Source organism: Choloepus didactylus, chromosome 10 (genome assembly GCF_015220235.1).
Source record: "Choloepus didactylus isolate mChoDid1 chromosome 10, mChoDid1.pri, whole genome shotgun sequence".
Lineage (NCBI taxonomy): Eukaryota > Metazoa > Chordata > Mammalia > Pilosa > Megalonychidae > Choloepus > Choloepus didactylus.
This window is the reverse complement of record NC_051316.1, coordinates 120462970-120535058: the sequence shown is the minus strand read 5'-3', so window position 1 is coordinate 120535058 and position 72089 is coordinate 120462970. Positions and strand designations below refer to the sequence as shown.

The 72089-nt window shown below is 36.9% G+C and overlaps 1 protein-coding gene and 1 pseudogene across 1 annotated transcript; both read left to right on the top strand.

Moving 5' to 3' along the window:
- The first annotated feature begins 6744 nt into the window (after positions 1-6744).
- On the top strand, positions 6745-7243 carry LOC119504663 (annotated as a pseudogene).
- A 7890-nt stretch (positions 7244-15133) lies between these two features.
- Positions 15134-69138, top strand: SMC2 (structural maintenance of chromosomes 2). The gene is made up of 25 exons (XM_037798020.1): positions 15134-15352; positions 16098-16326; positions 16966-17115; positions 26876-26998; positions 28145-28183; positions 29291-29401; positions 29579-29623; positions 30955-31188; positions 31430-31579; positions 35013-35246; positions 36613-36772; positions 37231-37345; positions 37942-38080; positions 38445-38564; positions 40076-40280; positions 42366-42501; positions 45069-45193; positions 46556-46749; positions 48225-48368; positions 52235-52429; positions 55317-55517; positions 57494-57610; positions 60932-61092; positions 64187-64334; positions 65385-69138. Exons 2-25 carry the CDS (start codon positions 16159-16161, stop codon positions 65541-65543), a joined length of 3573 nt encoding a protein of 1190 aa, XP_037653948.1. The 5' UTR covers positions 15134-15352; positions 16098-16158; the 3' UTR covers positions 65544-69138.
- The last annotated feature ends 2951 nt before the right edge of the window (positions 69139-72089 follow it).

Below are 72089 nucleotides of genomic sequence, written 5' to 3'. Positions count from 1 at the left end.
GATTTCCTCCTCTTGCTGCACATTACTTGTGTATAGGAACACTGCAGATTTTTGCATGTTGATCTTGTAGCCTGCTACTTTGCTGTATTTATTGACTAGTTCTAGTAGCTTTGCTGTAGATTTTTCTGGATTTCCTACATATAGAATCAAGTCATCTGCAAATAGTGAAAGTTTTACTTCTTCCTCTCCAATTTGGATGCCTTTTATTTCTTTTTCTTGCCTAATTGCTCTAGCTAGAACTTCCAGCACAATGTTGAATAGCAATGGTGATAGTGGGCATCCCTGTCTTGTTCCTGATCTTAGAGGAAAAGCTTTCAGTCTCTCCCCATTGAGTGTGATGTTAGCTGTGGGTTTTTCATATATTGCCTTTATCATATTGAAAAAGTTCCCTTCTATTCCTATCCTTTGAAGTGTTTTCATCAGGAAAGGATGTTGAATTTTGTCAAATGCCTTTTCTGCATCAATCGAGATGATCATGTGGTTCTTCTGCTTTGATTTATTGATGTGGTGTATCACATTAATTGATTTTCTTGTGTTGAGCCAGCCTTGCATACCTGGAATAAATCCCACCTGGTCGTGGTGTATAATTCTTTTAATGTGCTGCTGGATTCCATTTGCGAGTATTTTTTTGAGGATTTTTGTGTCTATATTCATTAAAGAAATTGGTCTGTAATTTTCTTTTTTTGTAGTATCTTTGCCTGGTTTTGGTATTAGGGTGATGATGGCTTCATAGAAAGAGTTAGGTAGCTTTCCCTCTTCTTCAATTTTTTTGAAGAGATTGAGCAGGATTGGTACTAATTCGTTCTTGAATGCTTGATAGAATTCACATGTGAAACCATCTGGTCCTGGGCTTTCCCTTTTTGGGAGCTTTTTGATGACTGACTCAATCTCTTTACTTGTGATTGGTTTGTTGAGGTCATCTATTTCTTCTTGAGTTAATGTTGGTTGTTTATGCTTTTCTAGGAAGTTGTCCATTTCATCTAAGTTGTCTAGTTTATTAGCATATAGTTGCTCATAGCATCTCCTCATTATCTCCTTAATATCTGCAGGGTTGGAAGTTATATTTCTTTTCCCATTTCTGATTGCATTTATTTGCATCTGCTCTCTCTTTTTTTTTTTTTTTTTTTTTTTTTTTGTTAGCCCAGCCAGTGGTCCATCGATTTTATTGATTTTCTCAAAGAACCAACTTCTGGTTTTGTTGATTCTGTCTATTGTTTTCCTGTTCTCAATTGCATTTATTTCTGCTCTAATCTTTGTTATTTCTTCCCTTCTGCTTGCTTTGGGGTTAGTTTGCTGTTCTTTCTCTAATTCCTCCAGGTGAGCAGTTAACTCTTCAATTATTGCTCTGTCTTCTCTTTTAATATAGGCATTTAGGGCAATAAATTTCCCTCTCAGCACCGCCTTTGCTGCATCCCATAAGTTTTGATAAGTTGTGTTTTCATTGTCATCTGTCTTGAGGTATTTACTAATTTCTCTTGTAATTTCTTCCTTTACCCACTGGTTTTCTAAGAGGGTGTTGTTTAGCCTCCATAGGTTTGTGAATTTTATGACCTTCTGCCTTTTATTTATTTCCAACTTCATTCCATTGTGGTCTGATAAAGTGTTTTGTATAATATCAATATTTTTAAATTTGTTGAGACTTGCTTTGTGACCCAACATGTGGTCTATCCTAGAGAATGTTCCATGAGCACTTGAGAAAAAAGTGTATCCTACTGTTGTTGGATGTAGTGTTCTGTAAATGTCTGTCAAGTCTAGTTCATTTATCATACAATTCAACATCTCTGTTTCTTTAGTGATCCTCTGTCTAGATGTTCTATCCATTGATGAGAGTGGTGTATTGAAGTTTCCAACTATTATTGTAGAGGTATCTATTTCTCCTTTCATTGATCGCAGTGTTTGCCTCATGAATTTTGGGACATTCTGGTTTGGTGCGTAAATATTTATGACTGTTATGTTTTCTTGATGAATTGACCCTTTTATTAATATATAGTGTCCTTCTTTGTCTCTTTTAATTGTTTTGCTTTTGAAGTCTAACTTGTCTGATATTAATATAGCTACTCCTGCTTTTTTCTGGTTGTTGTTTGCATGAAATATCTTTTTCCAACCTTTCACTTTCAGTCTATGTTTGTCCTTGTGTCTAAAGTGAGTTTCTTGTAGACAGCATATAGATGGATCCTGTTTTTTAATCCATTCTGCCAGTCTGTGCCTTTTATTGGGGAGTTTAATCCATTTACATTTAGTGTTATTACTGTAAGGGCAGTACTTTCTACTACCATTTTGTTTTTTGGAATTTATATGTCATATCTTATTTTTTACTCTCCTTTTACCTTTCCTGATAATCTTCATTTCTGCACTCTTCTCCAACTCTCTCTCTCCTGTCTTTTCCTATCAGCCTGTAGCACTCCCTTTAGTATTTCTTGTAGTGCCGGTCTCTTATTCACAAACTCTCTCAGTGTCTGTTTGTCTGAAAATGTTTTAATCTCTCCCTCATTTTTGAAGGAAAGTTTTGCTGGATATAGAATTCTTGGTTGGCAGTTTTTCTTTTTCAGTATCTTAAATATATCATGCCACTGTCTTCTTGCCTCCATGGTTTCTGCAGAGAAGTCTGTACATAGTCTTATTGACTTTCCCTTGTATGTGATGGATTGCTTTTCTCTTGCTGCTTTCAGAATCCTCTCTTTGTCTTTGACATTGGACAATCTGACCAGTAAGTGTCTTGGAGTAGCTCTATTGGGATCTATTCTATTTGGGGTACGTTGTACTTCTTGAATCTCCAATTTTCTGTCTTTTATAAGAGTTGGGAAATTTTCAGTGAATATGTCTTCTATTACTCTTTCTGCCCCTTTCCTCTCTCTTCTTCTTCTGGGATACCCATAACACGTATATTTGTGCATTTCATGTTGTCACTCAGCTCCCTAAGACCCTGCTCATATTTTTCCATTCTTTTCACCATCTGTTCTTTTGTGTGTATGAATTCGAATGACCTGTTTTCCAGTTCACTGATCCTTTCTTCTGCCTGTTCAAATCTACTGTTGTGTCCCTCCATTGTGTTTTTCATCTCCTCCATTGTGGCCTTCATTCCCATGAGTTCTGCCATTTGTTTTTTTAAGTTTATGAATTCTTCTTTATGGTCAGCCAGTGTCTTCTTTATATCCTTCAGCTCTTTTGCTATATCTTCCTTCATTTCATCAAATTTATTTAGCATTAGTTGCCTCCACTCCTGTGTCTCACCTGAGCTATTAGTTTGTTCCTTTGGCTGGTCCATGTTTTCATGTTTCCTGGTATGGGTTGTTATCTTAAGTTGTCTAGGCAGCTGATTCTCTTGATTAGTTTATTTTGGAGCTTGTTTTCTGTCTTTTACCTAGTGGTTTTCTTGTTGGTTGGCTTTGTTCTCTGGCTTCTGTTATTCAGTTCAACTTATTCTAGACCTCTTAGGTTCTATTTAGTTGATCAGAATTTTTCCCCTCTTGTTTTTTCTGTTTCTTGCTCTGCCTCTATGTAACATTTTTGTGAGTGGGTCTCCTCAGATATGGTCGACCCTAGTCAGATTTTCCCAGTCTAGTGAGGCCCAGGTCTCATTGGGAGGGTATGGAGTTTTCCTGAGAATGAGACCCTCCTATGAGGCCTTTAGAATTGGTGCTTTTCCTCTCCTATCCAGCAGGTGGCGCTGGCCAGCCCACAGCTCCCCCACCAGTGTAAGGAGGTGTGGAGACTTTAGTTCTCCTGGTGACTCTGATCCTGTCAGGGCCGTGGCTGACTGAAGCCGGAATCTGAATTCCAGCCCCTGGGGTCGGAATTCCCAGAAGGAGGACTGCCAGTTGAGCTGGGCCTCCCTCCACTCTCCCAATCCTCAGAACTCCAGTTGTCTCTCAGGGGCACTATTCCCTTCTCCTCTCTCCTCTTTGGGGCCTCTCCAGGTAGATTCCTTGGTCAGCCTGAGTTGCCAATTAAAGACAGGGGTGGAGGCCTTCAGTAGTGAATACGGAACTCAAAGACACTGTGGGTACTCTGTCTCCCCTCAAGCCCAGCCTAGTCCTTCAACCTGGGCTTTCCGATAGAAAATAACCACATATATTACTTTTAGATTTAAAAAAAAAAAAAGTAGAAAAGAAATCAAGAAAAAGAAAAAAGGAAAAAAAAAAAAAAAAAAAAAAAAGAGTCTCTTTTAAAAGTCTTTCCCCAGCCTGGAAGTTTTGTCAGTGTCAGAATAGAGCATTTAAAGATATGCTTTGGGCTATTGTCTGATAATTACTCTCCAACCACTTCAGTTCCACCCCTGCTGGGGGCCATTGAAATGCAAAAAGACAAGGGATCAGTGAGACGCCAGAAGGGACAAAATGCAAGGGAAAAAAAAATGGCTTTTTTGGAGTCTGAGTATGGGTGCCCGCTTTTACGTGCCCCCACTTCTTGGAGCCCAGCCCTTCTTTAGCGCCCCATCTCCCAAAGTTAGTTAATTAATTTGTTAATTAATTCTGCAGTTGAGGCTGGGTTGATCCTCCCTTCTTGCCCTCAGCAGATTGCTGTTTTTTGTTTTTTTTTCCCCCCCTTTCAGGGAGCCAGCAGCAAGACAGTCTGTGAGGTCTGGGTGGGGAGGGGCGCCAGACCCCTGGTCAGGGGAACTTACAATGTTCGCTTTGATTTCAGCTTTTCCTCCAATTCCAAGCTTGTGTCCAATGTGTGATTGGTTACTGGAGACCCTGAAAACACTGTTTCATATAGTTCTTGGGTAATTGGCAGCTGCTCTAGGGGAGAGACGAAATTCTGCTCCTCACCACTCCGCCATCTTGCCCCGCCTCTCTTCTGTCTCTTGAAATCTGCTGATGTATGTCTCCATTGTGTTTTTCATCTCTTGTGTTTCATTTCATATGTTCTGCCAGTTGTTTTTTTCAAAGTTTTGAGTTCTTCCTTATGTTAGCCCAATGTTTTCTTTATATCCTTCATCTTTTTTGCCATATCTTCCCTCAACTCATTGAATTGGTTTAGCATATTTATTTGAAGATCTTCAATTAGTTGTTCCAATTCCTGTATCTCAGTTGAAGTGTAAGTTTGTTCCTTTGACTGGGCAATATCTTAATTTCTCCTAGTGTTATTTTTAGTTTTCTGTTGTCTAGGCATCTGGTTTCCTTGTAGGTTTTCCCAGAACAGAACAGGCTCAGATCTCAGGAAGGGGATATATTCAGTATCAGGTTTCTGTGAGGGTGTGTCCTAGAAGATTGACAGACTTTCCCATGAGGCTTCTAGCTGCTGTGCTTTTCCTAACCTGCCCAACATGTGGCACCTGTCAGCCCTTTGCTCCCCACTGGTGTAAAGAGATGTGGTCCCTTTAATTCACAGTAGACCCAGTCCTGGCCAGACTGAGGGTGTCAGAAGCCAAGCTTAAGTTGTTTCTGGTTTGATTGTTTGGGTCAGAGTTATGAAGAGAGGGAATCCATTTGAGTTGGGCTCCACCCCCTTCTTCTTAGGGAAGATACACCCCCTAGGGAGTTATCTTCTACATTTGAATTACTCCTTTGTCTCTCTGATTCTGTTAACTCCACCCCTGTCTGGGTCAGCACCCAGAACTGAAAATGCCTGAGGCTTTCTCCACTGAGCCACTCATATTGAGAGAAAAAAAGGAGAAAGAGAGAAAGCCCCTTTTCAGAGATAGTCCCCAGCCCTCCAGTTATGCCTGTTGGCCAGAGCTAGTACCCAGTCCTCTGTGCTCCTTTTCTTGGGACACAGCCATTTTCCAGTATTCTAAGCTCAGCCATCTGCAAAAGCCTCTGTATTTATTTTCTGCCAGCCCAACCTCCTCTCCACTGGGAGCAACCTCAGGGTACTTTGCTTCTTGTTAGGGGTTTGCCTGTGTTTGTAGCTTGTATTCCGCAGTCCACATTTGTTAACTGAAACCCCAGTTGGAGCTAGGTTGAGCTATATTCTCTTGCTTCTGGCAGGGACTGCTTATTTCTCCCACAGTAACATTTTGCAGCTTAGCCTGCTGTGGGGGGAGGGGTGCCGGTTCCAATACTTAAAGGCTTTTATGCTGCAATCTCAATCATTCCACCCATTCCAGGCTGGTGTACGATATGTGGACAGTCACAGATGTCCCCCAACAGTTGTTACAGACTATTCACTAGTTGTTCCTGGCTATTTACTAGTTGCTCTAGAGTACTAACTAAATTCCACACCTCTTTATGCCACCATCTTGCCCTGCCCTCAGGGTGGGTCTTGATTAGTTCACTGGAGTACTTAAGAGAGCTCAAGAACCCACACAGATGCTGATGCTTGGAGACACTTGAAGATACAGACAGAAAGACATTTGGAGATGCTAAGTGAAGAGATGAAGCCCAGAGTTTGTTGAAGAGAAGCTAAGAGAGAAATGCTCCAGGAGAACAAGCAAAGATGCATAGAAGCTGAGAGAAAGAAGCTAAGAGAAACAGAAGCCCAGAGACATTTTGGAGAAAGCCATTTTGAAACAAACCCAGGAGCAAAGGGCCAGGAGACACCTGCCACGTGCCGTCCCAGCTGACAGAGGTGTTCCAGATGCCACTGGCCATTCTTCAGTGAAGGTATCATCTTGATGCCTTAGTTTGGACATTTTTATGGCTGTAGAACTGTAACTTTTTAACCTAATAAACCCCCTTTATAAAAGCCAATCCATTTCTGGTGTTTTGCATAACAGTGGCTTTAGCAATCCGGGAACACTGTGCCTGTCCTTACAGAAGTAAATGAGGAGGCACCGCAACCCTCCGCACCTCTGTGAACATGGCACTGCAGGCAGCATGGAGCATTCGGATCGATGTCAGCAGCCTGTGCATGGCCTCAGCACCCGTGATTTCCTGTCTGCTGCAGCCCTGGGGGCTGGGGGCGAGCACTGTTCAGTTGATGCACACTGGGCCCACTCTGTTCTCAGTGTGGAAATTCACAAACATGAATGGCTAACAACAGAAAATTGTACTGGAACAGTGGGAATCAACAATTTTGCACAGGAAGCTTTGGGAGATGTCATCGACTGTAGTCTTCTCAAGGTTGGGACAAAATAAGAAGAGTTTGGTGATTTATAAAGTGTGAAAGCTGCTAGTGAATTTTATTCTCCTCTATCAGGAGAAGTAGAAGAAATTAATGAAGTTCTTGCAGAAAATCCAGGACTTGTCAACAAATCTTATTATGAAGATGGTTAGCTGATCAAGATGACACTGAGTAATCCTTCAGAACTTGATGAACTAATGCATATGAGAAGCACATAAAATCTGCTGAAGAGTGACAATGGAAAATAAACTAGTCTGAAACAACTTAATCCAGCAATATTTTAAATAACTGGTACATAAAAATTTATAATAGCATCTTTTAGCAATACCAATAGGAAAACAGAAACTACTTGTTCCAACTATGCTATTGGAAGAAGATACCCCTTAATTTTCTAATGATAGCAGATAAACACAATTTGCGTCTTTTTCATATCACCCAGTGATTTAGACTAGGATCTAGTTATTATATTCAGAATTCATGAAATTATCTGAGGTAAAAAATACTTGTAAAAATTATGTATTCCTTACATAATATTGTAACTTGCTTACTTCACTTCCTGGATTTGGGTTAAAATACTTAATGATATTTTCATTGGACACAACTTGGAGTGGATATAAGTTTTTGTTAGTTTTATAGTGTGAGGTAAGGAACACAACCATCTTAATTTTGCAGTATAACATGTTTGCTGGTGCTGTTTTCATACAACAAAGCAAGAGGCTTGCAGCAAAAAACCCTTTAATAACAATAAAACATTCAACTTCTCCATTAAAAAAAAAAAGAAGTAAATGAGTGGTTTTTCAAGAAGTTTCCCACAGAAGTTTGGGAGAGGAGACCTGGAAATGGCAGGAAAGACTTGGGCTCACAATGTTCATCACACACTGATGAGGGAGAACAAGACATGGATTGTTGATGCCTCAACTGAACTCCACAATGAATATCCTGCAAAGGATGGTATTTTAAAGATAAAATCCCCAAACTCTCAGAAATGCATTGATGCTTCACTAATATGTGTGAGGTCCCTTGGGAACCAAATGGCAAGACCACGCTCTTATGAGTGGGAGTGAGGCTTGGGGAGAATGGAATTTAGGGAGACTGGGGAACAAAAGGTATTAAACACAGGCCTATGGATTTCCTATCGGCCACCCACCCAAAGCGGGGAAGGGATAGAATGGAAAACAATGTTGTAGGATAGGGCTGGAATGAGAAAGGGAGGGGAGATAGCGATTAAGGCAATTCCTGAGTGTCTATGCATGCTAATATTTGATGGATGATGCAAGTATTACCTATGAATTTAAATAAGGGAAAAATAACAACAAAACAAAAACAACCAACTTTCATTTGAAAGTTTTCATTTGGAAAACAGAGAATGGGTATTTCTCTGGTTTGAAAAGAATGGCCACCATTATAATCTTTATATGTTCATTCAGTTTCCTATTCATTCAATAAATATTTATGGGGCACAGCTCTGTGTCAGGAACTGAGCTGGGTGCTAGATTTGGAGAGACTAAGGCAAGTCCATTGACATGAAAAACTCACAGTCTAGTGGGGAGACAGATAAACAAATGCAATATTGTGAACAGGAGACTGTATATGTGAGAGTGGGACCCAAAGGAGGGGTAGAAAATTATACCTGGATAGCAACAGAGAAAGTGGTGACACTTGAATTTTACCATTTCAACCTGAAACCAAAGTTGTCCCCATAATGTGGCACAAAGTTGATTTTACGTTGCAGGGCAAAAAAGCAGAACCCAGGGGCAAGGCTATGGTGCTGTGAATGCCCTTTGAGGCATAAAGCTAGAAAGTGGATTACAAAGCAGATTCTCAGCCTTATGAATGTCACAATGGTCACTGATGGCATTACACAAATAACACAATATCTTTTCTAGCAGATACAAAGTTTTGGATGTTAGGCCAATGAGAAATTATCACTACCATTAAAGTGCTGAACCTTAAAATATTGAATATTTTGTGGAATATATTGTGTATTTCAATATTTAGCATTTTTTCAAGTCTTTCTTCCTTTACTCTATCCTTTCCCTTTACATTGATCAGAAAATAGCAAATGAAACCCCCAAACTTAGTTATATTCAACCAATCTTTATTAAGTGTCTACTATATGCTAGGGTACTGAAGTATGTCACAAAGGTGGAATATAGGTCAGAAGAAAATTTTGGATAAAGTTTAAGGGCTTACAGAAGAGGATGCAAATAAGTCTTTCAGGAATGATCAGATACTGGTTTTGAAATATAAGTAAATACACATGGTGGGGGTGTGAAGAGAGGATGAGCATTTAAGGGAAAGGGTTCAGCATGAGTAAAGTCACAGAGATGGAGATGAGGGCATCATGTTTCACAAATGACAAAAAGTTCTTTAAGATGGCACATAAAATGCCCCATAATCGGCTTCTTGCATGTCATGCTAAAGGTTGCTACCTCTTGCTTTGTACATTATGTTTATATTCTATATCCTTGCCTGTGCAATCTACTCTATTTAGACTCCCCTTCCCTTCATCTATTCCTCTGGTTACTGAGGAATTATACATGACCATGGGTATAGGACCCACATTTTATTCCTCTTAGTATCCCAGCGGCCAACACAATTCTTGGCATTATGTAGTCATTCTATACTTACACTCATTCATTTATTCATCTGTCCATTAACAACGTTATTGAGCCCTTTCTTTTGGTTACTGGTTGGTGCTTGGTTCACAGTAGTGAACCAAAAAGACATGGTTATATCTAAGGAAGAAACAGCAGGAGATGAGTCCAGGGAGAAGAGATTATGGAAGACCAGGCATGCTGCCTTAAAGAGGTTAGAGTTAATTCTGTAGGCAATTTTCACCAAAGGTTTGGACAGAGAGAAGACATATCGTCATATTCTGATTTAGATAAATATGTATTGTGTAGAATTTTAGAGAGGGCAAAGACTTGTGGCTAATAAGTCCTACTGAAGTAGGAATTTAAGTCAGAATTGGAAGACGAGGAAATACTTGTGGCTGTAGAGGCCTGTAACACAATTTAACGGATAGAGAAAAATTGCAGAAGATCTTGTGGAAAAAAAAAATCTAAGAATGAAGAGTCTGTTTGGATGTAGTTAGAACTGAATTTGGTGGTAAAAGGGAACCAGTTGGAGGAGGATCAAATAGATGTGTATGGATTTGAAATAAAAGGTAAAAAGGGACCAACACGAATGGAAATCAATGAAATGAGAGTAACACCTGAGAAGAGGAGCCAATAACTACCCCCTTGAAGGAAGGAGTGTGGCAAAGGCCAAGAGAGGTGAGAGGCCACTTTGGTTATAAACCAACGTGGCAGGGATAAAAGCCAATGATAGCTAAGAAAACTAAAAAGTCAACTGTGAAAAAAGTACAAATAAACTGGACTACTATGGAGAAGGAATGCTGTTTCAGAAAATCTGTATTGAATATGGAATGTGAGAATCTGAAAGTAAGGCTCTGGTAGGAGCAAAACAAAGATAACTGATATTCTTCATGAAAAGTAAGAGAAGACTTCCTCCACCAGTTTTTAATGAGCTTTGCTTTATAAACTTAAAGAAATCACGAATAAAATATAACAAACGATATAATATAAACAACATACAAGCTCAAAAATGAAAACAGAAGGAAAATTCCCAGTGCCAGAAGCAAACTGAAAAACTGAAGAGCAGAAAGCAGGAGCTGACACCGTGGCAGCCCTCCAACATCTTACACTTGGTTACAGGCATCAGCAGTCAGTATCTGAGGTTTTAATGCTGGAGCACAAGGCCTTGAGGAGCCGGAAGTAGGCCCTCAGGTAAGGCCCTCAGCCTTAAAGAGCTGTCAGCCACTGGAAATGGAAAACCTCCACCTACTAGTCCGAGAAAGAGGCAAGGAGGTGTGTTCTTTGCCTGGGGCTTTGGGGTAGGCAAAGGGTACCAGTGAGAAATCAAAACTCCAGGCCTGCAACAGATCTAAATTTATAGTATCTGCATAAATCAGGAACCATAAGCTCAGAAACTGTCATTTCAAAATGCTCCAGGGTTGTTAAGAGCCAAAACCCTGGCAGAAGCAAATGGCTAACTGCTCTGAAGGGATTCTTTCACAACTCAGGGCCTAAGAGACTCCATAAACAAAACAACCCACAAAAGAATAAAACCATATGAAGACATAAAACATCCTGAGAAAGAATCAGCAAATGTTGAAAACTGGAGAATTAGGAACTCAAAAACTGGAGAAAATATAACTACCTGAAAGAAAAGATAAAATAAAGATATTTAATGAGATTAAAGAGATAAAACAATAGAAATAATATTGAAATAGGCAAATTTCACAAAAGAACCAGACAGAACATCTAATATTGAAAATAATATCATCATTGAAATGAAAAGGATGCCATAGGTGAATGAATTGAGTCACCTTTTTCCAAGTTTGTCAGACAGAGTGTACTTGGTGCACTACAGTCAAAATTAATAGTGCTAAAAAATATTGAAAATGGGCTGCTACTCAATACAATTTTATACAAACCTCCTCATTATCAATTCATCCCCTTGAACCCCCAAATTAATTTCTCCACAAAATGAATCACTCTTTCCTTATTTCTGCAGTGAAGATGAAATCCTTTTATTTTTTAATTTTTTCTTCTCTCCAAGGCTCCAGGGAGGGAAGATTCATCCAATAAGAACTACTTTCACACTCTAAAATTAGAAAAGTACACCCAGGGAGAGAGGGTCCCTGCTAGCACCCTGGAAGAGTGGAAGACCAAATCTTTCTCTTAGGTCCCCCTTTATGGCTTTATCTCTGTCTCCTTGCTGGTGCTGCTGCCTTCTACATAAGGGCTAAGGCTCCACTGACCTGTCAGATTTCTGTTTGGCACAACCACTGCCTGCCACTGTCAAAACTTTTTGATCCATGGTGATGAAACAAGAAGTGTACTCTATTAATACAACATCTACCCTACAGTTTATCTTTGTTTCCACCCCCTAGTCCTCCATATTCAGGAGTATTAGTGGCTTCGTGCCCTGGTCTTCTCTGCTTCCTTGTGGTAATCTCAAGAGGGAGACTTGTAAATCAGCCATTAGCACTGTCCAACTTTACCATATTTAAAATCTATACTACACCTAATATCCTTAAAACTTACATTTAACAGAAATTCCTTAGTGTTTCAGGCATATACTGAGACTAAAGATGATTTGCTCCCTTCCTTTATAAACAAATTTTATTTTAATAAGTTGTAAGGGAAGCAGTTAGATGTGTATACTTTCATAACCACCCAAAAAGACCTTATCTATCAGAAGTGCATTTGCATGTATGCTTTCATCCATTTGACTGATATACTTAAGTCAAATTATTTATCTATCAAAGTAATTGCAAAGGCTAATAATGTCTGTTTTACAGTTTTACTCTGTTATGGGTTGAATTGTATCCCTCAAACAGTTCTGTGAATGTGATCCTATTTGGAAATAAGGTCTTTGAAGATGCAATTAGTTTAAACGAGACCAAACTGGATTATGGTGGACTCTAATCCAGTATGACTCTGTCTTTACAAGAAGAGAAAATTTGGACACAAAGACAGAGAGACAGGCAAGAAGGCTATGTGAAGACAGAGGCAAATGTGTCTACAAGTCAAGGAATGCCAAGGATTACTGGCAAACACCAGGAACTAGAAGAGGCTAGGACGTTGTGCCAGATTGAATGTGTTATGTCCCCCCAAACGTAATCTTGTGTGGACAGACCTATCAGTGTTAATTAGATTGTAATTCTTTGAGTGTTTCCATGGGGATGAGCCCCACCCAACTGTGGGCGGTGACTCTGATTGGACAATTTCCATGGAGTTGTTGGCCCGCCCATTTAGGGTGGGTCTGAATTAAATTACTGGAGCACTATATAAGCTCAGACAGAAGGAGCAAGCTTGCTACAGCCAAGAGGGACACTTTGAAGAAAGCACAAGAGCTGCAGATGAGAGACAGTTTGAAGGCGGCCGTTGAAAGCAGACTCTTGCTCTGGAGAAGCTAAGAGAGGACAAATACCCCAAGTGCAATTAAGAGTGACATTTTTGAGGAACTGCAGCCTGGAGAGGAATGTCCTGGGAGAAAGCCATTTTGAAACCATAACTTTGGAGCAGATGCCAGCCACGTGCCTTCCCAGCTAACAGAAGTTTTCCGGACACCATCGGCCATCCTCCAGTGAAGGAACCCGATTGCTGATGTGACCTTGGACACTTTATGGCCTTAAGATTGTAACTGTGTAACCAAATAAACCCCCTTTTATAAAAGCCAATCCATCTCTGGTGTTTTGCATTCCAGCAGCACTAGCAAACTAGAACAGATGTATTCTCCCCTACATGTTTCAGATGGAGCATGGCCCTGCTTTGACTTTAGATTTCTACACTCCAAAAGTGTGAGATGATTTTCTGTTGTTTTAAGTCATCCAGCTATGATCCTTTGTTACAGCAGTCCTAGAAAATAAAGATACACCCTAAGGAATAGTTTATTTCATAACTTGATAAAATCCATATTAGAGGTTGGTGGCTAATTAAAATTCCTTACTCGCAAAGTGATGAAAGGGACATAGCTGCAGGTAAATGTATAAGAGTCAATAAAATGAATACCAGTGAATAACTGTGGAATGTAGGGGAGGCAGGAACCAAAGGGGACAAAGATAACTGCAGAACCAAATTGATGTTAGGCCATTACCAATGAATGGCATTACAGAAAAAGCAGGTATCATAAAAGAGTAAATAAAGTATTTCTTAAACAAAGACCCACAAAACTTATTTTACTCTCTTATTTAGAGAAACTGTTTCAAAACAGGACGCATTCCTGGTAGCTTAAGATTAGTGCGGTTGATTGCAAAGCTATTGGGGGACCAAGCAAGCAACTTCAAATATATGCCCTAAAATACTATACTGGTTGCACCCTCTTTTTATACCTCCCCTAGAACAGCACCAAACCCATTCTGGAACTAAGCCCTTCCTAACTCATTAGTATCAATGTGCTCAACGGTGAGTAAACCAGAATTTTTTTTTTTTTTTTTTTTGGAACAATACACACTGATAAATCAGGGTTGGCTGTCTGCAGGAGTGGCTTCTGTGCATAAGCTGAGTAGTATATAATATTTAAGAGCTAACGCTACAGAGCCAGATGCTTGGGAACAAATCCTGGCTTCTCCACTTGCTACTTGTACAAACTGTTTCACCTTTCGGCGACTTGGCTGACCCATCTCTAAAATGAAAAAACAAAACAAAACAAAGCAAAAAACAAAAAAACAAAAAACAAAAAACAAAAAAACCCGACCGATTTCATAAGCTTGCTTTGAGTTCTTTAAAAAGCACTTGATACATGGACTGGCACACAACGCTCAAGAAATACTAGCTAGAGTAAGGGGTTTCCAGAATAATTCCCTGAAATGGTTAGTTCTGCTACTGCTTAGCATTAACATAAAGCTTTTCAATGCAAAACGGTGAACATCTATTTGTCTAGCACCCGCCCCACTCAGTTTCTTCCCCCGGCCTCAGGGCAGGTGCAGGCAGCGGGCACGGTCTTCTCTTCCGGACCCGGAGAGCTGAGATGAGAAGACCCGCCCGGATCAGCTGCCGGCGGGTAGCGGAGCCGGCAGGCAGTCCCACCCCCCACCCAAGTGCAGCTTCCATTTTCGGGGCTTCTGAGCCAACCCAGGAGATTCAGACGCTTGTAAAGCAGAAGGACGACCCCCCGCGAAAGACTACCCAGATCCTCGCACTTCGCACCCGCTAGGCTGAGAAGTCAAAACCCCCGCCAGCACATCCCGCCTGGGCTTAGACGGGGCGGAGCTTCTGGGGCGCGGCCCGCGGCGGGGCGGAGCCTGAGGCGGAGTCCGCGGCAGAGCCGGGCTGAAGAGGCGCGAGGCCCCGAGACTGCGGGTTGGGACTGCCCGAAGTGTGCCGGACGCCGATGTCAACATATGCCCCCTGCTCTTTTAGTTCTCAGGCCCATGCTGTCACTGATCTGGAGCCGCCATTACCGCAGCCGTCTTTCCTATCTCCCTGTCGTTTTGATCCTCCTTTTGGAGAGAAAAGATGGGACCGCGAAGTCAGGCAGCGCCTAGACACCAGCAGAGGAACTAGGCTGTGGAGGCGGGGTCTTTTGCTCGCGCCGAAATTCAAAGGAATAAATAGATCCGGCCCCGGCTCTGCGTGCGGGACTCGGGTGGTAGCCGCAATGGCTGGGTTCTCTTCTTAGCCCTAGAAGCCGGGCAGGTGTGGCCCGTGCAACACGCCGTTGTGACCGGGAGGAGCTTTCGGGACCCTTTTGGCCCGGGCGGCCTGAGGTGGCGGCGAGGCGGGTGCTGCGCGCGACAGGCTGGGCCTGGCCTGGCGTTCCAGGCGGGAGGGTGAGTGGCATCGGGGGCCTCAGGCTGGAATTAAGGGCAAAGGGTCCCTGGCAAAGTGGCTAATTCCTGTCCATCGTTGGAGTGGCCATGGGAAGGTGTTGATAGGCCCTAAGAGGCAAGGGAACAGCCTGAGTGTAAGCAAGACGTTGGAGAATAAATGGAATTCGTAAATATTTACTGATGATCCCTTCTGAGTCAGGCACTCTTAGGAGACATAGCGGTGGGTGTAGGCGAAGATCCTATAGGATCTTACGTTATAATGAGTTGGGTAAATGCATGAATACTGCTTAGTATCAGCTTTAGTGCCATGAAGGAAAAAGAAAGCAGAGTGAGGGGATGGGTAGAGTTGTCCTTTGTAACGGAAGGTCAGGAAGGTGACGTTTGCGCAGAGACGTGGGTGCATTAAAGGAGAGTGAGCCGTGCCATTATCGGGGAGAAGCACTTTATGGGTAAAGGGAATGGGATGTGAAATAGTCATTAGTCTAGGCTAAGTACAGTGTGATAAAGGTGGAAGGCAGGCCTGGAAAAATTGGTAGAAGAAATGCTAAGAGGTTTGATTTCCAGGTTAAAAGGTTTAATTAACTTCCAGCTAGTAACTATCTCTTGCTTGTTTTTAAGTAGGGGAAAGTTGGTGAGCGGCTGTTTTATTTCTGTTATGTTATCATTCCTATACTGAGTCTGCCACATTTCAGTATGATTCCAGGTTTTCATTCCATTTATGTTGTGTTATTTTTGTTTTGAACAGAACTGGTTTGTGGCCTCTGTGACTCCCAGCAGAAGTTTACTAGCCCAGCTCCATAGTGAAAATGCATATTAAGTCAATCGTTCTTGAGGGATTCAAGTCCTATGCTCAGAGGACTGAAGTCAATGGTTTTGACCCCCTCTTCAATGCCATCACTGGTTTAAATGGTAGTGGGAAATCCAACATACTGGACTCCATCTGCTTTTTGCTGGGCATCTCCAACCTGTCTCAGGTAAAGTGCAAACTTTGTGATTTACGTGAATTTGTTTGAAAGGGAATATTCTTTGAACTTAAGAGACTGTTCATTTGCCTTTTTGCAGGTTTTTTTTTTAACTTTAGCATTTAACTGAGCACTATTGTTTTGTACTTTATGTGAGTTATCTTATATCTCATTGCAGCCCTTTAAGATAAATACTATTATCACTCCGTTTTTTTTAGGTAGAACTTAGGAGGGGTTGCTGGCTGTTCATCCTAAGATGTTCAGGAACAACTCTCAAACTTAGGCATTCTGACTTTAGGACAGTCAGTCTTACCCCAGAGTTTGTGTTTTTTCCCCCCTGCATTATAATGTATTTTTAGGATGTAGGAATGGGATTGGATGAGAATATAGTAGGCACTGTCTTCCCTTAAATCTTCCAATGGACTCATTAAGAAATGAGTAGAGAACAGTTCACTTCAGAGTCGATGAGGACCGATTGAGAAAGGTGCCCATTGCAGGTTGTTACCTGTTTTCTTTGCCAATGGACAATGGTGCCTGCCCTTGGCTACTTAATGGATACCATATGGGTGGGTTTTCCAACAAGAAACCATTTTTCGTGCTAGTTTGTGTAATAGGGGTTTTGTTATTGATAAACTTTCTCTTTAATTTTAGGTTCGAGCTTCTAATTTACAAGATTTAGTTTACAAAAATGGGCAAGCTGGTATTACCAAAGCCTCAGTGTCAATCACCTTTGATAATTCTGACAAAAAGCAAAGCCCTTTAGGATTTGAGGTTCATGATGAAATCACAGTAACAAGGCAGGTAAGTGGCTACTAAACATTTGGTACCTAGGGACTTGCATGTGGCAATATGGCTTGTAAAAAGTACTGGAGAGAGAGAGAAAATTCATGAGCAACTTTATGCATCAGATACTGATAGTTTTTTTTTTTTTTTTAAATACCTTCCTTGTATCAAAATTTTGATCATGCAAATGCTACTATTAACTAAAAGGGTTGAAAGAGATCTGAAATGTTACCCATCAGGTATAATAGGCCCTAAACCATACTTGAATCTGGAACGAGTACTTGTATCTTCTCTGTGCTGGAACACCTCCAGTACCTAGGATCTTGCTTTTTTCTGAAGTAACCCTTTCTACTTCTTGTCAGGTCTAATTAGAAAGTTATTCCTATAACTTGAGCCAAAATCTGCTGTCTTATAAAGTTATACTTGTTAATCCTTGTTCTCTTAAAAGTACCTAATCTCATTTAGTCTATATTCCAATATTTAAGTGATTCGCAAGTGTAAATGTTTTCTAAGCTGAATATCACCAGTTCCTGCACTTGATATTTAGTGAGTTCCAGTTCCTTCACTTGTCTGACCATTCTGAGTTTACTCCGGTTTTTTGTATCTTTTTTTCCCCTCAGTGTATGGCACTTCAAGTTAAGTGTACCAGGATTGGTCTAGTTAAAACTGAATTAGGGGGAGGCGGGGCAAGATGGCAGACTGGTGAGCTGTATGTTTTAGTTACTCCTCCAGGAAAGTAGGTAAAAAGCCAGGAACTGCGTGGACTGGACACCACAGAGCAATCTGTCTTTGGGCATACTTCATACAACACTCATGAAAACGTGGAACTGCTGAGATCAGAGAAATCTGTAAGTTTTTGCGGCCAGGGGACCCGCGCCCCTCCCTGCCAGGCTCAGTCCCGGGGGAGGAGGGGCTGTCAGCTCCAGGAAGGAGAAGGGAGAATTGCAGTGGCTGCTCTTATCAGAAACTCATTCTACTGATTCAAACTCCAACCATAGATAGACTGAGGCCAGACACCAGAGACTCTGAGAGCAGCCAGCCCAGCAGAGAGGAGACGGGCATAGAAGGAAAACAACACGAGAAGCTCCAAAGTAAAAGCAGAGGATTTTTGGAGTTCTGGTGAACACAGAAAGGGGAAGGGCGGAGATCAGGCCTTGAGGCGCATATGCAAATCCCGAAGCAAGGCTGATCTCTCTGCCCTGTGCACCTTTCCTTAATGGCCCTGGTTGCTTTGTCTATTAGCATTTCAATAACCCATTAGATCTCTGAGGAGGGCCGGTTTTTTTTTTTTTTTTTTAAATCCTTTTTGCTTTTTCTAAAACAATTACTCTAAGAAGCTCAATACAGAAAGCTTCAAAGAATTGAAATTTGGGCACGTCAAGTCAAGAGCAGAACTAAGAGAGCTCTGAGACAAAAGGCAATAATCCAGTGGCTGAGAAAATTCACTAAACAGCACAACTTCCCAAGAAAAGGGGGGTGTCCGCTCACAGCCACCATCCTGGTGGACAGGAAACACTCCTGCCCATCGCCAGCCCCATAGCCCAGAGCTGCCCCAGACAACCCAGTGTGACGGAAGTGCTTCAAATAACAGGCACACACCACAAAACTGGGCGTGGACATTAGCCTTCCCTGCAACCTCAGCTGAATGTCCCAGAGCTGGGAAGGGGGAGCAGTGTGAATTAACAGAGCCCCATTCAGCCATCATTTGAGCAGACTGGGAGCCTCCCAACACAGCCCAGCAGCCCAGAACTGCCCTGGGGGGACGGCACTCACCTGTGACATAGCACAGTCATCCCTCAACAGAGGACCCGGGGTGCACAGCCTGGAAGAGGGGCCCACTTGCAAGTCTCAGGAGCCATACGCCAATACCAAAGACTTGTGGGTCAGTGGCAGAGACAAACTGTGGCAGGACTGAACTGAAGGATTAGACTATTGCAGTAGCTTTAAAACTCTAGGATCATCAGGGAGATTTGATTGTTAGGGCCACCCCCCCTCCCCGACTGCCCAGAAACACGCCCCACATACAGGGCAGGCAACACCAACTACACATGCAAGCTTGGGACACCAATTGGGCCCCACAAGACTCACTCCCCCACTCACCAAAAAGGCTAAGCAGGGGAGATCTGGCTTGTGGAGAACAGGTGGCTCGTGGACGCCACCTGCTGGTTAGTTAGAGAAAGTGTACTCCACGAAGCTGTAGATCTGATAAATTAGAGATAAGGACTTCAACTGGTCTACAAACCCTAAAAGAACCCTATCAAGGTCAGCAAATGCCACGAGGCCAAAAACAACAGAAAATTATAAAGCATATGAAAAAACCAGACGATATGGATAACCCAAGCCCAAGCACCCAAATCAAAAGACCAGAAGAGACACACCTAGAGCAGCTACTCAAAGAACTAAAGATGAACAATGAGACCCTAGTACGGGATATGAAGGAAATCAAGAAGACCCTAGAAGAACATAAAGAAGACATTGCAAGACTAAATAAAAAAATGGATGATCTTATGGAAATTAAAGAAACTGTTGACCAAATTAAAAAGATTCTGGACACTCATAGTACAAGACTAGAGGAAGTTGAACAACGAATCAGTGACCTGGAAGATGACAGAATGAAAAATGAAAGCATAAAAGAAAGAATGGGGAAAAAAATTGAAAAACTCGAAATGGACCTCAGGGATATGATAGATAATATGAAACGTCCGAATATAAGACTCATTGGTGTCCCAGAAGGGGAAGAAAAGGGTAAAGGTCTAGGAAGAGTATTCAAAGAAATTGTTGGGGAAAACTTCCCAAATCTTCTAAACAACATAAATACACAAATCATAAATGCTCAGCGAACTCCAAATAGAATAAATCCAAAAAAAACCCACTCCGAGACATATACTGATCACACTGTCAAACATAGAAGAGAAGGAGCAAGTTCTGAAAGCAGCAAGAGAAAAGCAATTCACCACATACAAAGGAAACAGCATAAGACTAAGTAGTGACTACTCAGCAGCCACCATGGAGGCGAGAAGGCAGTGGCACGATATATTTAAAATTCTGAGAGAGAGGAATTTCCAGCCAAGAATACTTTATCCAGCAAAGCTCTCCTTCAAATTTGAGGGAGAGCTTAAATTTTTCACAGACAAAGAAATGCTGAGAGAATTTGCTAACAAGAGACCTGCCCTACTGGAGATACTAAAGGGAGCCCTACAGACAGAGAAACAAAGACAGGACAGAGAGACTTGGAGAAAGGTTCAGTACTAAAGAGATTCGGTATGGGTACAATAAAGGATATTAATAGAGAGAGGGAAAAATATGGTAAACATAATCCAAAGGATAAGATGGCCGATTCAAGAAATGCCTTCACGGTTTTAACGTTGAATGTAAATGGATTAAACTCCCCAATTAAAAGATATAGATTCGCAGAATGGATCAAAAAAAATGAACCATCAATATGTTGCATACAAGAGACTCATCTTAGACACAGGGACACAAAGAAACTGAAAGTGAAAGGATGGAAAAAAATATTTCATGCAAGCTACAGCCAAAAGAAAGCAGGTGTAGCAATATTAATCTCAGATAAAATAGACTTCAAATGCAGGGATGTTTTGAGAGACAAAGAAGGCCACTACATACTAATAAAAGGGGCAATTCAGCAAGAAGAAATAACAATCGTAAATGTCTATGCACCCAATCAAGGTGCCACAAAATACATGAGAGAAACATTGGCAAAACTAAAGGAAGCAATTGATGTTTCCACAATAATTGTGGGAGACTTCAACACATCACTCTCTCCTATAGATAGATCAACCAGACAGAAGACCAATAAGGAAATTGAAAACCTAAACAATCTGATAAATGAATTAGATTTAACAGACATCTACAGGACATTACATCCCAAATCACCAGGATACACATACTTTTCTAGTGCTCACGGAACTTTCTCCAGAATAGATCATATGCTGGGACATAAAACAAGCCTCAATAAATTTAAAAAGATTGAAATTATTCAAAGCACATTCTCTGACCACAATGGAATACAATTAGAAGTCAATAACCATCAGAGACTTAGAAAATTCACAAATACCTGGAGGTTAAACAACACACTCCTAAACAATCAGTGGGTTAAAGAAGAAATAGCAAGAGAAATTGCTAAATATATAGAGACGAATGAAAATGAGAACACAACATACCAAAACCTATGGGATGCAGCAAAAGCAGTGCTAAGGGGGAAATTTATAGCACTAAACGCATATATTAAAAAGGAAGAAAGAGCCAAAATCAAAGAACTAATGGATCAACTGAAGAAGCTAGAAAATGAACAGCAAACCAATCCTAAACCAAGTACAAGAAAAGAAATAACAAGGATTAAAGCAGAAATAAATGACATAGAGAACAAAAAAACAATAGAAAGGATAAATATCACCAAAAGTTGGTTCTTTGAGAAGATCAACAAGATTGACAAGCCCCTAGCTAGACTGACAAAATCAAAAAGAGAGAAGACCCATATAAACAAAATAATGAATGAAAAAGGTGACATAACTGCAGATCCTGAAGAAATTAAAAAAATTATAAGAGGATATTATGAACAACTGTATGGCAACAAACTGGATAATGTAGAAGAAATGGACCATTTCCTGGAAACATATGAACAACCTAGACTGACCAGAGAAGAAACAGAAGACCGCAACCAACCCATCACAAGCAAAGAGATCCAATCAGTCATCAAAAATCTTCCCACAAATAAATGCCCAGGGCCAGATGGCTTCACAGGGGAATTCTACCAAACTTTCCAGAAAGAACTGACACCAATCTTACTCAAACTCTTTCAAAACATTGAAAAAAATGGAACACTACCTAACTCATTTTATGAAGCTAACATCAATCTAATACCAAAACCAGGCAAAGATGCTACAAAAAAGGAAAACTACCGGCCAATCTCCCTAATGAATATAGATGCAAAAATCCTCAACAAAATACTTGCAAATCGAATCCAAAGACACATTAAAAAAATCATACACCATGACCAAGTGGGGTTCATTCCAGGCATGCAAGGCTGGTTCAACATAAGAAAAACAATCAATGTATTACAACACATTAAAAACTCGAAAGGGAAAAATCAATTGATCATCTCAATAGATGCTGAAAAAGCATTTGACAAAATCCAACATCCGTTTTTGATAAAAACACTTCAAAAGGTAGGAATTGAAGGAAACTTCCTCAACATGATAAAGAGCATATATGAAAAACCCACAGCCAGCATAGTATTCAATGGTGAGAGACTGAAAGCCTTCCCTCTAAGATCAGGAACAAGACAAGAATGCCCGCTGTCACCACTGTTATTCAACATTGTGCTGGAAGTGCTAGCCAGGGCAATCCGGCAAGACAAAGAAATAAAAGGCATCCAAATTGGAAAAGAAGAAGTAAAACTGTCATTGTTTGCAGATGATATGATCTTATATCTAGAAAACCCTGAGAAATCAACGATACACCTACTAGAGCTAATAAACAAATTTAGCAAAGTAGCGGGATACAAGATTAATGCACATAAGTCAGTAATGTTTCTATATGCTAGAAATGAACAAACTGAAGAGACACTCAAGAAAAAGATACCATTTTCAATAGCAACTAAAAAAATCAAGTACCTAGGAATAAACTTAACCAAAGATGTAAAAGACCTATACAAAGAAAACTACATAACTCTACTAAAAGAAATAGAAGGGGACCTTAAAAGATGGAAAAATATTCCATGTTCATGGATAGGAAGGCTAAATGTCATTAAGATGTCAATTCTACCCAAACTCATCTACAGATTCAATGCAATCCCAATCAAAATTCCAACAACCTACTTTGCAGACTTGGAAAAGCTAGTTATCAAATTTATTTGGAAAGGGAAGATGCCTCGAATTGCTAAAGACACTCTAAAAAAGAAAAACGAAGTGGGAGGACTTACACTCCCTGACTTTGAAGCTTATTATAAAGCCACAGTTGCCAAAACAGCATGGTACTGGCACAAAGATAGACATATAGATCAATGGAATCGAATTGAGAATTCAGAGATAGACCCTCAGATCTATGGCCGACTGATCTTTGATAAGGCCCCCAAAGTCACCGAACTGAGCCATAATGGTCTTTTCAACAAATGGGGCTGGGAGAGTTGGATATCCATATCCAAAAGAATGAAAGAGGACCCCTACCTCACCCCCTACACAAAAATTAACTCAAAATGGACCAAAGATCTCAATATAAAAGAAAGTACCATAAAACTCCTAGAAGATAATGTAGGAAAACATCTTCAAGACCTTGTATTAGGAGGCCACTTCCTAGACTTTACACCCAAAGCACAAGCAACAAAAGAGAAAATAGATAAATGGGAACTCCTCAAGCTTAGAAGTTTCTGCACCTCAAAGGAATTTCTCAAAAAGGTAAAGAGGCAGCCAACTCAATGGGAAAAAATTTTTGGAAACCATGTATCTGACAAAAGACTGATATCTTGCATATACAAAGAAATCCTACAACTCAATGACAATAGTACAGACAGCCCAATTATAAAATGGGCAAAAGATATGAAAAGACAGTTCTCTGAAGAGGAAATACAAATGGCCAAGAAACACATGAAAAAATGTTCAGCTTCACTAGCTATTAGAGAGATGCAAATTAAGACCACAATGAGATACCATCTAACACCGGTTAGAATGGCTGCCATTAAACAAACAGGAAACTACAAATGCTGGAGGGGATGTGGAGAAATTGGAACTCTTATTCATTGTTGGTGGGACTGTATAATGGTTCAGCCACTCTGGAAGTCAGTCTGGCAGTTCCTTAGAAAACTAGATACAGAGCTACCATTCGATCCAGCGATTGCACTTCTCGGTATATACCCGGAAGATCGGAAAGCAGTGACACGAACAGATATCTGCACGCCAATGTTCATAGCAGCATTATTCACAATTGCCAAGAGATGGAAACAACCCAAATGTCCTTCAACAGATGAGTGGATAAATAAAATGTGGTATATACACACGATGGAATACTACGCGGCAGTAAGAAGGAACGATCTGGTGAAACATATGACAACATGGATGAACCTTGAAGACATAATGCTGAGCGAAATAAGCCAGGCACAAAAAGAGAAATATTATATGCTACCACTAATGTGAACTTTGAAAAATGTAAAACAAATGGTTTATAATGTAGAATGTAGGGGAACTAGCAGTAGAGAGCAATTAAGGAAGGGGGAACAATAATCCAAGAAGAACAGATAAGCTATTTAACGTTCTGGGGATGCCCAGAAATGACTATGGTCTGTTAATTTCTGATGGATGTAGTAGGAACAAGTTCACTGAAATGTTGCTATATTATGTAACTTTCTTGGGGTAAAGTAGGAACATGTTGGAAGTTAAGCAGTTATCTTAGGTTAGTTGTCTTTTTCTTACTCCCTTGTTAGGGTCTCTTTGAAATGTTCTTTTATTGTATGTTTGTTTTCTTTTTAACTTTTTTTTTCATACAGGTGATTTGAAAAAAGAAGGGAAAGTTAAAAAAAAAAAAAAAAAAAGAAAAAAGACAAACAAGGGAAAAAAAAAAAAAAAAAAAAAGATGTAGTGCCCCCTTGAGGAGCCTGTGGAGAATGCAGGGGTATTCGCCTACCCCACCTCCATGGTTGCTAACATGACCACAGACATAGGGGACTGGTGGTTTGATGGGTTGAGCCCTCTACCATAAGTTTTACCCTTGGGAAGACGGTTGCTGCAAAGGAGAGGCTAGGCCTCCCTGTATTTGTGCCTAAGAGTCTCCTCCTGAATGCCTCTTTGTTGCTCAGATGTGGCCCTCTCTCTCTGGCTAAGCCAACTTGAAAGGTGAAATCACTGCCCTCCCCCCTACGTGGGATCAGACACCCAGGGAAGTGAATCTCCCTGGCAACGTGGAATATGACTCCCGGGGAGGAATGTAGACCCGGCATCGTGGGATGGAGAACATCTTCTTGACCAAAAGGGGGATGTGAAAGGAAATGAAATAAGCTTCAGTGGCAGAGAGATTCCAAAACGAGCCGAGAGATCACTCTGGTGGGCACTCTTACGCACACTTTAGACAACCTTTTTTAGGTTCTAAAGAATTGGGGTAGCTGGTGGTGGATACCTGAAACTATTAAACTACAACCCAGAACCCATGAATCTCGAAGACAGTTGTATAAAAATGTAGCTTATGAGGGGTGACAGTGGGATTGGGAATGCCATAAGGACCAAACTCCACTTTGTCTAGTTTATGGATGGATGTGTAGAAAAGTAGGGGAAGCAAACAAACAGACAAAGGTACCCAGTGTTCTTTTTTACTTCAATTGCTCTTTTTCACTCTAATTATTATTCTTGTTATTTTTGTGTGTGTGCTAATGAAGGTGTCAGGGATTGATTTAGGTGATGAATGTACAACTATGTAATGGTACTGTAAACAATCGAAAGTACAATTTGTTTTGTATGACTGCGTGGTATGTGAATATATCTCAATAAAATGATGATTAAAAAAAAAAAAAAACTGAATTAGGTTGAATTGTAACTTCTTTCATTTTAAGTACTCTTTATTCTGAATAGGGCATTGAAGAATTCTTGGTATATTATGTGTTCTTACCAGATTTTCTTAAAACCACTCTAAATTCTTTTTTTGTCATAGTCAGTTAAGATTTTCTTTTATTTTTAAAAGTTCTCTTAACTCCCATATACTCTGCATTTTAACATTAGTCACTTAGAGATTTTTCCCTCTATTTTAATTAAAGCCACTGATTAAAACAAAACAAAAAAAACATTGACTAGGTTGAGAAGAATCCTGCTCTGTGTTATTAGGCATCCATCAAATCACCCCTGTTAGGAATTGTCACTTAAGTCTGCTATTAATGTATGTAATTGTTCTTGTTGTCATTCAAGCCATGTGCCTGCATCTTGACCAAAACTGTGTCATAAAGACCTTGTCAAGTTATTTATGGGTGTTATTGGCTTGTTGTCCAAATATATTAATATATGAACTAGTAGCCAAATAATCCTTTCAGAAAAAGAAATAAAATGAAATTTACTCAATATTTTTTAAGTGCTTTATGTATACTGGGCATTCTTGAATACACTGGTGATATACAGATAGAAAGAATAATGAGAAACAGGTTTCGCCTTTAAGGACCTCAAAATCTGGTGGGTAAGACAATCGTACCCAGTAAATGACATTGTATGTGCTCTGGTAAAAGTATGAACAAGCTGGTGTGTGGTGTGACTTGTTCTTAATAAATCCATGGCTACTCTTTTTCTTCTAAGTGGTCACAAGTGATGTATCTTTATTAATCCCTTTTAGCATCTTGCTAGGATTGGTGTCAAGCCTCTTATCTTTAGTGTCTGATTCCTCTTCCTTTTGAAAATTGAATAAGTGGGGGGAAGAGGGTTTAACCTCTAGGTATGGAAAAATTGCCAAAAGAAGGTGACCAGGGACAGAAAATAAATTTTATACATACTTGGAAGCATAAAGCTAGACGTGATCTTAGAGACCTAGGCCTATGCAGGGGAGGTTAGGAGGCTTGTGCATTGTTACATAACAAATTAGCTTAAGTCCCTGAATTTGAAGTCAGTTGTGCTGACTCCCTTTAGTGTTCTTTTTGACCATGCCACACTTCCCCTACTATTTATCTAGAATCAATTTTGCTTACCGTTTGTTGGGTAGAACAAAAAGCACAATAGACAGTATCCTTAGGGACTTACTGTCTTGGCACAAGATGTACATGTTCATTTATATCTTTTAAAATGCTTCTCTTTTTTAGGTGGTTATTGGTGGCAGAAATAAATATCTAATTAATGGAGTAAATGCAAACAACACCAGAGTGCAAGATCTCTTCTGTTCTGTTGGCCTTAATGTTAACAACCCTCACTTTCTCATCATGCAGGTATTTTGGTTGTGGTCTTTACATCTGTTTTTGTCAATTTAAAAATAAAAATCTTTTATTTTTCAGTTATTTCAGTAGCAGAAACATCCCCTTTGGATTTTCCATTTTTTATTTACTGTTTTGCTGGGGTTTGGGCTGTGGTTTAGTTATTTGTACTGATGTGTTCTAAAATAGTGTACACATTTGAATTTTGAGGAAGTCTAGAAGTAATTTTCCTTGACTTTATTTTCTTACTACAAGAGTAATACATGCTCACTATGAAAAATGTTTTTAAATTCTTCTATTATATTCTTATAAATTAAAGTACTAGATTTAAGCATTTAAATTATGTATTAGTTTGAATCTGTATTAAAGTTCAAATAATTTTCAAGTGTGTATTAAAGTTTTCTTCTTTAGAGACTTTTAGAAATGAAAAGTAATGTCTGCCGTTATCTCACTTGACCCATCTAGTTACCCTTTGAGAAAGTCACAGCATGGTCAGTGGCAAGATGATGGGATCAGAACAAAAATATTTTTACCACATCACAACTCCAAAGCTGAAAATTTACCTCAAATGAATCTAAATCCAAAGTAATAACGGTTCTCTGAGCATTGGGTGTGCTTTTTTTGGAGGATGGGGGAATGGGAGTAACAAATGAAGTTACCGATTTTATGGCATTGAAGTAAAACATTTTATTCTGATTTCAGATTTAGAAATATGTTATCTATTTCTAGAAATTATTTTCAAGGGCTGTCATTCTAAAACATCAAAAAATGTTCAGTAATTATGCTGAAATTTATTTGTATACTAATCTGTTTTTGAACTGGATACTTCAGCATTATTAATATCAACCATCATAGAAACATGGTCTGAGTTAACTTTGTATCATTTAATAAATTGTATCACTTGTAACATTAAACACATTTAATTTGTATCACTGTTGAGAAAGTGAAAAGCAGTATGTCAAAATTCTAGAATTGTAAGGTACCTTTGTTCTCAAATTTAATAAAAGAAGCATCTTTTCATTTAGGTAGAAGAAAGAACTCCAAAAAGATTGGTACATTAGTATATATGTACATCTTTAATGCAGATAAATATATAGTATCTGTAGATTACATTTTATGTAATTTGTTATTATTACAGTAAGTTTGCCATTTTGTTTTCAGGGTCGAATTACAAAAGTATTGAATATGAAACCTCCAGAGGTAAGAATACTATTTATGGACAGTAAAAATAGTGATTAGAGATATTATTTTATTTTCTAGGTAAACAATTTTTTAACCTTTCTTCCATTGTTAAGATTCTTGGATACGCTGTTATATTTATACATGTATATGTATGTATGTGTGTGTGTGTGTGTGTGTGTGTGTGTGTGTATGGCATTGTGCCATATATTTAAAGAGATTTTAACTGTATAAAGCAACCTTTCACAACCAGTGTTCTATGTGCGATTTAAATACTACAGAAAAGGATTTGAGGGGCTCTTTCTGCAGTTTTCCCAAAGGTGGTACATGGTACATCTAGATGGTAGTTGCATGGGAGATAAATTAATTTATTACTTTTGATGGATTACTTAGGGCATCAGGACTTATTTTTCTCTTGGAGCCTGCTTGAGTAGAGTTAATGTGAAGGAATGAATGTTTCATACAAGAACGAAGGCTTTTTAGAGGTTATTCCTCTCACTGTGAGGAGCTAATAATAACATTGGTACTGATAATAACAGGCTGCTTTAAATATAGGCCATACTTATTTTCTTTATATAAACATGAGGAAAACTTGTAATTTGAGACCTGCCAAATACATAAAAATCAAAATGTTTTTGATTTCTATATTGAAGCAGGGATTTTCTTGAGACAGGGCTTGATGGGGAGTAGCAGCTTCAGTAGTGCTGGCAAAATTGTCCTTCCTATAGAATTATAATTGATTAATATTTGCCTCTTTTAGAGAGTTTTCATTTGCTCTATTTGTTTAAGTCTCAATATCCCTATTATCTCTATTACTTTCATCCCTAATATTAGATCCCTATTATCACTTCTCTGTGGATGAAGAAGCAGGCGCAGAGAAGATTAAGTTATTTGCCCAAGTTCTTAAAGCATGTGCCACAGTTGGGAGCCGTGCTTCATCCTGGATAGCACAAAATGGCTGAAGCCTGACTTGGAAGAATTTTGGGTAGAAACTTTTATGGTCCCTTTGGGCCATTATTTTGCTGAGATGCTTAGTAAAGACAAGGCCATAAATGCTATAATTATGATAAATTCAGATGAGACATACTGACCTGAATTCTTAAAACGTTAATAAAATTGTCATTCCAGATTTTATCCATGATAGAAGAAGCAGCTGGTACCAGGATGTATGAATACAAAAAAATAGCTGCCCAAAAAACTATAGAGAAAAAGGAGGCTAAGCTGAAAGAAATCAAGACGGTAATTAAATTTATTTAAAACATTTTTGGAGAAGTATAAAATTTTGCAATCTATAGTTTCCATACTGTGAAGAGGAAAGTTTTATTTTCAATTCAGTTTTCCAGTCTTATATATATATATATGTATTTTTAATGGTACTTTACATACTGAAAATACTGATTTTCCTTTATTTTCCAGATACTTGAAGAGGAGATTACTCCAACCATTCAAAAGTTAAAAGAGGTATGTATTATATATGTGAGGACAGTGGCTGGAATGTCTCTCAAAATTGGTGGAGTGTCAAAGATAATATGTATAGGGATAAAGTGTGTTCCACTTCTTAGGGATTTTTCTCTGGGATGAGATGTGAAGTTAGAGTTGGTTCTCCATAGCCCAGACCTCTGTTTGCAGGAATATGTGCTGCTTATGTAGTAAGTCATAATGACTTTGGAGTTTGCTTTTTATAATCTTAGAAAATGATATGTCAGATTTCAATACTGAAGAGAAACAAGTGTGGATTTTTCTGGATAATTAAAGTTGACTGGAACAACATTTCTTAAGTATATGGCACTCTTAGTAATCCTTGGTAGGGCAAATAGTTTCTATGATAATAAGTGCTGTTGCTACAGTTACTGCTGTTGAGGCATGTTATAAGCGAAATAAATTGAAACAGGTGTTCTGTGACTTTTTGTAGTTTTTGACATAAAACTTGTCAGTTTTATGTTTCTTGAGTGTTCATTGCATAGTGGCAAAAGGCATTTATAACACATTGTTTTTAATATGTTAAAGATACCCACTTAGGAACTTATTAAATGTCCATTGAATTTTGGTATCAATCAAATCTATTTTCATAATCATTATAGTTGTGTGGATGTTACTGGAAAAACTGAAAACTTGTGACTTGAAGGTACCTCCTTTGAATGCATGTTTATTTAAAAAAAACAAAAAAACAAAAAACAAAACACTAGATCAGGAGTTTAAACCTAGGTTTCAGACCTGATTAGATTTTGCGACATTGTTTCCTATCTGACAACTTGGACAGGTCACTTAACCACTCTGAACTTCGGTTTCTACATCTACAAATTAGGGATTTCAATTGTTATTTTGTCTACCATATCAGGTTCTCATGGGAATCAAATTTAGTAATGTGTGAGGGATGGTTTGTAAATAGTGACACTAATGTTGAGTAGTCATCTTGACAGTGCTACTGCAAAGTACATTAAATAGTGTATCACTGGTGGGTGGTATGTAGATTGGCTTTATAGGCTTCTTACTACTACCAGTCTGTGAACCTTATGCCACATTTATTTGTTAATCCCAACTGATTGTGTATTAGAAGAAATAGCCATTTAGGACTCACTACAGATTATATAATGCTATTTACAAAGGCAGAGTTCTCCTAAAGTTATTTAAAGTTTCCAAAAATTTACAATTACATGATTATTTAATCTAAGACTAAATCTATTACATCATGGAATGGGGAATTTGATACACGTTTCTGTAGTTTGATTATTTCCAAATTTGTTTAAAAATACAGATTTTGAATTATCCTTTATTGATGACTTCTCTTTCAGGAAAGATCTTCCTATTTGGAGTACCAGAAAGTAATGAGAGAAATAGAACATTTGAGTCGTTTATATATTGCATATCAGTTTTTGCTGGCTGAAGATACCAAAGAACACTCAGCTGAGGAGTTAAAAGAAATGCAGGATAAAGTTGTAAAGCTTCAAGAAGAATTGTCGGAGAATGAAAAAAAAATAAAAGCACTTAATCATGAAATAGAAGAGTTGGAAAAAAGAAAAGATAAGGTCAGAACATATAAATAAGAACAGAGAATATACTTTCACATGAAAAAAATATTTAACTCTTTTATACAGCTATTCAGGATTCTTGGGACATTGTCTGCCTTATTCATTTGTTGAATCTTAAAGTAGGGCAAATGAAATAGCTTTTAAAATGTGTAAATACTTTATGTAGAAATCATGTAAGTAGATGACAGCATGAACAAATTTTAAGGAATTTGACTGAATTGGATATGATTGGTTATAGGAAATTGGAGGTATACTACGCTCTTTAGAAGATGCTCTTGCAGAGGCTCAGCGAGTTAATACTAAATCTCAAAGTGCCTTTGATCTCAAGAAAAAAAATCTGGAAAGTGAAGAAAACAAACGCAAAGAGCTGGAAAAAAATATGGTCGAGGTAAGCAAATAAGTTTGTCACTAGTTTATATTCATCCATTTAGTTAATATTTATTGAGTGCCTACAATAGGCCAGTTGTAGTTGTTTGTCCTGGAGTACAGCAATATGCAAAATGGACAGAAGTCCCTGCCTTGTGGGTCTTATATTCCAGTGGGGGATGTGATGATAAAGTAAATAAACAAGAAGATACATAGCATGTTATATAGTGATAACTGTTCTGGAGAAAAAATAAAGCAGGAAAGGAAAATAGCTGTTTAAGAAGAATGCAATGTGGGATCCAAATTGGATAGCCGTTGAAGGCCTTGTTAAGAGGAACATATTTGAAGTCCGAGAGTGAGCCAGGCAGGTAGATTGGGTGGAGAGTACGATGGGGAAGTGTTCCAGGCAGAAAGAACAGCAATTGCCCAAGTGCCTATGGTGTTGGAGAATCAAGGAGATCTGTGTAGCTGGTGAACACCAAGAGAGTAGAGTAGTAGGAACGCAGAGAGTTAAGAGGGTACAGACTCATGTAGAGTTTTGGAAGACGTGGAGGATGTTGACCTTTATTCTCAGTGACATGGGAAGCCACTGGCATTGGTTGAGCAGAGGAGTGACATTTCTTATGTTTTAACAAGACTTCTGGCTTTCGTTTTGAGGATAAATTAAGGGGTCAAGAGAAAAAGCAGGGAATCCAGGTAGTAGGTGGTATTCCAAGTGATAATCTTTGGATAAAGGCAGTAGAAAAATAGTGAGAAGTTGTAGAATTTTATGTGTATTTTAAGGGTAGCCCCAATAGAATAGGCTGACAAATTGGTTTTGGGTATTAGAGAAAGAAAGGAGTTAAGGTAACTCCAAGGTTTTTGTCTTTGATAGTTGGAAGTATGGAGTTGCCATTAGCTGAGATGGAGAAGGATAGGAAGAATAGGTTTGAGTAGGGGACATAAGAAATGCAGATTGAACATAATAGGCTTCAGGTCCCTGTTAAACATCTGAGTGGAGATGTTGACTAGGTAGTTGAATATACAAATATTTAATCCAGGCTAGAGATATAAATTTGGGTGCCATCAATGTATGGATGATACTTAAGTCTGTGCTACTAGATAAGATTACTAGGTGTGTGAGTGTGTATATAAGAAAGAAGTCTAAGGTTTGAGCCCTGGGGTACCTCAACATTTAGAGGTTAGGGGATATGAGGAAGAAGGAACAAGGAGATTGAGAAGGAGCAGTCAGGAGAGTATGAGGAAATGAGGACACTGAGGTGTCCTGGAGGTCACATGAAGACAGCATTTCAAGGAAAGGGGGCCGTGAGATCCTGACTATAGTGTATTCAATACAGAATGCATGAAGAGAAATTTAAGAGCAAGTAAAGAAAATTATTTTGGCAAGTTTTCTGCAAAAGGAAGGATAAATGAGGAACTAACTGGAGAGTGATATAGAATTAAGAGGTTGATTTCAAGATGGAATAAATAATAGTGTGATTGTATATTGGTGAGTAACTCAATAGAAAAGGCAACATTTGCGATTCATGAAAGAGATAGGAAAATTGCCAGAGCAAGGTCCCTCAGTAGGTGAGAGGGGTTAGCCTTCACAGGGGCCAGGAATATATGACATCCTTAGTCACACGAGTCAAGTATATAGTCTCCTATGCAGATAGGTGGGTAGATGCATGACAGTAGCTTTTGGAACTTCTCTTAAGGGTAATTATGAGCCTGCCCTGGTTTTGGTTCATTTTTCCTTAATGCTGCCAGATCCATAAGCTTCATACAGTGGTGCTGATTGTTCCTTCTTAGTCTCCTTTTCCAGATTCCCTTATTCTTCCTGATCTCTAAATAGTAGCATGCCCAGGGCTAACCTGGCTCAAGTCTACTTCTGTGTACATTCACTCCTTAAGTGATCTCATTCAGCCCTGTAGCTCTAAATGCCTTCTATATGTTGTTGCCTTCCCAATCCATAACTAGCCTCAGTTCCTTTCCTGAACTCTGGACTCATTTGTCCAACTACCTAATTAACCGTTCACCTGATGACTAACAAAAAGTCTAAAACTTAACATATCCATGTCACAGAAGCGATAAACGTTCTTCTCATAGCATCCTATACCAGGTGGCATGTGACTCCAATTCAACCCATTCATGACGCTGTTTATTTGGTCATCAATTAAGGTGGCATCTGCCAGCCTTCACCATGAAGTTATTCTTTTTCTTTTTGTAATTAATAAATATATTGTAGGTAGCGACTTTTGAAACCATGTGGCTCTCCTATTCCCCATTAAACTTCTAATTAATTAATTAATTAGTTTCTTTATGACTTTCTGTTTTTTATCCCACTGGGTTATAATCCATTCCCATTATTTATTTTGGTGCTCGAATTGTTCCTGATTTGGCCAATGGGTGTATCTTAAAGCTAAGACACATTGCTACTGTGCTTAAAATGCTTCAGTGAGTTTCAAAGTTCTATGTGTAATAAAACCCTTAGTCTTTACTATGATCTATAAGGCCTTCATAATGTGACTCCTGGTTCCTCTTAACATGTGCTCATTGTGCTCCAGCCACAGTTCCTCACTCAGTTGTGTTGCTCAGGGCTTGCCAGGGATACTGCCCTCCATTTCTTTTAGGCATCTGCTCAAATATCATCTCACCAAGGCCTCATCATTCTTCCCCATCTGTTTGCATATCTTTACCTTGCTTTATTTGCTTACTATCTGTCTTCCATCCTGGAATATAGGCTTCCTGAAGATAGGGTCTTCGTTTGTGTCCTTAATGTCCAACAGTACCTGGTATATAGTATGTACCTAATAGATATTTGATGAATCGTGAATAAATTAAGTGGGCCAGAATTTCTGGTCACGTTCATGCAAACAAGATAGCTGATTATTATTTGAGGTTTTTTTTTTGGTTTGTTTGTTTTCTCAGTGCTGGTATATTGTATAATTTCAGATATCTCATTAATATTTAAAAGATGTTAAGTATTAGTAATGCTATTCCCACAATTATTTAATGCTTTAATTTTATGGCCCTTAAATAGTTTACAAACTGTTTTTATGTACATGCACTTAATCATAAAATCTCTACTTTTATGCTTGGTTTAGGATGGCTAGTATTTCAGTTTTATAATTTTAGAAAACGACTTTAGTTTCTTCAAGTGGTTTGTTTAAGTCTGCACTTATTCATTAACTCATTATATCCTGTATTTGACTATAACAAATGGAATAAAACTATTTCTAGTGGGATAAGAAGCTCAATTCTTCCCCCAAACTGAAAGAAACTAAATTGAGAATGGGAATTCTGTATTTAAAGTTATGATCGTTAATTATTTTCCTTATTATCAAGCCCATTTCAAGTTGTTACACTTGATGACATAGAAATATATATATGAGTATGGATATTTGCCATAAAATATATAAAATAAAAATATGTAAAATATAATACTTTCCAATTTGAAATGCTTTTTCCTAAAGGACTCTAAAGCTTTAGCGGCAAAGGAAAAAGAGGTTAAAAAGATAACAGATGGACTGAATGCCCTTCAAGAAGTGAGCAATAAAGATGCTGAAGCTCTGGCTGCCGCACAGCAGCACTTCAATGCTGTTTCTGCTGGCCTGTCTAGTAGTGAAGATGGAACAGAAGCAACTCTTGCTGGTCAAATGATGGCCTGTAAAAATGACATAAGTAAAGCTCAGACAGAAGCCAAACAGGTAAAGATAGACATTAAGCACTATGTGATTGCACTTGTGTTGAAAAGCTCTTTCATGTCATGCTTTGGCAATTGCTCTAAAATGTTGAAAATAATCATTTCAAAGTCAAGGAACTAGCACCTAGTATAACTAAATTCAAATATGGTGATATGCTAAATGTTGATGTTAGTTTATCAAGATGCTGAAAGACATGAAATCCCTTCATAGGCTAATTGATTTTTTAAGTTCAATAAATGTTTTGTTCTGCAGCATTGTATGGTGTATTGGAGTGTAGTCAATTTACTCTCATCTTTTGGGCTGTTTTTATTTGCTTTTATTGACCTTGTAAAGTTGACGTCTTAACCTTCTATACCTATTTCTTAAAACCTGTTTCTGAAACTATAGCATCCTCCTAGGAAGTGTCTCTACCTTCTGTTGGTCCACCTTCCAGTCTTTGGTCTCCTTGCTCTGACTTCATGATCTTCAGTAGCTTCTGGGAATACATAATAATGGTCTTCAAATTTGTTTAGATAGTATTGCTAAAAATCCTGTGAACACAAGAGTTTTGCTGGCAGAAAAAATATGTATACTAATACACTTTTAGTCTTTATACATAAACATGTATGTTTGTGTATTAATCCTATTCAACTTTTTCTGTTAATGTTTGCTACCTTTTCATTCGGAGTCAAAGGTCACCGAAAATTTTAAGAAATCAGTAGTAGGAAAACTTGGAAGTCCTCTTAGATTTTCTGTTAACTTATTTTTCATGAGAACTGGGAAAAGTCTACCATTATTCAGTTTCAGAGGGAGGATACATGCATCTTGGTCTCAGATTACTAGTTCATAGTTTTTATGAAGCAGTACTCAATTATATAAACTTCATTTATTCTTATTTATTTAAATTTTAGATTCCTAGCATTTAAATTTTACTGTCAGTTCAGCTTCCCTTCCTATATAATCTCAATTGTCACTGCTCAATGCAGCTTCTCTTCTGTTGTTAGATAATACTCATAGAATATACAAATTCAAATATGCACACATAAGTGGAAAGGAAGGGAACTGGAGTTGTGATTTGTAGCTTTCCATTGTGTTATTTTAATCAGCTAATGACCATGGTTCTTTGATAGAATTTTTGAACTCTGTTAATATCATATTTTATAAATATTAAAATATGAACTTATATTGCCAATTACTTAATGATTTATTTTAAGATCATGTTATTTTATATTCTGAGTAGTTTTTTGAGGAGAAAATACTGGTAAATGATTGAACTGTTGAACTGTTAATCCAAGAGACCAAAGTTATTTTTCAACGGCCAGTCTGAATCTGGCCATTTAATTACTAGCACTATCTGCCTCTTACAGTCTGTTACATTTTCCTGTCACAGGCTCAGATGAAGTTGAAACATGCCCAACAAGAGTTAAAGACTAAACAAGCTGAAGTTAAGAAGATGGATAGTGGCTACAGGAAAGATCAAGAAGCTTTAGAGGCTGTGAAGAAACTTAAAGAAAAACTTGAAGCTGAAATGAAAAAGCTGAGTTACGAAGGTTTGTCTTTAAAGACATAATATGAAATCATGGGGATGTGGTGGTTTTTGATAGAAACTAACTGAAAGAAAGAAAATAAGCAAGTGGGAATAAATTTTACCCTATCAATGGTCATTAATATGAGTGCTTGTAACTATAGTAAAAAAATATCTAACTATAAAATAGCCCTTTGAATTTTTGAGAATGCAGTATGAAGAATTTCCTGTTTTAATCAATCTGAATTGCCACTGAAAAAACACACAGAAATGTCATTTGTAAATTTCTGCATTGGTAGTATTCAATCTGTATGTTGTCTCTTGGAATGAAAATTGGAAATAAAGTGTACTTGACATTTCGTAGAAATTTGAATGTTAAACATACTTTTATTTAATACTTCAGAAATTTATATTTTCCTTAGAACAGTAGAATATTTCAGTTTCTAAAACTTGGTTTCAATTTATTTATGATTTACTGTTCAGAAAACGAGGAGAGCCTGTTGGAAAAGCGTAAGCAGCTGTCACGTGATATCAGTAGATTGAAAGAAACATATGAAGCTCTCTTGGCCAGGTTTCCCAATCTTCGATTTGCATACAAGTAAGAAATTTAAACCATGCATATTAACATATTGATACCAAGGTATGTTTTTATATGTGGTAGAGGCAATCTGAAAAATTTGTTGGCGCTAAAGAAAAATATTCATGTAAAAACTATTGCAAGCTATTTTTCCTTAATTTGTATGTTTTGCTCAGATGTTTACCTAAATGTTGGCAGGAGAATTTCTTCTGAAATTTAGTAGCTACTGATGCCACTAATTTATAAGACCAAAATTAAGGGAAATTTAATTTCAATTCAAAGTTTCTTTAAACTATCGTTAATATCTACATTTATATTTGACAGTTTGTTTTGCAGATGAGCTTTTTTATGGAACATGTACAGTAACCATGTACATTGCAAAGATTAGAACATCAGTTTTTTGTTACATTGTAAACATAATCTATACTGAAAAATCTTGATTCATTTAAAAATAATAGTTGTCTATCTGGGATATTTTTAAATTTTTGTCTTGTAAAAACTATGTGAGTCTCCCTTCATTTCGGTTTCATGTGTTCTCAGAAAAAGCTCTTGACTAGTAAAGTATAATATTCTGCTCTCTTATCTAGGATTAATTTTTGTTGACTTTTCTATTTTAGGGATCCAGAGAAGAACTGGAATAGAAATTGTGTCAAAGGACTTGTGGCTTCTCTGATTAGTGTAAAAGATACTTCTGCCTCCACAGCTTTAGAATTGGTGGCTGGGGAACGACTGTACAATGTTGTAGTAGACACAGAGGTAAATTAATTTCAATGAAAGAAAACTTAAAAATGAACTGTTTAGCTTAACAAATGTGTTGTTATAAGAATCTGATTCTTTCTTAATGTGCTAAGCTTCTGCTGAGATTGCTTATCTTTATAGAATAAAACTCTGTCCAGTTAATGATTGTTTGATAACTTTTCCAGAGCAAGTTCCTGCTTACTCAGGAACCCAGAATACATATTATCCATCTTAAACTTTTTCTTGTTCAGTATAGTGGACACTAAATGTTCCTTTCATTATTGATTTGTAAATTAGCACTCTTTCCATTTGAACATTTCTGCCATCTTTAATAATGTTTTGTTTTATTTGTTTTTTTCTGACTACATAATGTTTTATTTAGGTCACTGGTAAAAAGCTACTAGAAAAGGGAGAATTGAAGCGTCGATATACTATAATTCCACTCAATAAAATTTCAGCCAGATGTATTGCTCCAGAAACTCTGAGGATTGCTCAGAATCTTGTAAGTCTTACTTACTTGTTTAATCTTTATCTTTTTTTTTTTTTTCTTAATTAAAGGACATTAATTAGACCTTTTGGGGGCATCCATCATATGCAGAACCACACAATTTTCAAATGTGTTACTATTTATGAGAAAGATAAAGATACAAAAAAACCAGGATTGGCTCTTGTGCAGTTAGATGGCAAGAGAATAGAAATCCTGGAAGACTAGACACTCCCTTTGACGCTTCAAAGTGTAGTATTAAATGTCTTTACACCTTAGGTCAAATCACGTTACTATCAGATGGTAGTATATGTCATATTTTTGATTTCTGGATAATTGTTAGAATTGAGCTTATAGATAATTATCCAGAATTCTTCAGTTTTTTCATGCCAGGCAGACTTAAACTGCCCGCATTGACAGCCATTATGGAAGCATCCATCAGTATTGGAGAGATACTTCTCTATCAGAGTTCTGCTAGATTGCTGTCCCACTATGGGCATATCTAGCCAGTGACTGGTCCACCCCGTGAGCTGCTGACTTGAAGCTAAAATAGTATGCCTTCTAGGAAGAAAACAGATGAGTACAAGGAAAAACATTTGAAAGGCTATTGAGGCTGTGTAATAGGGGTAAAAACATGAAACCAATCATAACATTCAGCAGAGACAGCAGTTTATTATCGAGCAGTCATTCCAAGAGCATGAGTTGAAAAGCAGTCCTATAAAACCTAGATATGCATTAGTAATTAACAACTGTCCACAAGAAGTATACTTATAACCTAAAATAGAAAAAGTGGATATAGAATGTCCTTGTGGAAATTGAGAAGCCTTAAATGAAAATGGTTTTAAAATGCAGTTACATTGATATGCATGCTGTAAGGAGTGGGAAGATGAATGTAGAGTAATTGAATGTTTTTTGTTGGTACTTCTTTACCTTGAAAATTTTCTTTTGGAGCTAGATGGCTCAGGAAGTTACTTCAGCCTTAGGAAAAGTCTCAGTGTTAGAAGTAAATTGGAATTCAAGCAACAGCAAAAGTACTTCTACTCAGGTTGCTTAGCCAGACCTATTTAGCAGCAATTCCTGCATCAAAGGACAATGCTGAACACATATTACCTATAGCTCCCTTTATTGTGATTTTTGCTGCTGGTGCTAAGCTTCATAACTGATGCTCTATTGCCCTGAGAAGGTGGGCAAAGGTAGACACTATAAACAAAAGAAGAGGCACTTGGCTCAAAGTGAAGGACTGAGGATTCTTTTATGACTCTTAAATAGTGTTTGTGTTTTTATTCCTGTAGCTTGCAAGTGGCTGCCCTAAATATTTTACTTAGCCATCAATCTTACAATGTTTAATCCTGTAATATTTTCTTTTTTATAACTAGTTTTACATAGCTTTTTTGAAACTTCAAAAAGATTTGTAGCGATAGGTAAGTATTACATAAAATTCTATGATAGCAGTTCTTACTGATATATAAAATAATGTTTGAAAGGAAGAAAGTATGTACTGTGGCATATTGGTTGTTTTTTTCCCACAGGTTGGCCCTAACAATGTTCATGTGGCTCTTTCCCTGGTTGGATACAAACCAGAACTGCAGAAAGCAATGGAATTTGTTTTTGGAACAACATTTGTTTGTGACAGTATGGATAATGCCAAAAAAGTAGCTTTTGATAAAAGGATAATGACTAGAACTGTAACTTTAGGAGGTGATGTATTTGATCCTCATGGGACATTGAGTGGAGGTAAGTTTTATATCATTTAGTCCTCCTCACAATTCTGTGTAGTAAAATAGGATGGGAACCTTTTTTTTTCTCTCTCTTTCTCGCTAATAGGAAATTGTGCGATTAGAATAATTTAGCCCAGAGTTTATTTCTAGTCTTCAGATAGAGCAAAGATAGAGGCCAAGTTTTGAGAATCACAGCCTGATTCTCTATCTAGGGGACTGTATTATATTTATGGTACTTAAAGACCAAGTAATTATTTCCAAAGTCTTAATGTAAATCTAAAGATTGAACTTAGCTTTTGAAATCCTACCATGTGACAGGCATTTAATATTGACCTCAATATTAGCCCTGAAGTAGCTGGTATCTAGTTATCAATCTGATAGCCTCCCTTTATTCATTTTAAGAATATCTATTCCTGTGTGTTAATTCTCTTACTTTTTGCCCTATCAGGATATTTTAGTCACTAGAAAATGGTATCTTTTTATTGAGTCAATTTTTAGCTTAACTACCCACTTTTCTTTCAGGAAACATTGACTTCTAATTTGTGTACATTCTACAGCTGCCCTCTGCTCCTGTCAAAAGTAAAACAAAAAATTAAATCTATCCTTGAGATGATGCCTAAAGAGGAATTCTTAGACAATGACCACATTCTCCTTTAATAATCACCACATTGAATTTCTAGATCAGTGTCAAATGATGATATAATAACTAACATTTAATAGTACTTATTATGTACCAGACAGTGGTATAAAATTATACTGTCCAATACAGTAGCCACAAGTCACATGTGAATCTTAACATTTAAATTTAAGTTAATTAAATAAAATTTTAAAATAATTTCCTCAGTTATACTAGGCCACATTTCAAGTGATCAGTCACCACAAATGGTTAATGGATAATTTGACAGTGTGGATATAGACTATTTCTATCATTGCACAAAATTCTATTGGGTACTGCTGTTCTTACGGCTTTAAAAAATCAATTCATTTAATTCTTATAATGACTCTATGATATAGGCATATTATGAGCCTGTCCAATATACAGTTGTGGAAACTAAGTTAGCGTTACTTAACTCGATAGTAAGTTGCAAAGCCTGGAATTTGGATTTGGTTTCAGAGTTAGTGCTCTTAACCAGTAAGCTATACTGCCTCTTGATCTATCGAGTGACTTGCTGTCTTTATAGGCCAAAAAAAACTTCAGCCAGTCAAATGAATTCCATGATCAATTATCCAGTTCCCTAGTATACAATAATAACTCTAGTATTTGGAATTCAAAGATAAGGAGAGATCAAATATTTTTAGATCTCTAAAACAGAAGAAACCTTTCAGATTTCACTAATTCGGATGTTCTTGCAGTTTCTATGTAAGGGATATAGTCCCATATCCTGTTAACAAAATGCTCATAATAGCGTTGCTATTTGACCTTGGCACTCTCCCATAGAATCTGTGTAGAGCTTTCTTGCCAACATAGTACCTCAGCCTATTACTGCCAGATGATTAGAGCTGCTTGTAAAATGAAAATTTACTCTGCTTTCTCCATTGTGTCAGAGCTTAGGCCAAATTATGATGTGATAACAAACAGCCCTCAAATCTCAATGACTTCTAACAAGTTTATTCCATAATTATGCTACATTAACTGTAGGTCTGTGTCACCTCTGCTGCATGTTGTTCTCACCCAGGGTCCCAGTTGAAGGTGAAGTTCCTAGGTTGAACATGCTTTTCTCAGGGCAAAAGTAGAGCAAATGATGAGCCACATGCTGCCTTTTAAAGCTTATATTCAGAAAAGGTATGATTCACATTTCACTGGCCAGAGGAAGTCAGATGGCCAAGCCTGTTGTCACTGGGGAAGAAAATGGGCCTGGGAGGGATGGGCTCAGCAGGCAGGATAGTTTGAATAATCTTATCACATCTACTAAGGAGTGTTTCTTATTAATTTTGTATTTCCTAAGGTTGAGGTGACAGAATGAATTCTTTAGCTTCATAAGCTCACTGTAAAAGATTTACTGTGAATCATTTCATATAATTTTCTTAAAAAAATGTTTTTATTGTTTGCTATTATATGATAACTTAATGTTTAAGGCCTGTTTCAACTTGCCTCTGACAGGTGCTCGATCCCAGGCAGCTTCTATTTTAACCAAGTTTCAAGAACTCAGAGATGTTCAAGATGAGCTAAAAATCAAGGAGAAGGAGCTACAGGCTCTAGAAGAGGAATTAGCCAGTATTAAAAATACTGCTGAAAAGTAAGACTTGGATTAAACTATATTATTTTTTTGTTGGAGATTTGCATGGTAGAAAATGAAAGACAATTTACTTTTAAGAAATGTAACTTCCAATTTTGTACTATATCCTTGGTTTCATTTAAATTTGTAGGTGAATTAGGACTTGATAACTGCCAGTTATTGATTCATTTTATCTAATTATAAAAGTAATATCTGTTATAAGCAATTAGAGAACTCTTAAGCAGCAGGAAGAAAAAAAAATCAGCCAAATATCTCCATCCCCATGCTGAGATAAACTGTTAACATTCTGCTGGGATTAGTGGGAAACACTCTTAGATACTCTGGGGGCCATCTTTGTACCAAGGAGTGGGGTAGGGGAGAGGCCAGCCAGGGCACCAGAAAATTCTACCACTTTTAAGTGACCTTTTTCTTGATTGACGTTTGTCCTGCTACTGCAATCCTTTAGCTATTTTCTGGAGCTTTGAGAAAGATGTTTCTGCCAGTTTTTTTGCTGGTTGTTCAAAGGCTCTGTTGGGGAACAGAGGCTTGAAGCATCTCTCTGCCATCTTCATTAGAGTGGGGCTTCTGGTGTTTCCTTAAAATGTTATTTCTGTGTGAGTGTAGATATAGGTATATATATAAGCGCCTTCCAGCATTTCTTCTGTTTGCGTATAATATAGGTAGATCATATTTTTGTTTTTTCAATATAGTTATCAAGCTACTTAATTCACCTTTTCCACTCAAAATTATTCACAAAATGTTTATTGAGTGCCTCCTATGTGCAAGGACTCTTCTAGGAACTGGGGATATATTACTAAATCAAACAGGTAAATCTTTGTTTTCATCTAGTTTTCCTGCAGTTGGGGAAACAGACAATTAAAAAAAGGTAAATTGGTAAAACATAGGTTATGTTGTAGTTCCAAGAAGAAAACAGTAAAACAGATAAGGAGCTGTGAATTGTCCATGGTGAAGAGATATTGAAGTTTTAGATTGGGTGGCCAGGGAAGGCCTCACTGAGAATGCTGAGTAAACACCTGAGAAAGAGGTTAATGAACCAGCCATTTGGTTATATGGGAGAAGAGTTTTCACTTGCTTTAAAAATTTCAGAAAATGCTACAACTTACAAAGTACATCATTTGAAAGTTTAATTATTTAAAACTTTCTATACTTATTTAGGTATGTTAATTTTGAATAGATGTTCATTTTTTTCACTCCTACTGAAGATGGCAAATGTGAGCTGAGGTAAAACTAAAATCAAACATTTTATTCAAAATTCACAATACTGAATACATTTTTTAAAATCTAAATAAACATTCAAATGACTTTTTTTTTTTGGTAAGTCTGTAGCATTTATAGTTCTTAAGTTATGAAAGCTTAAAACAGCACCAAGACTTTTGGGATACTATACATGGAGAGGAGATTTTTCATAATCAAAGTGGCTATTCCAAGATATAAATTGCATCAAAATGCCCACTTTGAAATATATACTTGTAAAGTCTGCATTTTACCTTCATTAACATGATTAAATTAATCATTGAATAGACTTTTTCTGTGAGAGAAGAAAGTAAAATTTTTCTACAATATGTGGAATTCTGGCAAGGTGGTGAGTTTGTGGTCATATTTGGCCTAAAGTTGTTAATTTTGTTCAACAGTGTTGGACCATTTGTTCTGCAGAGTTGTCTTGTGGACTAGTCATGACACTGAGGAAAGGAAATAAATTTTATAAAATATAGGTGGTTTTTTTCATAGATCATCTCAGGAAAGAAAGCTTTTATCTTTCATCACGGTTTCTACACTCCAAATTTTTAAATGACTTTGAAGAATGATTTATTGTTATTGTCTTTTAAATTGCTGTCAAGTGCAGTTTCAGGCAAGAAAACTCAAAGGAGTATTTATATTTTCTAAGATGATTCCTTCTTTCCTCAAACCTCATGAATGTCTAGTGACAAGATACCTAGTGAATTTATATTAACTTGAGATTTTACTGCTGCTGAATTCGCTAAATATCTTCCCCCCAAAATGACTTTAAGCAGCCAGATCTTGGGTAGAGTTATAAGGTTTGCAAGAAGGTAAATTTGGAAATGATTTAAGTTCAATACCGTTACTACTTAAACTTTCAGTCTTGTAACAAAAAAGAGGGAACATTATTTTTTTAACATTAGAAAAATAGGGATTGATAAAGAGATTGCTAGATTTTTGGAATTTTGTGTAATTGTTATATATTATTAACCTGTTTTTGTGGTGAGTAGCTGTTGTAGAGTTCTTTTTGGTAAGGATCTACAGGAGGGATTATTTTTAGGAAACCTATTTATTCAAAATTAATTTTACTATTTTCTAAATTAAGGCTATTTCTGTAAATATTTATAATGGATCTTGGTCATTTAGAGTTGTTTAACTTCAGTGACCAAATTAGACTTGAATTTAATTGATGTCTCAGAAACTTGACTTGAGAGTCATCATAACAATAATTGTAATTGGTGACAGCTTCTCTTATATTTATTGTTAGTTTATTTTAGGTATTTGAATGCATGTCTTAAACACTAGGGAAATTAGAGTGATTTCTCATAAACTTCTCTTTTTCAAAAAAGGTATCGCCAATTAAAGCAGCAGTGGGAGATGAAAACTGAGGAGGCGGATTTGTTGCAAACCAAACTCCAGCAAAGCTCATACCACAAGCAACAAGAAGAATTAGATGGCCTTAAACAAATCATTGGTGAGATAAAAGCATTCTGTGCTTAACCTCTGTTTCTACCAATATCCTTTACTTAGTTTATGTATTTAGAAAATGCTGTGTTATCTTTCAGACACATGTGGGAGTTTCTTTGCAGTATATCTAAGTATGGGATTTCTAGGTGTTGGATATGCTTATCTTCATCTTTATTATATATTGCTAAAGTTCTATTTGTATCACTATCCACTTCCACCACTTGCAGTGAAAGTTCTTATTTCTCCAAATCCTTTTATTTTCAGTCTCTAAAGATTCACCAATTTGATGTGAACGATATTGTGTTAGTATTGTTAATCTGCAATTCCCTGTTTGCTGTGAAGGTTGCCATCTTTTTTATTTTATGTCCATTTTCCCTTTAGGTTTCCTACTTTTGTGAATTTTTTATTCATTTCTTTTGCCCATTTTCCTGTTGGGCTGCTTGTATGTTTTTCCCATTCTCATATTCAAGAGCTATTATCTCTTCTAGATTATGTGCTTTGCAGATACCCTTTTTTGGCATTTGTACTTGTCTTTTAATTTTGTTTATGGTATTTTGAATATACAGCAGTATTTAATGTAGTTGGAGTTATAGCCGTCCCTCCCCTGATTTTAAAAAGCTGCCTCACTCTGTTAAATCAGAATTTAATTGCCTATGGTAGTTTTTATTTGTGCCCTTTCTTAGAACAGTATCTGTATACCTACTACCCCTCTAATATTTTATAATGGAAAGCAGTGTAGGAAATTGTGAACACATAGTTTCCAGGGTTATTTTTGCACAGAAACAGGGTATGACCCTTGTGACAGTCACGTGTCCATTCAATCTTGCTTTTTCATTTTTTCTTTCACAAATTTGTAGACAGTATTTTTCCTATGCTTCATCCTAGTTATGTTCTCACACTACGACATGTTCTCCTTTAATAATAGATTACTTGAAAAGAACACACAGTAAGCTTATGTGTGAAATTAGTTGTAAGCATTATTGCAATCAAAATAAAGGGAAAATAGTACAGTTATACCCTCAGTTCTAGTTAGAAGAAGCTTGCAAGTTTTTTAAGATGTGTAATCTTTTTAATAAGTTACTTCAAAACCATTTTGAAAGTAGAGACTTCATAAAGTTTATGTTAATCAAGCTCTTATGGTTAGAAATCATTTCTTTGCAGACCTTTAGGTAATTCAGGTATGCCTCTTAGAGAGGATCTATGTTTAACATACCATTTCTAGAAAAAGGTCAGAACAGTTTTTTTTTTTTTTTAACTCTAGCATCCAACTTTCCAGACTATTTCTTCTATTAAAAGTAGAGCTTATAAACTATTGACTATAACAGTGAGAGGATCCCATTTAGCCACATTTGCCTACTTTATTATGCAGAGGAAAGTGAGGAAACCTTAAAAAACACCAAAGAAATTCAAAAAAAAGCAGAAGAAAAATATGAAGTATTGGAGAATAAAATGAAAAATGCAGAAGCTGAAAGAGAGAGAGAACTGAAAGATGCTCAGAAAAAACTGGATTGTGCCAAAACAAAGGCAGATGCTTCCAGCAAGAAAATGAAAGAAAAACAACAGGTAATAATCTTTTTGAAATTGAGCCAATGTTTTAAAGTCAACCGAGAGCTGAAGGTAGTAGAGCATCTCTGGTTAACCTTATTCATCAGTATTCATCGCTATCTCCAAAAGCAAAGTGTGCTTCTTTAGGAAATAAATCAAGCATTTTACAAGACAAATAAATATACTCTTCTGTGAAAACTGTATAGTTTAGTGTAGCATAATTATAAGTATGGGTTTCATTGGCTTGCTGATTTTAAAGAAGAGCACATTTTCTTTTGGTAAATGCTTCATTCCGGAGTTAACCAAAGTTTATATCATATGATGGAGCTAAGTCATACCAGAGGTTCGTTCAGTGAACATCTAGACGAATTTGTGCTGTGGGAGATTGGGTTAAGACAAAGAATATTATATTTACAAAGTACTGTTTACATGTTGTTCGGTTTACTAATGCTGCCATCTTGCCAAACACCAGAAATGGATTGGCTTTTATAAAGGGGGTTTATTTGGTTACAAAGTTACACTGTTAAGGCCATTAAGTGCCCAAGGTAAGGCATCATCTATAGGGTACCTTCGCTGAAGAAAGGCCATTGGCATCCAGAAAACCTCTAATAGCTGGAAGGGCACATGGCTGTCATATGCTTGCTCCCAGGTTGTGTTTCAGATTGGCATTCTCCAAAATGTCAGTGTCACCTTTTCAACAGCTATCTTCAGAATATCTGTCTCAGCTGCAGGTGGGAGCGCCTTCTGTCTGAGCTGTTATGGGGCTGCAGTAAACTAATCAAGACCCATGCTTAATGGGCAGGCCACACCTCCATGGAAATAATCTAAATCAACAGTATTACCCACAATTGGGTGGGTCACATCTCCATGGAAACAACCCAATCCAAAGATTCCAACCTAATCAACACTAATATGTCTGCCCCTACAAGACTGCATCAAAGAACATGGCGTTTTGGGGGTACATAACACATCCAAACCAGCACACGTGTAGACTGGAGGCATATTATATCTTTTGGATAGTGCCACAGGTGGAATTTTTGTGTTTCCAACGGCTTTGTTTTTAATCCCACTTTTAAACAATTTCATTCAAATCTTCAAAATAATCTTTTAAAAAACCACCTTATGATTTTGTCATTAAAGACACTTAACTTTTTGCACATTGAATAATTATGTTTTTAAAAAGAAGCTTTACTTCTACTGATTCATCTGTTATGTAGAATTTTATATGTTTTTTTCCTATAGGAATAAAAGGATAAAGAAGATAGTTTAAGCAAAGTGATTTGAACCCATGAAAACTGCATATACGTTTGATGTCACTATTTTAGTATGTTAAAATAAGCTTCCTTTCCTCCCTTTTTCTGGGGAAGCAGCTTAACGTGTATTTTGATAGTTGAGTAATAAGTAGTTGTGAGTCTTATCTGCCTGAGAATCTATGTATTATTTTTGAGTAGTCTAAAACCTGAGTGACTATCCAGATACTGTGTTTATTATAGGAAGTTGAAGCTATCACTTTGGAACTGGAAGAGCTCAAGAGAGAGCAAGCATCCTATAAACAACAGCTTGAAGCTATAAATGAGGCTATCAAATCCTATGAAGGTCAGATTGAAGTAATGGCAGCTGAGGTGGCTAAAAATAAGGTAAGATTTACTTATCAAATTGGAGAAATTATAAATGCTAATCTATTTACAAAATGATGGCTTGTGTAAGATGTTTGACTTTAGTGTTCTCTATCTCTTTATTTTTTCTGTGATGAAAGAATATTGTCAGAAAGAGTCCTGAAATATTACTAATTGTTTTAGTCTGGGTCTACTTAGGAGACAAAAACCACCTAGTGGTTTTTATAGGGAAAGTTTAATATAAACAGCTATTAACTAAATTAGAAGTTTGTAATAATGATGGACTCTAAAGGTTACAGAAATGGCAGCAGATCCAGGGAACAGCCGTTATCCTAGGGCTGAGGCAGTGCTCCCAAGGAAGCAACATACCTGGAAGAGATCCCCACCCCATCAACAGGACCGAGATGCTGACCTAGTTGGAGAAGGCATAACTGGGGCACTCTGGTGGTAAAATTTGCTGGAGTGACAGGGAAAGCCGTCCACAGCAAAGTATCACACAGGCGACAACTTCTGGGAAGCAGCTTCTGGAGGTGCTAGTGGAAACTGCCCACAGGGAGGTGCTGGAACTCAGAATTCCTGCGAGGGCCCCTGTAGGGGTGCCAGGGAACACGGGCATGCTACTAGATGCTGGGTGGAAGAAGCCTGCCCTCAAGAAAAGCACACTGAAATCAAAGAGTAAAGTCCCTTCTTCCTACAGTGTCCCTCCAGTGTCCTTTACTGAGAATACCTAATGTACCAGCTAGCAAGGGAGAAATGTTTTACGATCAAGAGCAGGAAAATGAAGGGTGGAACTGGGGCTGAGAGGCAGTGGGTTGATAACTGACACTAGTATTTACTACCAGTTATCCTGGTGAAAAGAGAAATAGGAAAATATTGCAGATCTAGGTTACAGGTTAGGAATCAGAGTGAAAGTTTATTGACCTCTGAAGGTAATGTGGAAATAAAGAATAATGACTTGACCATTTACTCAAAATTACTCCTTCAACATAAACTTAAAAATGAAATTCCATTGTGTATAGAATTGAACAAAATGATATGAGATTTCTGAACAATTGTCTTAAACTTTAGTTTCAAATATTATGAAGATATTTTATTCCCTGAAAATTTTAATGTTATAGTTTGTCTTAGAGATTGTCCTTCATGAATATTAGATAGCCTCTTGTCCCTTTTTGTGTTTTTGACCTTGAATTGTTTTCATATTATTTTCACTCCTACTTTGCTTTTGTGATAAACCTTTCATTTTTTAAGTTTTTTGTCATTTTGTGATACTGTTTTTATAAGTATTATATAGCATTGATTTTCTTTTACTTAAATGTATATATATTTTATAGGGAATTCCTTATGTTTAATTTAATTGTAGTAAAAAGTGGTTTGCCTTGCTTATGTCATCTAGTTCTGCATTTTCTGTTTGTGTTTGTTTTTCCCTTGAGATGATTTTTTTTATCCTTCTAGGATGTAGTGTTTTGCAAAGTTCTCTTCCTCTTGATTCTTTTCTTGGTTACATTCAAATTTTTTGTTTTTAATATGTTATATCAATAGCAGAATCAGAATTTTTAACTATCCTTCTCAGAAGATAAGCAGTCAAAGTGCTTCTCAAGTTTATTTTACTGATTACATTCCCTGCAGTTTCTGTTCAGCTCCTTTTTGCGTCCAAAGTGGATTTTAGTTTTATTAGTTTTTTAAAGATATTTTTAGTTTCCTTATGATTTATTTTTTTAATAATCCCTCAATTCTGTTTCCTCCATATTTTTTACTCTCTTCCATGGCCGTCATGTTGTTGTGGAATTAAAAAATATATCCTGTTTCTAAAGAGAAATGTGAAAATATAAGCTATTCCTTCCTTGATGTAAGCAAACATAAAATCAAGATGTACATTTTCTAAAAGAGAGTATTGTTTCTATTATTGGAAAACTAAAATGGATCACTTAGTATTTGAAGGTTTGTTCAGGCTCTACATTCTCCTTGTTGATGGGAGTAGATAAGGGCAAACCTAGGGAGCTAAGAAAAGAAACTGCACGTTAAGTAATTAGTGGAGGCAAACAAGACAAACTTTATTATAGCTCTCCTATGTTATCTTTTCCTACCATTGTAAAAATATTAAGACAATCACATCTGCAATGTAATCTTTAATCTTCTTCATAGACATGTTTTTGTTAGATACACTGAGTTAATGAACCATGATTCTTATTTTTTCCCTTGGTTAATGTCACCAGATTATTTTTCACATCCTTTTTTTTGTCTTTGAAGTTTTCAAAAACTTTTTTAGATAAATGCTGTGATTTATCTTCCTTCTGCAAAAGACCCCTGCAGACATAAATTAAACATTATAAAGAAATTAAAACACTTTTGGCACATTCAAAACCTAAACATAATGTGAAATATGGTTTATTTGCTTGAAATTTTCTTGTTTCCTGATGAGCATGCCTAAATTTTCCTAAAATTGTACTGGTGCCTAAGATGATTTATGGGGACCTATTTTCCTCACAGTCTTTAGCAGTGTGTTCTACTTCTTTGTTTTCCCTAACCTGAATATAAATTGAGCTAGGTTGCTCAGTTTTTAAAGATTTGTACAGGTTCTTGACCATATCTTTACCAGAAGGACTTCAAAATATGTGATGAAGCAAAGGGGTTTGGGGGAGGATGGTGGTAGTCAAAATCCCAGTTTTAATTACATTTTGGAGGGTAAATATCAGCACCTTGGTGCGGTCGCATTTGACTTGTCTAGCGGGGGGAGTGGCGGCCGGTTGCTAAATCCTAGGCTCTCAGGATTGCTCGGAGGGTACCGGCGGCGGGGGCTCTTTCCCGGAGGCGAGGGCGAGGCGGGGGACTTGGCCAGGTCCCCGGCGGAGGCGTGCAAGTATGGAGGGCGGCGAGAAAGGAACAGGCGGGACACGGTTCTTTTAGGGTGAAGAAACTAAGAGAGAGCGTTTATTAGGGGAGAGTACAAGCTTATATCAGGCGGTTTAGAGGGCGGGGTAGCTGTAGGGGTTAAAGGCTTGGATTGGTTCTGAGAGGACGCGGAAGCTGTTTGTCGCGGGCAGGAGTTGCTCTGGCAACGGTGCATGCGCACTGGCGGTGGGGGGAGTTGCACTGGCAACGGGGAGTGTCCGGGCAAGATAAGGGGGTGGGGAAAAGGCGGTTCCCTCCGGCAAGCCTCCCCTAAGTGGTGTTTTGGGTGAGGAAATGGGGCCTGCCTCCGGCCTCACTTTCCCAGGCCTGGGGGGCTGTGGAGGGCGCTGTCACCCGTGCCCACCACCCTCCCCAGGGGCGGATCCGGTCCCCTGGCCCAGGCCCGCCAAGTTGAAGCACGTAATCATTGTCCCGCACCTTGGCACAGGGGAGTAGTGAACTTCAGAGCAGGAATTTATTTCTTTGTGTCACAAATTCTCTGCTTTGGCCCCCTGTGCTAGAACCAAACCCCGTGACCTCCCATCATTGTAACTGGAAAGGTCCAAATACTTTTTATCTGCAGAAATAAAAAGGAACAAAACTCAGCCTCCCTTACCTCTACCTGTGATCCTTGCCCTTCCTGGGTAAATGTCATTTGGAGTCTTTCAGACTATTTATTTGTTAACTACCCAGAAATGCCCACAGGTCAGCTTCCTGTCCCCCCTCCTCTCTCCCCAGTTGGTCCTGTATACTGTATCCAGCAAATTCTGTTGTTTCCAGCATGGACACCACACCCCAGCCCTTTTTTTTTAGTGGCAATATAAATTTTCTCATATTTGTGAATTCCTTAGTCATTTTAAAGAGGAGGTATAGAGAGTTAATTTACCATCTGCTTGTAATCACATTGCAATCTTGTCCAGAAGTCTGTCAACGTGTCTTTAAGTAGACAAAAACATCCACATGTTTATCTTACATTTATCTTTGATTATTTATTTCAGGAGTCAGTAAATAAAGCTCAAGAAGAGGTGACCAAGCAAAAAGAAGTGATAACAGCCCAGGATGGTGTAATTAAAGCAAAATATGCAGAAGTGGCAAAACATAAGGAGCAAAACAATGACTCTCAGCTTAAAATTAAGGAATTAGACCACAACATCAGCAAACATAAACGGGAAGCTGAGGATGCTGCTGCAAAGGCATGTTCACATTTGTTCATTTTTACTTTTAATAAAATCAAATTTTTGTTTCTAGGTTCTTGAAATATTCCAGTAAACTGCTGTTTAATGAAGAACTCAGTATAAATGGCAGAACTACTGCCTGCCATAATTTGGAGTATAGAAATGGCTTACTACTGTGTTACCTGTTTCTTAGCAATGCTTTTTTTCAGAAAATGGCACAAATGTTTTAAATTATGTTGCAGACATTTGTTCCCACCTACAATTTGTATTTACCAGATATTTAGTAGTCTCCCAGGGGAATGACCTTTTTATCTCCAGATATTCATAGAACTAATAATTCATAGAAGTAATTGCTAGTATGTTATTAGTAATAGAAATATATGTTCTTTACCTTAAATTAAATTTAAAGAAAAATATACATACAGGTAATTTCCATAAAAAAAGGACTTTTGACTTCTGGATGTCCTTATGAGGTCACTACAGTTTCATCTGAAATCTGATGTTTTGCCAGGCAGTTAACTTTCTGAGGTTATCTCATTGTCTTTAGGTCACCCTTAAAATGTCTTCCTTTAATGTATGACAGTGCCGTTTCTTAAGTATTTTAGAGAAAAGACATGCTTTTGCGGAAATCCATTTCTTTGTTGAGAGGTAGCACCCAAGTGGTCTTAGTAATTTATCTATCATGTTTTCTTATTGGCCTGTAACACTTTGGTGCATTCTGTAAAAATTCAATTTTATTGAGATATATTCACAAACCATATAGTCATCTACAGTGTACAATCAGTTGTTCACAGTACCATTATATAGTTGTGCATTTATCACCACAATCAATTTTTGAACATTTTTTTACCACAAAAAAAAAAGAATAAGAATAAAAATTAAAGTAAAAAACGAACAGCCAAAACGTCTTAATATTCCACCCCTATCCCTCCCTATTCCCTATTACTCATTTACTTTTTGTCTCATTTTTCTACTCATCTGTCCCTACACTGGGTAAAAGGAGTGGGAGCCACAATGTTTTCACAATCACAGTCACACAGTGTAAGCTATATAATTATACAGTCTCTTCAAGAATCAAGGCTACTGGGTTTCAGTTCAACCGTTTCAGGTATTCTAGCTATTCCAATACACAAAAAACTAAAAAGGGTTATCTGTATAATGCATAATAACCTCCAGAATGACCTCTCAACTTTATTTGAACTCTCTCAGCCACTGAGACTTAATTTTGTTTCTTTTCTCTTCCCCCTCTTGGTCCAAGAAGGCTTTCTCAATCCTACGATGCCAGGGCCAAGATCATCCCTGCAGGTCATGTCCCACATTGCTAGGGATATTTATGCACCTGGGAGTCATGTCCCATGTTGAGAGGAGGGCAGTGAGTTTACCTACAGAGTTGGCTTGGGGAGAGAGGACACATCTGAGGGTGACTCTTAGGCACAATTTAAGTAGGCTTAGCCTCCCTTTGCAGTAACAAACGTCATAGGGGCAAGCCCCAAGATTGAGGGCTCGGCCTTCTAAACTGGTAGTCCCTGATAGTTGTGAGAATAACAGTAATTTCCCAGGTGGGTGTGTTTAATGTGTCCACATTCTGCCCCCCACCCTCCAGTCCCTCAAGGAGGTTTGCAAATACATTTTTATTTTCTGCCCAAATTACTCTGGGATGTATCAGAGCTTCATCCTAACCTGTACAAACTTGTGCATTTTTAATGCCCAGGATCATTTTTTTAGCATTCTAAAAGTATGAGATTAAACTTAAAAAAAAGAAATTATCAAAAACATACAAAATAGTCTTGCCATCTTCTGAAAGTGCCATGGATGCCAATTGGGTTCTTTTCTTGGTTTATAAACAGTATTTTTATGGCCACATCATATATCCCACTTTATTTTATTACTATTGATTTCCCATTAGCCCAGTGCTAGTTTACTCATTGAGATGTTACCAGTGCCAATAGCACTGCTAACAGTTTTTCTATCATTGGAAAGGCAAGTATTGGTGATTGATAGGGGAATTTATTTACGAATTAACAGGGTAAAAAGAGGGATTTGCGAGTGGAACTGCATCAATGATTGTTTGAAATAGTTTATCAAATACTTGTTGCATATGTGCTAGTACTAGATACTGTGTTAGTGCTGGAAATAAGGATGAGCGACACAGATTGCCTTCATAGAGCTTACAGATTGGTGGAAAAGATCGATTATAAGTAGATAAATAGATGACCATTTAACTTTCGGGTCTAGAGGTGAGACCATACCCATGGAATAAGGGTCAACCAACTGACAAGAATTGGTGCTAACAGTCAAAATGAACTTTAACAATTCTATTAGAGTTTTAAGTCTTCTTTAAGTACTATAATTTGACATTTTTAATCAGTTACCTGAAGAAATATTACCCTGTGCTTTGTCAAAATGGGGTGGGGATGGAGTCAGTGTTTAGGGCAGTTTTCTCTTTAGATTCTAATTCCAAGGGAGAGAATTATTAGTTGTTAGTCAGAATTAAACTTCTATCATTTACCAGCTTTATGATTTAGGTAATTCCTGTAAGAATATTTAACTTTTCACAGGTTTTTCTTAAGCAATAGATTGAATTTGTTAAAATCAGGAGCCTTGTCTGACTTGTGTTTACTTCTAATGGAGATATTTTGCTTACACTTTGTAGAAATTTCTCTGTAAGTTGTTTTCTCTTCTAATGTTAAAGGAATAGGAAGATCTTTTTCCATACAATCTCTTATTGATTGAGCCTGTGCTCCAGGTAGAAGTACATACCTGTAAACAATGAATTTCACTTTTAAAAATGATTCATTGTTAGGTTTTCCCCCAAGTATTTGATTTAAAATTAGTAAATATTTAAGATACTGGCTTATAAATGTAGGTTTGTAGGCAATCATAGATCCTGCTGTTATGTGTCTAGGTATCCAAAATGTTGAAAGATTATGACTGGATCAGTGCAGAGAAGCACCTCTTCGGCCAACCTAACAGTGCTTATGATTTCAAAACTAACAATCCAAAAGAAGCTGGTCAGAGACTTCAGAAGTTGCAAGAAATGAAGGAGAAACTGGGAAGGAATGTCAATATGAGAGCTATGAATGTACTGACAGAAGCTGAGGAGCGGGTAAGCCAACTTCCTGTTAATAACTTGTTACTTTAGAATGAGTGACTTCTTTGTGACCTCTGAGACAATTGATAGTCAACCTTTTGCTTGAGGTCCTTGGTACCTGCTTTTCTTTCTTTTTTCCTTTTCATCATTTCTTTCTTTTCTTTTTCTTTTTTTTTTCCCACATCATCAATTATTTGGATATTCTGTTGTACCTTGAATGACTTTTCCACTGGCTTTTGCCCTTTGCCATAAATATGTTCTATTCTTTTCTTATTCTTGCTGTCAATAAAAAACAAGGTTATTTTTTGACTTATTAACTCTTCACATTTCTGCTATTTCACTTGTCCTCGAAAGGCCTTGAAAAATAGTGTATACTCCTATTCTCTTCACCAATCACTCTGTAACTGCTGTCTTCCTTTTGACTCTAGTGTATATTAGAACTGTTGTATAAATAATGGCTAAAACTATTTTATGAGTAACTACTTCTTTCCTAATCCATAAAACTGCAGCATTGTCTCACTTAAAATGCTGTCAGTTTCTCAATAATGTTATCTATCTCCCTTACCATGACAAAACCCTTATAGTATGGGAAGGAAATTTTAATATTATCTGTATGGTGAATGGGGGAAGCCAAATGCACTAGAAAAACCCAGACGGGAAAACAATACCTACCCTTGGGGGCCCATAGGAAATTGTAGTCTTGGTAAATTTACATTATACCCCTTGCCTTCTTCAATTCTGCAATATTCTCTTTGAATTTGCATATTAAATTTAGATTTAATGAGAGATCTGCAAAATTTATATACTTATGAATTCAATTACTTTTAAGAAATTGTGTCATATGGGTTTTTCTAAACTGTCATTGACGTTAGTATCTACAAAGACTATGTTATTAGATACCAAACAGGCTAATAATGCAGATATTGTATCTGTCTGGTTTTCATTTCTACATTAAAGCTTTGTAATATATGGCATATGTGTGGAAGGAAATCGTGGTCTGAATTTAGCCAGATAACATCATGAAACTCGTTTGCTACTTGTTGACTCTTATTAGTAATATTAATGGAGTCTTATCTTCTTCCATCTTCTTGCCAGAGAGGAAGGATTTATTGATCAGCAGGTACCCTTTTGTTTAGTTTGTTATTGTTGTGCTTTATGTCTGTCCACATAATAAACTGAATAGAGTTACACAGAGTATAAGATAAAAAAAGTAGAGAAGAGGTTTGGGGTGGTTGGCCATAAAAGAGGGACAGCAAGGAAGAGAGCAGGTCTGGTTGGAGTTCTTAAAGGAGAATGTGAAGCCTTCTTGTGAGACTTGAGGGGAGATGGGTTAAGAGGATTTTCAGAATATTCTGCTGCTATTCCCTCCATGGCTTCCCTCAATTTTTTTTTTCAGTTAATTTCCACATTGAATAGAAGGTCATTCTGAAGAGGTAATGTCTGAGCGGAGACTTGCGTGATAAGTCACAAATTATGTCAAAAATAGAGGAAGAGCATTTGGGAAGAGAGAAAAATGCACATGGCCATAAGGCAACAGAGAGCTTATGTTCAAGGAACTGAAAAAAGACCATAAGGCCTGGGAGGAGTCCGAGACAATGAAATCAGAGAGATAAATAAGGACCAAATTATGTGGGACCTTATCATGGTGAAGAATTAAAATTTTATTCATGTGTCATTGCTAAGACTGACCTAAAGAAGAGAGCATGCAGGGCTACTTTTATTTGGGTTTGCATGATGCATTTTCCTTTTGCTTTGGCTGCTAGGGAGATAAGGGAGTATTAGTGGAGTCAGAATATTTCAAGGGCTTGTCTTATAAATTCTCAGTTATAGTAATGAGATCTACCACTTACAAATGGATGATATATTTCCTTTTTGGTAATTAGGAGGATATGTATCATATAAAATTAATGAAGCCTCTTTATTCCTGAATGAATTACACAGTATAAAGAAAATTTCGTTTTCCGAATTAAGTATGCTTTTTATCTTACTAGTATAATGACTTGATGAAGAAGAAGAGAATTGTTGAAAACGACAAATCTAAAATCCTTGCAACTATAGAAGATCTTGACCAGAAGAAAAACCAAGCCCTAAATATTGCTTGGCAAAAGGTATTTGAACCCCAAAATATTACCATGTTTTCTGCATGAAGCAAGGGTAAAGAATATCGTCCATGGGTGCGGAATTTGTCATGGCTAATTTGTGTTTGCATGAAGTACATGCTCACACCTTAGTTAAAACTACATAGACTTTTAGATGCATTTTGTCCTTTTGGAGTTGATGATTACTAGATTTGCAAAGGTAAGTTTTGTACCAATCCATCCTGTTCTCTGGTCTACTTCTCTGTTCCCAAGTTATATTAAATTCTTAACTTCTTAGCTTTCTCCATTTTTTACTCTTTCCTTTTCACCAGATTTGTGTTGGTTTTCAAGGGAACACTATTTGTCCTCTTTCCATCCAGTGACACCGTAGGCTCTTACATTTGATAGAAACCTTAGATGCTGTCCAATATCAATCTCTGCTTGAAACGAGAAGCATTCAGAGTTTCACATTGGGGAGGCTCTAATTGGAAAAACTAGCCTAAGGACCCATTCAGTTCCTTCGTCCTCAGATTTCTCCTGTCAAGACACAGAGGCAAAATATTAGTTCTAAGACCATTTCTATAGCAAGGTCAGTGTAGTCCTTACTACTTACAAATTATTAATTGCACTTTAGAATTCATTACACATTATGACATTCTACAGATCTTTAGCAAATCATGGTAGATTAATATTAGCTAACATTTATTAAGCAGTTACTTAATTATTTTATAAGAATTATCTTAAAATAATTCCATGACATTGGTAGTTAAGTTATTATCCCCAGTTTATAGATGAGGAAAGAAAATCTTAGAAGATGAATTTTTTTTATTTTTTGATAAAGTTAATTTAGAAAAAAAGAAAGATGAAATAGACTAAGATCATGTAGCTAAAAGGTAGAAGAAATGGAATTCTCTTTTTTTTGCTACCTTAGAACCAAAGTTAAATTTGCCTGTTGTTCATAGTTACTGTGACCTTTGTAACTCTTTAAGAATTGGGCAATGAACAAGAAAGATTAATATTACCTTTTACAGGACTCTTATTCAACAAAATCTCAATTACCATATTTAGTCAGTTTTTTAACAACTTTAGCAGGATTTAGAGGTTCTTTGATGTCATTTCTACTTCTCTGGCTGCATATGTCTAAATCCTTTAGTGTAATTCCTTAACCTCACATGTAGAAGTTTTCTTGTATCTACCATAGCAAAAGACATAGTGAAAAGATTCTAAACATAATTACTGTACTGTTTGGTACCTTAGCCAGTCTGAGCCTTCAGGGATTCAACTGAATACCTGGCCTATTTTTCTCTTTTTAATTCTGTAGACACTTTATTTTTAGTAATGGCAACACATTTATCCCTTTCAGCACTGTGTTTTTCGTGGTCTAAGACTTACTTTCAGTATCCCATTGCCCTGTAGTTTTTGTCAGTCTTTTAAAAAATGCGTTCAAAATCTTGGTCCCATTTTTCTTGTACCACATGTAGATTTAACACTGGATCTCAGGGTTGTCTTCTTCCCTCTTCCCATGGTTGCTGTATTTAATGCAAGTTCAAAATCTATTTATAAACTGATCCTGCTCTTACTCAGTTTCCAGGGTTCTTCCAAAGCAAGTAACATTTATTAACTGCTTATTATGTATCAGGCACTGTTTTCATTTATACTAATTTTCTCATTTATTCTTCACAATAACTTAAGAAGTAGATATTATTATTATCAGGATTACATAATTCCTTCTGGCTTCAAGCATACTTGATTCACAAAGCCATAGTATTTTAGGCACTGTTAAGTTGTTTCTTTGTTTTTTGTTTTTTGGTTGTTTCCTTCTAGCTCCATTGGATTTGCAAAATTCTATTGTATTTCACTTTCATATCCATGAATGTTATTGATTTCCTATATAGAGCAGGGCTATATTCTATGCCCATTAACTGATAAATTTCTCTTTTTCCCTTTGGAAGAATTTCCACAGAGTCCATGGTTGTGTTCGAGATTTGGTAGCATTCCATTGTCTTAGTACTGTGCTGTACTGCCAAAAAAGAAAAAGAGAAAAAAAAAAAGGTGTTTATAAATACTGTGCTAACTTCTATCATTCTCAAAAAACAGTGGTCCTCTCCCCATTTTGTGATGAGTCTTATCTAGCTCTGGAATTCTATTGCACATAAAATTAGAACCTGTTTCCTCTGTGTAAGTTATAGATTTACTTAACAGGATGCAGCTGTTCTTAAAATGCCAGGTCTTGGGTAAATCTGTTTTGAGGAGTCCTGTTAGTTTCTAGGTGGTTTCTTTGTTACTAAAAATACCAGTAAAAAGTATATTTATGCTTCAATTTAATATACCTGCATTTGAATTCGGATATTTCCTTGAGAACTTGACTGTGAAATCTTAGTTTGTGTATGTGTGTTTGTATATGTGGGTATGTATATACTCAGATTTGCATGTATGTGTGTATGGTATATGTACACGCACACATGTTCTTAAATTCATCTGCTGAACTCTCTGAGATTGTTAGTTGTGTCTTTGAAGACAGATGACCGAATTTCCAAATCATTGATATGCTGTATGTACACAAAAATTACCTTATACTGAGTAGGATTTTGGCCCCAAATCTCAAAGTAGTCTCCTATTTCTTCAAGGTGAACTGCAGTCTATTGTGGCAGGCCAAATAACTTCCTCAGCTTTTTTTTCTTGGGACCAGATCCTATTTCTGGCCAGGCCATGAAGATCTTAATTTGTTTAACTATGAGGGGAAGCATATAGTAAAGAACTCTTTAACATCTTGAACAGATATGTTCTAAACCTCTGATTTCATGCCTCTTTCTCCTGTATCTCACCCTCATCTTAGGCCTTTTAAGATTAGCTGACAACCACAGGCACATCTTACCATAATAGTCAATAGGAAAAAGTTTTATAAGAGTAACTTATGCCAAAGAGATTTTTATTTTGTTTTGCTTCCCCAACTGAAAATTCATCCTCCAAATGCTGCAGTTGTGGTCTGGAGATTCCTGCAATATGGCCTAGAAAAGTATCAAAACTTCGGAGTAGAGGTAGAGGTAGAGCCTTTAGTTTCCCCTGAGATTTAGAGCAGGGCTTGGCAAACTATTTCTGTGAAGGGCCTGATAGTAAACATTTCTGGCTTTGCAACCCATATGGACTATAACAGTTACTCAACTCTGCTGTTGTAGCACTCACAGCCACAGAAGGCAATACTTAAATGAATAGGCATAGTCTGATTTGTTCCCATGGGCCATAGTTTGCTGACCCCTGAGTTGGCGTAATAGACAGCCTTCTGAGTTGCATGTACACATATCAACATTTGATTCTTGGAAAACATTGGAATGTTAAATGTCTTTTATCCAGGTGAACAAGGACTTTGGGTCTATTTTTTCCACTCTCTTACCTGGTGCTAATGCTATGCTTGCACCACCAGAGGGACAGACTGTTCTGGATGGTCTAGAGTTCAAGGTTGCCTTAGGAAATACCTGGAAAGAAAATCTAACTGAACTTAGTGGTGGTCAGAGGTGAGTAATCTGTTTGTGGTATTATAGTTCCTTATTCCTCTTATTTCATTATAAGCCATGATATCATTACCTTCCAATTTTATTTCAGCTTTTCTTACCTCTCTGCATGTAGAATTTAAGGAGCCAAATACATAAGACTACACATTTTAGTTGGAACACTTAATTAAAATAGTAGGCAATGAAGGATCTAAAAGGATAAGCAACTAGAAACTAGCCCAATATATGAAAAACAGCTGTTTTCAGATACTGGAAAAATGAGTAGCGCACACTGATAACTGGAAGAAAGGAAACAAAAGTGATGAGCCTAACCTTCTGTCTAGGGACAATTTCTGACTATAGACACAGGGAGGGGAACCTAAACAGAGCCCAGTAGTCTCACTGAGTTAAAGAGATAGAGATTTGGGAGACCCCAAAGAGCTATACCTTAGCATTAGGTCTGTACTGTTCCTGAAGTGAAAAGCTACTCTGGACACAAACAAAGTTAGCTACAAACCTTGAAAGGATCAAGCTGATCTACATGTAACTTAGTTGGTTGTTGGAACAAAGCCCAACACTCTTCAAAGGATGACAACAAAACCAAGACACTCAAAAACATAATCACAGCGTCTAATATTTAATAGAAATTACTAGGCAAAAGTCAAGAAAATGTGACTCAACCAGGAGAAAAATCAGTAGAAACAGATCCAGAATAGAGAGAGGTGATGAAAAGAACAGACAAGGATGTTAAAGTTACAGTAACTATTTTCAAGTATTTAAAGGAAAACATGAACATAAAAGAGAGAAATGGAAATTATTAAAAAGAACCAAGTGGAACTTTCAGAGATGAAAAATATACCTGAAATGACACTGCACGATTAGACACTGTAGATTAACAGCAGATTAGACACTGCAAAAGAAACATGGGTGAACTTGAAGATATAGCAATAGAATCTACTCAAGCTAAACTGAGGAATAAAAAAACTGAAGGGAAAAAAATGCAATATCAAGCAGTCTAACTTGCATGTAATTCAAGTTCCAGAAAGAGAGAGGTGGAAGACAAAAAAGGCTTTAAGAAGTAAAGGCCCCATATTTTTCAGATTTGATGAATGCTATAAATCCACAGACCTAAATTCTGTGAACCCGAAGCGGGAAATATACATACCGTGACACAATAGGGCCTATGATAAAACTGCTGAAAATCTAAAAAAAGAATTTGATCCCAGCAGAACTGTACTACAAGTTAGAGAAAGTTCTTCAGGCAAAAGGAAAATACCAGATGGGAACCTCAATCTACACAAAGAAACAGAATGTTGGGAATGGTGTCATCTGGAATTTTAGAAAATCTGTCCCTGTCATTACACAATGATTCAGAAACAGCATTCTGATAGAAATGGCCTAACTCTCTGCCTACAGACAGCTTAAATAAAGGGTTCTGATTGAAAATTGTAAACATTCAGCTAATTGTCAATGGTTGTTAGTGTTTGATTTTTTTCTCCTGAAGAAAGTACATTCATAGTCCTTGAATTGTTCTTATATGCCATATAATGCTATCATGTAACTTCTATGTATGTAGAGAATACTGAGACCTTTCAATTCTTTTTAAAGAAATCTTTGTCATTTTTATGAGTAGAATAGCAGACTACTTTATATTTTTCATAAATGATAGAATTCCTAAATATTTTAAAAGTCTAAGAGCTCCTACTGCCTTATGAAGATATTAGCTAAACTTTAATCCCAGAATTTAGATCCCAGTGTCTTTAACTGGTTTTTGCTAAAGTTCTAGCAAATGTTTGAGAAAGCTAGAAAATGTATGCTTCCCTTTTCGTGATCTACAAATTATTGCCATAATTACGGTGACATAATACTAACTAGCACAGCAGTTTAACTGTGGCTGAAATACTGTTTTAAAGATTAAACCTAAAGCTCAATGGCTTAAACACTTGGAACCAAAGGATACTAATTTTAGGTTGCTTGGATGACCTCCACTTCCCTCGACAGAGGTGAATAGCTGTCTCACTCTGCTTGATTTGTTTTTCATTTCTCTGTTTCGTTCATTTCCTTTGATAGAAATCTTGATGTCACCTCCCTATATCTCTTCCACATATGCACTCATTTCTTTTCCATTTATATTTATATGTTTCTTATTTTGTACCCAGTAAGCAATGGAAAAACTATAGTCTATTGCTATATGCCAGGAGATATTTGAAGTTATAGAATAAGTATATTGCAAATGTAGTAATTTTTTCTAATGCTAAGTAATTACAAATATTTCATATTAAAATAAACAAGGTTTTTAATGAAATATTTGTTAATAAGAATTATTATAACAATTATGATTCCTCATTCCAGATTTGAACATAAACAGAGATGCAGTTAGAAGGGGTGGTGAGCTAGAAGAGAACTGAAAACGGCTGTGAAATCTGGGAATAGTAACTATAAAGTTTAGATAAGGGTTGTTTGAACTTCTGACTCTGAAATACTTAGGATAGCAGGCCATAATCTATGCCACTTACTCTGGTACAAATATATATGTTTAGTATATGTCTGTGTGTGTACATAAATAATAACAGTTTTCACTGTCATGAAGACAATAGTTGTCTTAATTAACAGATATTTAGCTCTCAGCTGTTACCTGGGCATCAAACAAAAATCAGCAGTTGGGGAAGGAAAGAAAGAAACAACCATTAGAACAAAAATTATCTTTTCATATGGGTAGGCACTGCATATTATGTGACAAAAGTAAAATTGTCTTGTGAAAATATGTATATGGAAGATTTGAAATTGTTATCTTTAATGTTACTGATTTTTTCAATGATTTTAAAATAGAAAACAGTCTACTAAGGCAAAATTGAAGAATTTTTCCTTTGGATTGCGTTTAAGACTAAGGTTCCTGATGATTTGAATGCAGAGACTATAAAACTATTGTATTCAAAATAGAACTCATTGAGGGAAAAAAACAGGAAACTATGAGAAACATTTTAATACAATAAAAGTAGAGTTAAAGTCTGAAACTTAAGATCCTTTTATATGACTGTCTTGCAGATAAATCTTTTTTTAGTAAAAAAGTTTAAAATCAAGTTTTGGTGGCTTTCCTTCCACTGGTCTTTTTTGTTAGGTCTTTAGTGGCTCTATCATTAATACTGTCCATGCTCCTCTTCAAACCTGCTCCAATTTATATCCTGGATGAGGTAGATGCGGCCTTGGATCTTTCTCATACCCAGAATATTGGACAGATGCTACGTACTCATTTCACACATTCTCAGGTAAGAACCAGGAAAAATGTCTCAATAAGTTTGTCGGTAGTTTAATTTCATAGTATTTGTTTTTCTAGAACTATTCTTTTCAAGTGATCAATATTAGTAAGATAATTAGGATTGAGGGATACTAAAGTGTTGTGTATCTACTTAATTATATATTTATGTTCAAATGGGTACAGAAAGACAGAGGGTGTGGTCTCCTTTCATAGAAAGAGGCAGGCATTAAAATTGTTAAGAGCCAGGCATTAAAAAGAGAGAATCCAATCTTGTCATGATTTGAAATTGATTTAGGGTTTAATGTGATTATTTTCTATAGTTAGCTGCCAGAAAGATACATAGTTAAAACAAGACTGTTTTAGGGGTATACCTAGATGTCAGAAAGTCATGTGACTTTCCCATACATAATGGGGGAAGTCTCATTTCTCATAGTTAAAAAGTAGAGAAAAGTCCCTTAAAACTATAGTTTTTATTGCACTGTTGCTATAGGAACTGGGGCTGCCAAATATGGTTGTATAGATTATGTATTGTACAACTCTAGGGGTTCCATTCATCATAGTTGTCATAAATTATGTATTTATTATGGCAGTTTTTTGGCAGATAGCAGTAAAGTGGTCCCTTTTCCTAATACAAAGGAAGGGACTCCTTTTCTTAATCATACAAAGGCTCCATTTGTGCTAATGCTGCAGGAATTTTGATATCATTAGAATGTCAGAGAGAAAAGTATTTACTAGGGCAGTTAGGGCTAGCAACAAAACGGTGAGTGCCAGCTGCAGAAGATAGCAATTAGCAATCAACTACCAGGGACTAGTTAACATGGGTTATGAAGCACTCTACATGAAATTAAAAGACTCGAAAAAATAAATATGAAAAGTAGGATTCATTTAGTTGCCTTATATCATACCTGTTTATTTGCATTTGAGAATGTGCAATTGCTTGAAGCCAAGCATTTAAAATAATCTCTGAACAATTCTTAACCCCCTATTAAACAAGGGATGAACTTCCTCAAAGATATTATAAAAATATTTTTTTTAATGCTTTTTTTCTCTTTTCCTCAAGTTCATTGTGGTGTCGCTAAAAGAAGGCATGTTCAACAATGCAAATGTTCTTTTCAAAACCAAGTTTGTGGATGGTGTTTCTACAGTAGCCAGATTTACTCAATGTCAAAATGGAAAGATTCCAAAGGAAACAAAATCCCAAGCAAAAGGACCCAAATGATCATATGTGGAAGTTTGAAGAACAATTTTATTCTTCCTCCTCCTTGACATAGCTTTCAAACAAACTTTTAAGAGCTTGGGATTTATCTAATTTGTTTATATAAAAGTTGAATGTGATTTTGCTACCTAGCCTGCATTTTCAAGACCCATAATCTCTTCTGTTATACAATCACTTACAAATGAGCAAGGATTCCTTTTTCTTAATTAGCATAGCTCTGGTCCAATTATTGTGGTTGTGATTTTGTATATAACATCAATTGTGTTTTCTTAGACAAGTCTTTTATATGTTAGGGAACTTGAAATGGTTGGTTGGTGGTAAATCCTGTATATGAAAGTAAGAATACACAGAAATAGATGAAATTAAATTATAGGAGAAATATAGCTGATAGTCAGCTTTTAATTAGTTTAATGACTAAGGCAATATTATGCTTTCTGTTGCTAATAAGGTCATTCAGGCAAGAAGAATTATAAACCAAGTAGCTGGACCAACAAAGGGAACACAAAGAAAGCTATTATGTACGTATTAAGGTATTTGAGCCTAGCTTCTTGAGGACAGCATGCCAGATCCCTGTTTTAAAGTCAGAATGGGAAATGGATCTTGAAAGATTTTTCTCATTTTTAATGATGTTTGAATATCATGTCTATATGCTTAAAAATTGGTCTCTGTAACCTTAAGGTTATTTTGTTAAATCTTTGTGAATATGTGAGTATTTTAATAGAAGCTCAGAAGGTGTGTTGCATGCTGCTCTTTGCTGCACGTTAACTTGGAGTCTCCTGATGTTTTCCAAGTAGATTTTTGTCAATCTTTTCATACATCTAGTCAATAACAATCTATTGGTGAATGAGAATCTAGAAGCCAGCAGGCAAAATCAAATCTTCCCTTTTTCCCTTCAGTCTTACATATACAAAAATAAATAGATCCATATATTCTAGCAAAATAACTCAAAAGTTTGAGGATTATTATAATTTTTTGAATCTTCCGCTGTTTTCCAGTTTAAAGGGGTGAAGTTCCTCTAAGAACTAGAAAGATGAAGCTAACAGATACCATGAAAATACTATATGTAGTTCCTGGTATCTCCAGATACTCCAAAACAGTGTCTCCAAACTTAATCCTGAAAGTTCTAACCTGATCTGGTCTGATATGTTGGGTGTGTTATTTTGGCCCCACATCCCTTCTTGGTCCTTGAGTGTTATTGTCACCATCCCTGATAAATGTTCATATTTTGGCTCTGAGTTGTTCTCCATGCATATCTGAAGATGTCAGATAACACCCAGGTTACTGATGTGGGAAAGGAGGGAGGCTATAAATGCTGAGTTTCAAGAAGTCCAGTGTCACAGATAATAACGAAGATTTTTGTTTTCTTTCAAATGTATTGCAAATTGTTTACCAAATCAGTTGTATTAATTCACACTTTGACAGTAAAGTATAGTGTATCAATTTGACAGCAACCTAATCACTATTAAATTTTCTGATGTAATAGTTATAAAATGATTCTTTATTGCCGTATTAACCAGCATTTAAAAAATAACTAGTGGGTTGAACATTTTGCAAAATGTACTAATTTACTGTCCTCGGCTACATATTTTCAGTCTGTGTACATTTCTAATTTTTGTCTTATTTATAGTCTTGCTCTTTGATGAAAATACTCAAACATGCATTTTTTGTGATTAATGTCATTATTGTTTGATTAGAGGGAAGACATTAAGGGGAACGGGATATTTATTTCACACATCCGCAATAATATGAATAACTGACATTTATTGAATTCTTTCTATACATCAGACACTTATTTGCATGTATTTTCACTTTTAATCCTCATAATAAGCCAATGAGGTGAGAATTGTTACTATCAGCATTATGTAATTGAGGAAATTGAGTTGATCAGTGTTAAGAAACTTGCTCACATTAAAAGTACAGTAAGTGAGTGACAAAGGGAAGATACACATCTTGGCAATTGGTCTCCAGAATCTATAGTATACTACCTCTCTGATGGCTTGAACATTTGCATTTACTATACAGATACATTTAAGGTATATGCCTGTATGAGCTTATGAGCAGCTTGTAAAAGAGGTGACAGTGATCTTCAGGGAGATATCTTCAAACATATGAAGACAGGACTCTTTGTTCTCTTGGCATTGCAGGTAAGCTAACAGCTTACAGTTTTTGGCAATTAATAATAAATCTGCTAAAAACATTCATTTGCAAGTTTTTGCATGGTTTTACTTTTCACCTCTTCTGGGTAAATACCTAGGGGTGTGATTGCCAGATCTTACGGTAAGACTAGTTTGAATTTGTAATAAATTACCAGCCGTCATCCAAATTGGCTGTAACATTTTGCATTCCCACCAGCAATGATGAGAATTCCTGTTGCATCTTCACAAGCATTTGGTGTCACCAGTATTCTGAATTTTAGCCATTCTTGTAGGTATGTAGTAGTAGAGATTTATTGTTTTAGTTTGTAATTCCCTATTGACATATGATATTGAAATCTTTTCCTATGCTTATTTATCATCTTTATATCTTCTTTGATAAGCTGCCCAGATCCTTCGCCCATTTTTTTAAAATTGAGTTGTATGTTCTCTTATTGAACTTGAAGGATTCCTTGTATATTTGGATATCAGTCGTTTATTGGATATGTTTAAAAAGTATTTTCTCACAGTCAGGGGCTTGTCTTTTCATTCTTTTAACAGTGTCTTTTGTAGAGCAGACGTTTTTAAACTTTTAATGAAGTCCAACTTAATTTTTTTCTTTCATGGATCATGCTTTGGTGTTGTATCTAAAAATCATCAGCAAACCCAAGGTCACCTAGATTCTCTCCAGTGTTTTCATCTAGAGGTTGTATAGTTTTGTGTTTTACATTTAGGTCTGTAGTGTATTTTCAGTTTATGTTTGTGAAAGGCATAATACCTGTTTCCAGGTTTGTTTTTTTGTTTGTTTTTGCACAGAGATGTCTAGTTGTTCTGTATCACTTGTTGAATTTTATTTGCTTTTGTCTATTTGTTCAATTACTGAGAAGCTTTAAAGTCACCAAATACAATTATGAATTTGTCTAATTCTTCTAAAGTTCCATCAGTATTTGCCTTGAATTCTTTTATGTTCTGTGATTAGTAGTTGCATGCAACTCGAAGATTGTTTTCCCCCTTGGTAAATTTAACTACTGGTCATTGTCCAGTAATACTCTATTTTGATGCCAATTTTCTTTGATATTAGCATCGCTTCACCATTTTTCATGGTTACTATTTCCAGTTTTCTTATGATTACTCTTTGTTATCTATTTCATTATTTTACTTTCAACTTAGTTATATCTTTAAAGTGCATCTCTACAAAGCATAGAGTTGAGTCTTATTTTTAATCTCTGATTATTTCTTGTTTTGGAATATAGTGTTTTGCAAATTCATATTAATGTTATTCACATGACGGGTTTAAATCTATTTGTTAAATTGTTTTCTAGTGTTTTTCTGTTGTTCCTTCACTGTTTAAATTTTTAAACCGTCTTCTGTTATTTTAGACTGTCTACTCTTGGAGAATGCATTTTATATTTTATTGTCAAATAAAAAATGAATAGTGAGGATACCACAATACTGATTTTGGAGTAAGAACTAAAAATTGCCTGTGCACTCTGTATTTTGCTGTGAGTTCTTGAGAGCAGGTGTTGATTTTATTCATCTTTTTGTTCTATATAAAAGGCTTGTGATCTGTTTAATGTTGGACTAGGTTATTCAGGTCAACTGACACATTGAATCAAAGGAAAAACATATCATGTAAAATTATAAAGAACATCATCTACCTTGTGGATATTGAAGAGCAGAAAGATAATGGGGATCTGCCAGGTCAGTTCTTTGGGAAGGTAAATCCATAGACTGTATGGTAGGGGACAGTCCTAGTGTGGTCTTCTGCCTTTCCATGGACCCCACAAGTACATCCCATGCTCAGGGCCAAGTGTGTCAGTCTGAAGGGATAAAACATAATTTCCTAGTAGGTAAGGGGAATGTCGGTACATTCCCCTACTGTCCTCAGCTTACATGTTTACAGGAGGCAGTTTGACTCTGGTGGGCATGTTGTAGGACATCCAGCTCACACCCTAGTGGTGTTATCTATTCCTAGTGGGGCGGGAGAGGGGTGCTGCACACAGACGGTCTCCCTGTCTCGGCCGTAGATTGAGACCTACTGGCTATGGGGAACCTATGTCCACTGGTAAAGCTGACCTTTCTCTCTTCTGTATGAGCAAAATATTCCATCCAGTGCAATTGACTCCAGAGGGTTATAACCTTAGAGTAAGGCCAAATAGAAAGTAAGTCCATCTCCACTGGCCTCAACACCAGCAAACTAGTAGAAGATACCTTGGCTGTGAGGAAAGGCAAAGAAAAACAAGCTGTTACTGAGAATACAGTCATATGTGTTGTGCAGATTTACATTGTGGATATGAAGAGGCTGGGTGAGCTAATGGTGCTGTTCATTTCCTTTATGTTCGCCCCTTGAGTGTGACTTCTAGCCAACAGCATATGGTACAGGTGAGGTCATTTTGAGATGTAATTAAGTTCCCAAGCCAGTTGATTTTTAGTTAATCAAAAGGGAGATTGTCCTGGGTGGACCTAATTTAATAAGGCCCTTTTTAAAAAAACGGACTGGGACTTTCTTGAATGTAGAAATAATTATAATTTCCCTTTCATGGAGGTTTCCTTGAAGCTAGGCCTCAGAGAAAAACAACCAGGCATGCCTTGAAGGATATGTAAAGGTTTTGATATCCTTATTTGAATAAGGATTTTCACAATATAAAAGATTTTAAATGTTATGACCAGGAATAGCACCTCTTATAAATTAGTTGTAAATGTGGGATTTTAATGGAGAAAATATAAAGTTGAGTCAGAGATATGTTCTCATACATTTAAAATATTTTACTTGTGTTACATTGTACTCTTTTAAACGTATCCTGGAAATTCTTACATCCTTTTGAAACATTCACAAATTCAATGTACTTGGGAGCCTAAAAGTTAGATTACTGTTTTAATATCCTCTGGTTTATAAACATATTTTGATAAACACAGATTTAATTTCTGTGTGTAATGTATCATATTCAGTACAGCTTGTTTTTATCAAGGTGAGTGCCAATTAGTGTAATAAAACTTATTTCCCACTGTTTTTGGAGGTAATTGACTACTTAAATGCTAATCTTCCTTTAAATGATAGTCATACAAAACTAGCATACTCCCTATCAAAACAAACCAAATTTAAAAGATTATTATGATGTTACAAACCAAGCATCATCTGTAAAAAGGATTGTGAAAAGACATCTATTGAGGGCAGCCTGCTCATTTAAGACAAATGATTGCCAAAATTTCCTGCTTTGTTCTGCTTTTCTTCACTGGAAATGGAGCTCTACACCCTTGGCTTAGTCCCTGGAATGCTGATTACATATATAAATAAATATGTGTGTCTGTATACACACACACACACAGAAACAGACACACATATAAACACACATACATACATACATACATACATGTATATAGTAAATGTAACTTTGAATTCACAAATTAAATTATGGTTATTTAATCTAAGTAACTCAATTCAATAGACGTGAGTTTGTTTGAGTTCCTGAAAATATCACAAACTGTCTCCAAGGAGAAAATTATCCATATATACATATATATGTGTGTGCATATATATCTGTATATGTATACATTTTGTCTTATGTATGTATACATATACAGATACATATACAGATATATATGCTACATTTTTGGATGTAGTTCCCATAGGTGTGCATTAGCAAAAACCTGATAATTGCAAGATTTTCCATTAAATTAGGATGTTTGGTCTTTATGTAAGGAAAATTTATTCACTGTAGAAAAATGAAAGAGGTAATAGAGTTAATCAAAAAGAAGCATTAGCCCATTGTCTACCAGAGGTTTTGTTTCAAAGTTGTCTTTTTTTTTGTAGATAGAGCATTCACTGTCTCTTTAGTCTCACATTCATTGTACTTATTCTTAGAAACTCTTCTGCAACTGAGGTTATATGTCATTCAGAATGTGGTGTGCCTTTGTTTCTTTCTCCTCTACCTCCCACCTTGATGTATCTGAGAGATCTATTTAAAGAATCTAAATTGATTCATCTCATTGGTTTATTTGTAAATCTTTAAACATTTATATATTATATATTGAGTGATATATATATATCCTGATACCTAATAATATCCTAATAGTCACTGTCACATTATTTTGTTTTTCTTAGATTTTTTTTTTTTTTTGCATGTTCTTATTTTCCTAGCTTTTCCTCTGAGAGAAAGAGAGAGAGAGAGAGAGAGAGAGAGAGGGAGGGAGAGGTGGTATTTGACTAGAATGAGAAAGTAATTGGCTTTGGATAAAAGGGAGGAGAAAAGAGTTTCAAGGAGTAGTGTTTATAGAAGAAAAGAGGGAAAGTGAATAATATTGCATAATTGTACATCCAAGTTAAGAGACAAAGATTGCACCTAGTTCAGAAAGTGCTAATAGGAGTAGTAGTGCTAGTGGCAGTAGTGGGACTCCCATCGTAGGCAGCAGCAGCAGA

What these genes read in the sequence shown, in the direction of transcription:
- SMC2 (XM_037798020.1), top strand. Translation starts at nt 16,159, where the DNA reads ATGCATATTAAGTCAATCGTTCTTGAGGGATTCAAGTCCTATGCTCAG. An exon ending in CTCAGACAGAAGCCAAACAG is followed by an intron (nt 35,247 to 36,612) that starts GTAAAGATAGAC and finishes TTCCTGTCACAG; the next exon opens with GCTCAGATGAAGTTGAAACA. An exon ending in TAAATATTGCTTGGCAAAAG is followed by an intron (nt 57,611 to 60,931) that starts GTATTTGAACCC and finishes TCTTTTATCCAG; the next exon opens with GTGAACAAGGACTTTGGGTC.